Genomic DNA, 71410 nt, shown 5'->3' with positions numbered 1-71410 from the left:
AAGACTCAACTCACCTCTCGCAAAAGTAGATTTTGAAAATACCTCGACATGTGAACCCAAGGCTCAACTCACATCTCGCAATATGAGTTGATTTTTGAAAAATATAAATTGAAAAAAGCAAAATTGAGAAGCGAAATTAAAAATGAAATTTGAAAAGACCTCAGTGTGTGGCCCGAGACTCAACTCACCTCTCGCAATATGAGTTGATTTTTGAAAAGCAGAAATTGAAAACGCCTCAGCGTGTGACCCGAGGCTCAACTCATCTCTCGCAATATGAGTTGATTCTTTTGAAAAGCAAAAATTGAAAATAGCTCAGCATGTGAGCAAAGGCTCAACTCACCTCTCACAATATGAGTTGATTCTTTTGAAAAGCAGAAATTGAAAATAGCTCAGCACGTGAGCAAAGGCTCAACTCACCTCTCGCAATATGAGTTGATTTTTTGAAACTTAACTTGAAAAGAAAATTTTGAAAATACCTCGATATGTGACTGAAGGTTCAACTCACCTCTCGCAATATGAGTTGATTTTTGAAAAACAGAAATTAAAAGACTCAACTCAACTCTCGCAGAAATTAAAAAGCTCAACTCACCTCTCATAATATGAGTTGAATTTTTTGAAGAAAAAAAAATTGAAAATAGCTCAGCACGTGAGCCAAGGCTCAACTCACTTCTCGCAATATGAGTTGATTTTTGAAAACAGAATCTGAAAAACATATTTTGAAAATACCTCGACATGTGACCCGAGGCTCAACTCACATCTCACAATGTGAGTTGATTTTTTTGAAAAATATAAATTGAAAAAATACCTCAGTGTGTGATCTGAAGCTCAACTCACCTCCCGCAATATGAGTTGATTTTTTTGAAAGACAGAAATTGAAAATAGCTCAGCGCGTGAGCCAAGGCTCAACTCACCTCTCGCAATATGAGTTGATTTTTTTTTTGAAAGGCAGAAATTGAAAAATGGAAATTGAAAATACCTCAGCGTGTGACCTGAGGCTCAACTCGCCTCTCACAATACGAGTTAATTTTTTTGACAACAGAAATTGAAATTACCTCAGCGTGTCCTGGGGCTCAACTCACCTCTCGCAATATGAGTTGATTTTTTTTTTTGAAAGGCAGAAATTGAAAATGGAAATTGAAAATACCTCGGCGTGTGACTGAGGCTCAACTCGCCTCTCAATCTGAGTTAATTTTTTGACAATGAAATTGAAATTACCTCAACGTGTCACGGGGCTCAACTCACCTCTCGCAATATGAGTTGATTTTTTGAAAAATGAAATTGAAAATACCTCGGCATGTCTTGAGGCTCAACTCATTTCTCACAATATGAGTTGATTTTTTTTTTTGAAAAACAGAAATTGAAAATACCTCGGCATGTCTTGAGGCTCAACTAATTTCTCGCAATATGAGTTGAATTTTGAAAGCGAAATTGAAATTACCTCAGTGTGTCTTGAGGCTCAACTCATTTTGAGCAGAATTGAAATTACCTCAACGTGTCTTGAGGCTCAACTCATTTCTCGCAATATGAGTTGAATTTTGAAAACAGAAATTGAAATTACCTCAACGTGTCTTGAGGCTCAACTCATTTCTCGCAATATGAGTTGAATTTTTTTTTTTGAAAGATAGAAATTGAAAATACCTCAGCATGTGAACCGAGGCTCAACTCACCTCTCGCAATATGAGCTGATTTTGAAAAAGTAGAAATTAAAAGGTTCAACCCACCTCTCGCAATATGAGTTGATTCTTGAACAACATAAATTGAAAACAGAAATTGAAAATACCTCAGCGTGACCTGAGGCTCAACTCACCTCTCGCAATATGAGCTGATTTTGAAAAAGTAGAAATTAAAAGGTTCAACCCACTTCTCACAATATGAGTTGATTCTTGAACAACGTAAATTGAAAACAGAAATTGAAAATACCTTAGCGTGACACGAGGCTCAACTCACCTCTCGCAATATGAGTTGATTTTGAAAAGTAGAAATTAAAAGGTTCAACCCACCTCTCGCAATATGAGTTGATTCTTAAACAACGTAAATTGAAAGCAGAATTGAAAATACCTCAACAGGACTGAGGCTCAACTCACCTCTCGCAATATGAGTGATTTTGAAAAAGTAGAAATTAAAAGGTTCAACCCACCTCTCACAATATGAGTTGATTCTTGAACAACGTAAATTGAAAGCAGAATTGAAAATACCTCAACGTGACTGAGGCTCAACTCACCTCTCGCAATATGAGTTGAAATTAAAACACAAAATTGAAAATACCTCAACAGTGCCCGAGGCTCAACTCACCTCTAGCAATATGAGTTGATTTTGAAAAACAAAATTAAAAGGCTTAACTCACCTTTCGCAATATGAGTCAATTTAAAACATAAACTAAAAATACCTCAACAGCGTGCCGAGGCTCAACTCACTTCTCGCAATATGAGTTGATTTTGAAAACAAAATTAAAAATACCTCAATGTGTCTTGAGGCTCAACTCATCTCTCGCAATATGAGTGATTTCCTTGAAAAGCATGAATTAAAAACATCAAAATACCAAAACACATCCTTTGGTAGAACTCGGTGTCTTTTCCTTTGATTCGGTCGACTTTCATTCAAGATTTCTTGCTCTTCTGGAGTACCAGATATGCCATGTATGATGTTATCATGATATGCACATGTTTGTCTTAAATGCTTTTATGCCTACATGATTATGCAAAGTGCTCCTTAAGCATGGTTGTCGGATGTCCATTTAGCCACGATTGTTGAGGATCTGTGTTCATTGCTTTGATTCTCGACTTTCTCTTGTGCTTTATACATCTTCAAGCTTCACGAGTAATCGACGTTTCTCGATATCACTCTTACGCCTCGATTGAACTTTGTTCTTACTTTGAGACTCTTGTGCTTATCAAATTTTCATTCGGTAATGCTTAACATTTCTTTTGTTTAGAGTATGTCATTTCACCATTTATCATGTAAATAAACACATAATGAGATACATGAAAAGGTCGATAGGGACAAAATGATATTTCATATTCATCTATTTCAAATGTGGCAAACAAAGCAAGTTAACCAATGAGAGTAAAAATGTCAAAAGAAAGAAAGGATTGTATTCAACGGATACAAATGCTCTAGATATTTAACACATGAACTCTTCCTCGTTCCTCAATCAAAATCTTTTCAAGCGGCTTCTTGCGTAGAAGATTTCGAGCTTTAAATGCTTCAAATCCTGTAGCCTCACTGCTTGACCTATCGTTCGACCGCCAGGTTTGTTTCATTAGGACGCCCTCTCGAGTTTTCATCCTAATCTTTTTGTACTAATCAAGACGCCCTTTTCGGGTTTTCGCCTTGATCCTTTTTTTTTTTTTGAAGATGCCCTTTTCGGGTTTTCATCTTAAACATAATATTTCTTCACAGCATCTGAGTTCACTGGATTCGACAACTCTTTCCCATCCATCTCGGTAAGGATCAAAGCTCCTCCTGAGAATGCCTTCTCTCGACGTCACGGTCCTTCCCGCTTTGGTGCCCATTTCCTCGTAGATCTTTTTGTATTGGGAGAATTTTTCTCAAAGACGAGTTCTCCTTCATGGAATTCTCTTGGTCGTACCTTCTTGTCATGGGTCATTATCATTCTTTTTGGTACATCCGCCGTGACAAATTACCCCGAGACGCTTTTCTTCAATGAGGTTCACCGATCATATCGAGCTTGTACTCATTCTCGCTTCTTCTAACTTTGATTCCACTAAGACTCGTAGAGAAGGGATCTCAACCTCGATAGGTAGTACAGCTTCCATTCCATAAACCAGAGAGAAAGGAGTTGCTCCCGTAGATGTTCGTACAGATGTGCGATATGCAAACAAAGCAAATGGAAGCTTCTCGTGCCAATCTTTAAACGTCTCAGTCATTTTCCCAATGATCCTCTTAATATTTTTATTGGCTGCTTCAACAGCCCCGTTCATCTTTGGGCGATAAGGCGAGGAGTTATGATGCTTTATTTGGAATTGCTCGCATACTTCCTTCATCATCTTGTTATTCAGATTCATGGCGTTATCTGAAATGATTCTTTCAGGCAAACCATATCGACAAATGATTTCCTTCTTCAAAACCTACAAAGCTGCAGTCTTGGTCACATTGGCAAGCAAGCGGCTTCTATCCATTTTGTGAAGTAATCAATGACCACAAAATGAATCGATGTCCATTAGAAGCTTTGGGAAAATAGGCCCTATGACATCTATGCCCCACATAGAAAAAGGCCACGGAGAAGTCATGACGTGAAGGGCGAAGAAATGAATGAATTTTATCGCCGTAGATTTGACATTTGTGGCATTTTCCGCAAAACTAATGCGATCGCTTTCCATCGTCAACCAAGAGTAACCGAGTCTCATAATCTTTCCGCCATCTGAAACCATTGGCATGTGTCCCATAGATTCCTTCATGGATATCTTCAAGTATCTTTCTGGCTTCAACATCATTCACGCATCTCAAAAGTACTTGATCCTTTCCTCTTTTATACAGGATATCCCCATCAAGAACAAATCTCGCTGCCATTCTTCTGATTGTTCTTTTGTCGTTCTCATTCGTTTGTTCGGGATAGCTTTGATTCTTGATATATTCTAAGATATCATGGAACCATGGTCGTCCGCCTGCCTCTTTCTCAATGCTACAACAATGTCCAGGGACCTCGTATATGCTCATTTTGAGGGGCATTATTTCTGCTTCTTTACTTGCTTTGAACATTGAAGCTAAGGTGGCCAGGGCATCAGCCAATTGGTTTTCTTCTTGCGGGAAGTAATGAAAAGTTATTTCTTTGAATTCTTTGATTAATTCAGCTACTAAATCACTGTACTTAATCAATTTTGAGTCTCTCACTTCCCAATCTCCACGGATTTGGTAAATCACCAAGGCTGAGTCTCCGTATACCTCTAAAGTTTTGATGTTTCGTTCAATAGCTGCACGAAGTCCCATGATACATGCCTCATATTCCGCGATATTATTGGTACAGAAGAAGTTCAGTCTTGCAGTGAACGGATAATGATTCCCGTCTAGTGATACCAGGATTGCTCCAATTCCATGCCCTAAAGCATTTGACGCACCATTAAAGCACATCTTCTATGACTTCTCTTTTGATGACTCGGATTCTATTTCTGTGATGCACATTAAGTCTTCGTCTGGGAAATCGAATCTTAAAGGCTCATATTCCTCTGTCGTTCGAGTTGCTAAGAAATCAGCTATTGCGCTCCCTTTTATCGATTTCTGACTTACATAGGTAATGTCATATTCCGAAAGGAGGATATGCCATCGTGCCATTCTTCCTGATAGTGCCGGCGATTCCATCATGTATTTTATTGGGTCGAGCTTTGAAATTAGCCATGCCGTGTGATATAACATATATTGTCTGAGTCTCCGAGCTACCCAAACCAGAGCGCAAAAATATTTCTCAATGGACGAATATTTTGCCTCATATTCAGTGAACTTTTTGCTGAGGTAGTAGATCGCTTTTTCTTTCTTTCCTGACTAGTTGTGTTGCCCCAGTACGCAACCCATTACAATATCAATGGTCTTCCAAGAGTTGGCAGTATTAGCACTGGAGGACTGGACAAATATTGTTTTATCTTATCAACGGCCACCTGGCATTCCTCGTTCTATTCTCTCGGGTTATGTTTTCGAAGAAGCCGAAAGATTGGGTCTCATTGGTTGGTAAGTTGAGCGATAAATCGGGCGATGTAGTTTAATCTTCCTAAAAATCCTCTAACTTCCTTTTGCGTGCGCGGAGGTGGTAATTCTTGGATGGCTTTTATCTTATCTGGATCAACTTCGATACCTCTTTCACTGACAATGAAGCCTAGCAACTTTCTCGAGGTAGCCCCAAATGTACATTTGGCTGGATTAAGCTTTAGCTGAAACTTTCTCAGACTTTCGAACAACTTCTTGAGGTTCACTACATGCTCTTCTTCCCCTCGGGATTTAGCAATCATGTCGTCGACGTAGACCTCTATTTCTTTATGCATCATGTCATGGAATAATGTCACCATAGCCCTCTGATATGTTGCCCCAGCATTCTTTAACCCGAATGGCATCACCTTGTAACAGAACATTCCCCACATTGTTATGAAGGTAGTTTTCTCCATATCCTCAGGGGCCATCTTGATCTGATTATACCCCGAGAATCCATCCATGAAAGAAAATAATGAATGTTTTGCTGTGTTGTCCACCAACGTATCAATATGTGGCAAGGGAAAATTATCTTTTGGGCTTGCTCGGTTCAGGTCACGATAATCCACGAACATTCATACTTTGCCATCTTTCTTTGGTACTGAGACTATGTTAGCCACCCATTCTGGATATTTGGAGGCTTGTAGGAAGCCAGCATCAAATTGCTTCTTGACTTCCATTTTTATTTTCAACAGCATTTCGGGTCTCATTCGTCTTAATTTTTGCTGGATGGGCTTGCATTCTGGCTTTAATGGGAGCTTATGAACCACTAAATCTTCATCTAGCCCTGGCATGTCCTGGTATGACCATGCGAAAACATCTTTGTATTCGTGGAGTAAGGTGATCAAATTATGCCTGGTACTCTCTGAAATAGAAGTCTCAATCTTCACTTCTTGTTTCTTCTCTTGATTGCCCAAATTTATTGTTTCCTGATTCTTCCTGAGGCAAAATCTGTTTATCCTCTTGTTCCACCATTCTTAACAATTCAGGAGACGAGACGTAATCTTCAGCATTTTCTTCGGCTTCAAATTCTCTTAAGCGAACAACCTTCTCAAAATCAATTTCAAGATTCGTAACGGGCTTATTCATGTCGTCAATATCTGAGCACCTGAAAGTTGAATGGAAAAGGAAGCTATAGAGGGGCATCCAAGTATTGGAACCAATAAAGAAATGTCATGTCATGGCAATGAGGCAAATGTGAGTATAGGCTATGAAATGAGAAAATGATTATGAAATTAGCGATAATGCGAAAAAAATCGTGACAAAATGCATCTTCATTGATATTCATTTGAATGATAAAGAGCGAATGTACGCTCTTACAAAAGAATTCTATTATATCTAAGGACACAATAGAAGGTTAATGTTTGGCATTATTCTAAAGACTTATAAACTACAAGAAGCTTTTCAGCAGTCCAATTGTTCAACATGAAACCAGGGGGACAAGGGCGTATCCTCGAGACGTCTTTACTCACATCAGCCCCTTTGTCAATAACATTTATACTGACATTTTGAAGACCCTTTTCAATTAACCATAGCGTGTTTCGTGGACCATCTTGTCCCGGGTACATCATTCCCGCAGATGTAAATGTTTTTGACAAATGAGGGTACTCTATTGGTTCCCATTCTGGTTCTCGGCCCAAAGTTCTTGCAATCCTTCTTTCCTGATCTTTTTTCCACTGTCTTCTTCTTTGACGCATGTCAGGCTGGAGCCTCAAACCGTGTCGGACCACATGGTGCCTCGGCTTTAAAGCCTCGACTATTCCTTGCGATATCTCCTAAACCTCTTCTCGCTCGAGCTCCCCTTTTTACGGTCAATTTGACACCCATTCTAGTATTTCTCGACAATTTTGGCACCGAAATTCTGTTTCCCTCAACAACAAAAGTGGCATTGACGAATTCAAAGGATCAGAAGGAACATTCCAATGCGTCTTTGTTCACTTCCAAGTACGGTGCATCGGCAGAGACAGATGCGACAATGTCTTCTTCTCCCTCGATAGTGACCAAACAACTGTCCATGATAAATTTCACCTTTTGATGGAGGGATGATGGGACTGCTCCAGCAGAATGGATCCAGGGTCTTCCCAAAAGCGCTTATAAGAGGTGTAATGTCCATGACTTGGAACTCGACATCATAAATGTAAGGGCCCACTTTCAAAGGGATTTCGATCTTTCCCATGACTTCGTGCCTCGTCCCGTCGAATGCCCTTACCGTGGAATGACAGGGCCTTAAGTAGGACAAATCCATCGGTATTCTGGAAAGCGTGGCCAATGGCATAACATTTAACGCTGACCTATTATCGATGAGCACGTTCGGTATTATGTAGCCCTTGCAGCGAGTCGTGATATGCGGCGCTTTCATCGAGCCTCTACCATTTGGCGGTATCTCATCATCACTAAAAGAGATGAAATTGTCCGCATTCAGATTGTTTACCCACCCATCAAGCTTCTCAACGGATATGTTGTTAGCTACGTAAGCTTGATTTAACACTTTCAAAAAAGCGTTCGATGTGGCTCAATTTAAGAGTAGAGATAAACCGAGATTCTTCTTTGTCGCTTGCTTAATTGTTCCACCACACTATACTCACTTGTGCTTGATAAATTTCAAGAATTCTGAGCTTCTTCCTCGTTCACGTGCTTTTTAGTTTCTTGCACGGTGGAATTTCTTGCTCGACTTCGACTTCGTGCATCACTTTTTCCTTTTGCTTGAGTCACTACTTTTCTTTACCGGTTCAATTTCTTTAGAATAGCACCGTCCACTTCGGGTAAAATGACCTACCTCTCTCACATCTTCAGTTATGGCTTTGGAATTTTCAACCTCCAGTGTGAAAATATTAACATCGTATCTCCACGGTACTGTTTTATTGTTCTTATAAGGGAAAGGAGATGGTACTTCGATTATCATTTTGGGCTTCACCGGCTCTTTCTTCGCGTCATAATAAATTATTAACGGTCGGCCAGCGCTATATGGGAAACCTAATGATTGATTGTCAGAAGCGCATATTTCTCCTCTATCGGCCTCCTCGCTTTTATAAAAGACCCCAATCTCCTTGTTATCCATCATACTTTGCAGTAATCCTCTGCACTCATCGCAGGACTGAATGTCGTGCCCTTCAATGCCATGGAACTCACAAAAACTGTGACCTTTTGTATCTTTTCCTTCGAATACTCCGTCAAGACGATAGAGCAACTCTTTTTCAACTAGTACCTCCCAGATTTTCTGTAGAGGTGTTCTTATTTCAAAAACCCATCTTCTACTTTGCCGTTCGTTTTCCTCTCCTACTACGCTCACATTCCCTTCAGTGTGGTTTGGGAACGGATTCCCGGTTGTACCGCCAGTACCATCAAATCGCAAAATGCCCGCATCAATGAGTCCTTGAACTCTCCTCTTGAAAGCAAGACAGTTCTCAGTAGAATGCCCCTGGTTCCCGGCATGGTATGCACAACTAGCATTTGGATCGTACCATTTCGGGTATGGAGGTTTAAGGGGTGCAATGTAATGGGGGGATATTAACTGTTTCTCTAAAAATTTTGGGTACAATTCCCCATAAGACACAGGGATGGGAGTAAACTGCGGTCTCTCGGGATTAGGCCTTGCTGGTCTTAGTTCATTTCTGGGTTGGCTTTGAACGGGTATAGTGTTTTGTGGGAATGTGGTGACGGGCCTTTGGTTATTCATGGCGTATATAGGGTAGGAAGGAGGTGATGCTTGGTAGTAAGGGGTTTGAGGAGGATAATAGAAATTCGAGGGTGGATAATTTCGAGGTCGGGGTTGGTTAGGATACGAATTGGGAATGTAATGACTCCCAGTTCCCACCATGTGGGCTTCTGGCTCTTTCTTCCTTACGGGTGCTGCTTTTCTTGAGCCTTCTGATCCTTCCATTCTGCCGCTCTTGACGGCATTCTCTATGAGTTCACCAGATATTACAATATCCGCAAACTCCTTCGTGGCACTTCCCACTAGTTTGTCATAAAACGGCGCCTTTAAGGTGTTGATAAAGAGAACGGTTATCTCCGTTTTTGTTAGTGGGGGTTCCACTTGGGCCGAGACGTCTCTCCATCTCTGCGCATACTGTCTGAAGGTCTCTAATGGCTTTTTCTCCATCATTTGCAAGGTCATCCGGTCTGGCACCATGTCTAATACATTCTTGTACTGCTCGCAGAATGCAGACGCCAAGTCCTTCCAGGATCGAATCTTTTCTCTACTAAGTTGGTTGTACCACCGAAGAGCTGACCCTGTTAGACTATCTTGAAAGTAATGTATGAGTAGCTTATCCTCGTTCACATAACTGGTCATTTTTCGACAGAACATGATAAGATGTGCTTTTAGACACCTTGTCCCATTATACTTTTCAAAATCAGGCGCCTTGAATTTCAGAGGCAAGATTAGATCAGGTACCAAACTGAGTTCTTTGGCACCTAGTGCGTAGAAGACTTCAGTGCCTTCTATCCCTTTGAGTCTTTCCTCTAGACTTCTATATTTTGCATCATGATTATCCAATTTCAACTTGGCTACCTCTGCTGGGTCGTCCAGATCTGGAACTAGTGGATCAGCAGGGCTTGCCCCTGGGTTCGACACGAATAATCCTTGCCCCAGATTAGTGGGTGGAGCAGGTGGCATAGGTCGTTGTTCCAAGACTGTGGGTTCCCCTTGAGTATACCCTCTTTGTGTTGTATATGCGGGTGGTGGAGTGAATCCCGGGGAATAGAGTGGATCCTGATCGTGGTGAATTCTTGACTGAGGTTCCATAACATCGGGGTTCTGCACGGGTCCTTTTCCTTTGACCAAAGTTGTCATCATCTCCATCATTTTGGCCATCTGATCTCTTTGCTCGAGTGATTCCTCTCGAGATCTCACCATTAGGTCCCTCGTTTCTTGTTGTGATTTGGCCAGTTGCTCTTGTAATTCCTTTTGAGCCCTTTCCATCCTTTCAATTCTCTCATTGAATTTAGCCTCCATTACTCTAGCTTGTCGGCGCGTTTTATACTGGATGACGTGGTTCCATCTTGTGGTATTACAACTGCAATTATATATTTTATCTTGACACCGAGTATGGGATATGCAATGTATGAATGAATGCATGAATGTCAAATGAATGTCAGTCATGAATGAATATGCAAAAATTTGGTGTTAATTTCAAGATAGCCCCTATTTAGGCATTTCCTTAATCAAAGGAGTATTACACAACGTTTCGGTCACTCATATAATTGACTCCTCCATTAGAAACCCGTTTTTGGCAACCAATCTCTAATCAACACCTTCTTAACAAGATGCCTTCGATGCATGATGAAAAATAAAAATACAGACAAACGACATTGGTTAGCGCAACACATATAAACAGAGAAAAACTATGGAAAATCTAACAAATTAAGCTACTTGGTCCAGTGGACTCGATTCCCTTGCTTAGAAAGCACAAATGTAAAAGAAATAGAAGGTAAGATGTGCTTTTCCCGTGTACTTATTTCGGTGACTACTAAACGAGCGGAGGTTCGGCATGGCTCTAGTTAGGTGGCTCGTATAGTTTATTATATGCGGTTTTGGTTCTAGATAGGTACTCGAATTGTCCGTACTGTCATCTGCTAAGATTAGTACGAAGCCTTGGTCATAGCCCATCACAGACTCACGAGTTCAATTCGAGGGATTACATTTACTTATGCCTATGCGGAGGGACAAGTTAACTCACGAAAGCATAAGTCATATGTAACCCGAAAGTATTCACTAGCCTGTGCGGAGGGACGAGTTAACTCACGAAGGCGTAGCGTTTACTTTCACTTAAACAGGGACGGAGCCCGGGTGTAGAGCTCATGTTATGCAACAAAAATGCACGTGCACGGTGTGTAGGGAGAAACTTGCAAACCTTTACGTTTTATTTAAAAACTAAACCAAAACTAAAATCACAAAATTTAAAGTGAAAAACAACCGGATAAAACAAGTTAGAATATATACAACACGATGCAAATGCATGATTTTTTGAAAACAAAAATTTGAAGATCACGACTAAATGTTAATTTGAACAAGGAACTTTTAAAATTTTGACAACGCGAGTTTAATTCGACTCGACTCTCAAAAAAGCTCCCAAAGGAGTCGCCAAATGTAGCGACGTAAAATTTTAGCTTAGCTTGGTCGCTAATTGTGGCGATTTATTGAAAAAAGTTTGAAATTTGACGTTTGATTTTTGAAATAAACAGGAGTCGCCACCGATCCTTTTTCCTAGGTGTGATCGGACACCTATTAGATCTCTTATTAAAACAAATAAAAGGCTAAGTTTAGGTCTACGTTAAAATCCGAGAAAATTTAGGGTTCGGAGTCGATTCGCTGCGAGGAAGGTATTAGCACCCTCATGACGCCCAAAATTGGTATCTTATTAAACACATGTTGTCTTGATTTTTAAAAATACGAATTCAATTTGACATTTAAGTGTGATCCGATTGAAGGAAATGAGAAGTTGCAAGTTTTTTATTTTTTAGAAGGACGTCCGTTTTTAACACGAGCGATTAATTTCACCCAACATAGCGATGAAATCGATGACTTAATGTTAAAATTGGTACATTGCATTATTCTTAAAATTAAAATGTAAAAAGTTTTTAAAATGATAGTAAAAAATCCAAGAATATTATTGTCAAAAAATGCGAACAATGATGTGAATAATAAAATATATAAAATATAAAATATTAAAATATCAAAATACTAGAATAATAATAATTAATATTGACAAATAAAAATAAAATAGAAATAAAAAGATGTACATAATATATATATTAGAAATAATAATGATGTTTTAAAAAAATACTATTAATAATACTACATCAATATGTACATATATAAAAATAAATACGTGATAATATTAAAATATGTACATAATATAGTGTTAAAAATACATACATAATATAGTTAAGATATATACATAAGATAACATGTAGAAAAAAATATATATAAATAATATAATATTAAAGATATATAAATAAAATAGTATAAAATATATATATATACGTAATATAGAATTTAAAATATACCTAATGTATTAAAAGAATATATATAATATAATATTAAGAAATATAATAATAACAAAAAAGAGAGAGGAGAGGGTGGGTGATTTTTACGCCACAATGCCGCCATTGTCCTGTCATGGGACCCCACGGCGCCATCAAGACACTGCAATGGGACCTCAAAAAAACTTTTTCGATAAAAATAGATAAGCTTCCTCCTTTTATTTTTTACTTTAGTATAAAAGAAACAAAATAAGATTGAAAGGAAAAAATAAGAAAACAAAGAACTTAAAATGAGAATAGACAAAGAAACCTCTTTTGCTTTGATCTTTGATTAATCTCCAAAAAAAAACTAGCTTCTCCAAAAACTAGCCCTCACAATAACTCTTCTCCTTGATTACTTTAAAAAGAAACCTCTCCAAAAATCCTTTACAATAACTTTCTCTCCCAAAAACTCTCCAAAAAAAAATCCCCCGATATACAAAATATGAGAAGGCTTATATAGCCATTTACAAAATATTTTTTTATTGTTTATGTCTTCATTTATAGGTACAAGTGGTGGTGGAGAAGGTGTGGCTAGTGGAGTTGGTGGTGGAAAAAGAATGGCTAGTGAAATTGGTGGTGGAAAAGGTGTGGCTAGTGGAGTTGGTGGTGGAAAAGGAGTGAGTAGTTGAGAAAAGTTTAAGTTATGGGCTAGGTTTTTTTATTTTGATTTGGGCTTAGGGTTTGGGCCATTGGGGTTTTGATGTAAATTGGGTTTTGGATAGTTAAGATTTTGGGTTTTGGGTTTAATTTTAGTGGGTTAGGTAAGGCTAAATTGGATTTTGATGTAAATGAGCTAAAATTGGCCTACAACAATAAGTGAAGGCAGTAAAAATTATGTGGGTCCGTTGAGCTTATGTGTCAAATCACCAATAATGCCACTTTTCAATAAGAGAAGTGGTCTAAAATTGAAAATTTTCATGTTAAAAACTTAGCTATAATATATGTATATATATATATATATATATATATATATATAGATACCTATATATAAAAGAACCTTCACGTTTTGACACGTGCCCAATCATTCATGATTTTTTATATTATGTTAAGAATAGTTAAATTATAGTTATGCTCTCTATTTTTTAGGTTATAATTTTGCCTTTCTTTTTTTTTCATTTGACTAAAATGGTTAAATTTTAGTTTTGGTCTCTTTAATATATTTAAATTTGATATTTGATCTCTATATTTTAATTTTTAATTTAAATCAATTCTTACATTTTATAATGTTATTAATTAATCTAAATAATTAATACTTATATGTAAAAAGAAGGTTTCTTCCTTCTTACATGTGGCGCATCAAACCATGTTCTCTTTTTTATTATTATTATTATTATTATTATTATTATTTACTAAAATGGTTAATTTTTAATTTGGTCTCTCGATATATTTAAATTTGAGATTTATTCCATATACTTTAATTTTTAATATCATTTGGTCCATATATTTTTATAATATTATTAATTAATCCAAATAGCTAATATTATTAATTTTTTGATTAAAACATTACATGGTAATATATAATTTCAATATTGAATCTTAGAGAATAGAGATTGAAATGTAGTTTCCTATTTTTATAGGTTCGTGTCGTTCTTTTTTACATCATAAGATAATGGTCAAATTTCAATTTTGGTCTCTAAATTATGCTGAAATTTAAGATTTAATTTATATACTTTAATTTTTGACATAATTTAATACGTCTACTTTCATAATGTAATTAGCTAGTCCAAATAGTTTATATTGTTAACTATTTCATTTAAAATCTGAACACCATTTTTTTAAATAGTATAATTCCAATAGTAAAACAAATTTCTATCATGATGATTCGAACAAGAGCTTTCAAGAAAAAAATTCTAATAAGTATTTTCAACGTTATTTTTATATGACTATCAAGTGATTTTTTAATTTCAAAATGTTACATCGATAATATAATAGAAGAATTTCAACAATGGTAACAACTAGACCTAAATTTTTAAATTCAAAAAATAGAGGATTATAAAAGTACGGAGACTAAATTTCAAATTAATGTACGAAGTGTATAGAGAATTTAGAGCATATTTTAACCTTTAAATTTACTCTAAAATTTGATACAAATAAATAATTAACGCAACACGAAACATGAGGTAACAACTATACTAATTAAAGAATTATTTTCATGTACATTAATATATATATATATACATTAAAGAAATTGTAAGTGATTGTCGAACTTCATTTTACATATACTTATGTAATAATTATATATATTTATATTTCAAAAAAAATTCATGTTTTAAAATAAATCTCAATTTTATTACTTAAATTATTTATAATCATTTTAAAATAGATTTAAGCTAAAGGTACTCATAAGTCGGGTTAGGCCCATGTAACGTATCTAGATAAATTTTTGAAGTCTAGACTCGACCTAAAATATGGGTTTGTTTTTTGTTCAAGTTCGACTCAATTTAATAAAGGCAAACTCAGGCGAACCCGCTTCCGACCCTTCCATATTTGATTTCTCTAAAATTAGCTTTTATTTAAAACTATTTTTTAAAAATATAATACATTAAATGTACAAAAAAGTTAAAATAAAAGTTTTCTAACACATTTAAAATACATTAAAACATATTTACATTAAAAAACACTACCATAAATATAATAAATATTTTATTGTATTAAATATAATTTTTAAATTATATATTTTGGGTTATATTATTTAGTTGGGTAATTTTTTTAGGTTCTGCGTAATTAATTTAATTGTTATTAAATTAATAATTTAATATAAATCTAATATAAATATATAATTATTATTTAACTTATTTAATTAATATATATTTTCATAACATAATATATCACAAGATCAAAAAAATCTTATACAATACTCTAATATAAAAAAACGGAATTTAAATTTTACCTAAATCCACTTTTTATATTTTTATCGAGATCTTTTCATGTTGGGACTTGACCAGGTGTCCATGACCAGCTATAATCCGAACCGAAGCATTGCCACTTAGGTCTAATTTTTGCTTTAGTTATTATTAGAGTTTGGCTATATAAATTAAGCCTCTTTGGTCCTTAGGTTCCCCGTACTGCTACTGTGCCTTACTTTATCTCAGAAAACAAAGAAAAGAAAAGGGTTTTCCTCGATTTTCTATTTATCTTTTTCATTTCGAATTTAGGGAAAAAATGGCCACTTTCATCGAATTTCCAATCTAATTTCCCATTAATATTTTTTATTTTAAATTCTCGTTTCTAATTTTTTTTTTCAGTCATTTCAACCATGGCTTCCAATTCGAAGAAGCCCGCTACTGCTGGTAAGCATAATCTCAGATTCCTTTTCTTTACCGGTATTTGGAATTTGTTTCTGAGATCTACCTGAGCTCCTTATGCTTAATTTCTCAATCGTCGCTTGAATGAATTTACTGTTTTAAGCAGTTTGTGCTTATTCATTTTTTATTACTTAGTTTAGGTCTTGAATTGATCTGATTTTTGAGATCCTATGTTGGGTTATAGCAATTGTGTTAGGATTTGAGTAATTTCAATTTGGTTGGGGTTAATGTGGATGAATCCAGATACGGGCTTGGTTTTGAAGTTAGTGAATTGATAAATTGATTATTATTTATGTTTTTTTCTCCTGTATTTGTTAGATGAGAAATCGGCTTTGAAAACGGAGAGCAAAAGTTCAAAGCCTGAAACATCCACCACTGAGAAGAAAACTTCAACACCTGAGCCTTCAACTGGGGGTTCACAGCCAGCACAAGCAGGGGCCTTCCCTCCCAACGCTATGCCTGGTCCTGGGTTTGCCCCACCCAATCCATTTGATTTCTCAGCCATGAGTGGCCTTCTTAATGTAAGCTTCTTGCCTTTTTATTTTGATTATTGTTTGGAACATGTGAACTTACTGATTCGGTCATCTTTTGATTGTCATAGCTCATCTTTTGCTACCTGCAGTGTTCTCAAGGCGGGTTTTTACCTTAGCACTAGACTACAAAAGCGCCTTAGAAACTTGCAGGCGAGGCCTATTCAATTAGGCGCATGCCTGGTGTGTCTAGGCGTGCTTTATTTGTCAGGCGATAGGCATAAAAAAGCATGCTTTATTTTTTCACTTTTTCCATTAGATATACCTTTATTAGTAAGAAATGGATAGTATCAAAATCTGTATTTTCCTATATTTGAGTATTCAATGGCAGACATGGACCATAAGTAAATCATGCATATCGACCAATAGAAAAAAAATTGCATGTCTGTAGATAAACTGGATTGCATTTTAGAGTTTATTACATATCTTAAACTACATACATATATATGTATATATGTGCACACATACAAGAACTCAGAAAGTACATATTGTGGTTTATTTGGCTAGTTTTTTCATGCCTTGTGCCCTTGACAACACTGGTAGTAGAACATTTAAGACTTTTGGTTAGTCTCTTTAATTGACTGTTTCAGCGGTGAATGTAATTGCTGAGAATTGACAGTCAAATTTATATCTTATGGAAGTTAACCATCTTGGTTTGTTAGGATCCAAGCATCAAGGAACTAGCTGAGCAGATAGCCAAAGATCCTTCATTTAATCAAATGGCAGAGCAGCTCACTAAAACGTTTCAAGGGGCAGCAGCTGAAGAGACCACGCCGCAGTTTGATCCACAGCAGTATTATTCTACTATGCAACAGGTTATGCAGAATCCCCAGTTTATGACCATGGCTGAGCGCCTTGGTAATGCATTAATGCAGGTATATCTGGGCCCAGTAGCTACTTTCAGTGGATTCATGATTCCTGTGGTCCTATTTTCTTATATTACATTACATGCATCACTTCTGGTAGATGAAATTTTAGTTTTGTCTTTCTTCAGGATCCAGCTATGTCTACCATGCTTGACAGTTTGGCTAATCCTCAACAAAAGGACCAGATTGAGGAAAGGATGGCACGTATTAAAGAAGATCCATCTTTGAAGCCTATTTTGGAAGAAATAGAAAGTGGTGGTCCCGCAGCAATGATGAGGTCAGCGATAAAAGCTTGTTGGGGCATAACATTTTCTTCTTTAGATTATACATTCTATTATTTCTTCAGTAAATTAATCGAGAAAGGTTTTATCGTCCAGGTATTGGAATGATAAAGACGTCCTGCAGAAGTTGGGTGAAGCAATGGGTCTTGCAGTTACAGGAGATGCAGCCACTTCTGCTGGTAATTCCGCGGCAGATGAAGAGGATGAAGCAGGAAATGAGGATGAGTCAATTGTACATCATTGTGCTAGTGTTGGTGATGTTGAGGTATGGCAGAATGATTGTTTCGTACATGTGTTCTTCCCCTTTGACAGATAATCTTGACTGTTTTCACGGTTTTAGGGTCTGAAAACTGCACTATCCTCTGGTGCTGACAAGGATGAAGAAGATTCAGAGGGAAGGACAGCATTACATTTTGCATGTGGGTATGGCGAGGTAATAAACAATTTTAAATCTGAATCAGTCCTCTCTCTTCCTCTCTATGCAGTTGCATTATCTGACAAATGAATTAGTTTCATCTTACAAGGAAAAAGTTGGTGTGGAAAGTCATTTAGTTTTAATCTATAACTGTCTACAAATGTCCAACACCACCACAGTTGTTAATGCACTAAGGGCCTCTTAATAGCCTGGTTGAGTGTAAGTTTTAGGACGCACAAATATTGAACCTGATAACAGACTGCCATAGCAGTTTGGGATGTAGTAGGACTTGTATTAAAACATCCTTTTATTTGTAGTGTCTCATCTTGGGATCTTTGCAACGGGGAAAACGTTTATATTGCTAGTACATATCCAGACACAAAAAAATCAGGCTTTGTTATTATTATCTGATCTAAGTGTATCATGGAATCTGTTGGCTACTAAGCAATGCTTGTTTCTTGTTTTAACAGTAATGCCATGTAGTGGGCGTGTTTATGACATTTCCTTTAATAAATGATAGGTTTATTTCTTCTGAGAGACATTGGTTCTACCAAATCAGGACAATGAAGTGAATAACGTAAAAAGAAAAGAAAAGATATAATCTAGCAGTTCACATGAGTTTGTCTGAGATTAAATTATTGGTTTCTTTGGCAAGCTTTAGGTTAGGATTTTTGGTTTTATTTCAGGTGAAATGCACTCAAATCCTTCTTGAAGCTGGGGCAAAAGTGGATGCTCTGGACAAGAATAAGAACACTGCCCTCCATTATGCAGCTGGCTATGGAAGGAAAGACTGTGTGGCCCTTCTACTCGAGAATGGTGCTGCTGTGTAAGTAACAAAGTGACTTGGTTTAACATCGATACCAACCTGACCTCTTATGAGTGCATAACTACATTTTCTTTCATATTGACTGCAGCACTCTCCAAAACATGGACGGCAAGACTCCCATCGAAGTTGCCAAGCTCAACAACCAGCACGAGGTACTAAAATTATTGGAGAAGGATGCGTTCCTTTGAAGCGTGAAGTGGTGGGGATGCGAATGGTATGTGTATGTTTGGGTCTTAGCATGTTTGTTATAGGCATTTGATTTTATTACCCAGATATTGGACAAAGTTGGTTGTAATCATGGCTGAACGGCATGATATACTGTCTTTGCTTTGGCCTGGTTGCCTACGTTTTGCAAATTTTATTTAGTGGGTTTTTTTTTAAAAAAAAGAATCATTTCCTGAAATAGTTTCTACATGGAAATAATGGGAGTATGTGGACCAGAGAAATTTTATTTAAGAATTCTTTTCGAGTCCTGTAGGCATTCAGTTGAATTGATTTTACTTTTTGTTAAGAGTTAGAACTCACAATTCCAAAATCCAATTTGATTTTAACTTTTCAAATCCGAAACAATTTAAATTGATAATTTTACTCCCAATTAACACCTCTGATTTATGTTTTTCAATTTTGATATCCTTTGAAATTTGCATCAATATTTGTGCAATCCAAACACAATGGTGGGATATTTCCTAGAATATAAAACTGCATTTAGCAGTTTGAAATTCCATCTTATGATTACATTTTTCTTTATTTAATTTTATATGAATTAATAGATAATTCAAAACATGTAAACACTTTGAAGTGAAAATTAAAAAATTTCCTTGAAATATGTATAGGGATTGTTAATTTCTTTATTCATTTTAGGATAAAATTATACCATTTACCTGTAACATTGTGAAGTTTAAATTTGACACTAAATCATTTTAAATTATTATAAAATAAAAATATAATTACACTTTTCTTTTACGAATGCATAAAATGATACTTCAAATTTTTTAAATAAATCATACATAATTTTATCCTCAATAAAGTTTTCATTGTAAGTTATTGAATGTGTTTATAAAATTAAGTTTTTGAAAATATCAATTTTCATTTGACATTTTATCAAATAAGGTTTCAGTTAATTTATTTTTAATTTTTACTTAAAATAATAAATAAATTTTTCAGTGATATAATTAGTTAATTTATTAAAATGTTTAAACAAAATTTTAAATTGAAAATATATTATAATTTTAAATATTATTAAAATATATAAAATAATATAACAATACATCTCTATTTTTTTAGGTATAATAATAATCTTTATAGTATTGTCTTAATAGTCATTTTCACTTCACCACGACTCTTGCGTTTACTTTTATCATTAATTTTAATCCTATCGTTACAATAATTAATCTTACTATTACTTCTATTTTTAATCTTGCCTGAGCTAACCTTATCGTCCATTCAATGGAGCCTTAATGCTTTCAAGAGATTTAGGTTTATATTGAGTAATAAATTTTAAGTTTATGGATTATATTTAAATAAAATTCTTATATTTATTTATAAATTTCTAGTATTTTTATTTCACAAGATTTTTTTTTGATGAAAAGAAAATGAATAAAATCAACTACATAAGACAACCATTATCTTTGTCTTTCTGTAACAAATCAATAACTTCTTTGGGAGCTTCATCAAAAACTTGTAAACTTGATTTCCAGCTCAGGCCGAGTTTAGCGAGACGATCTGCCACCAAATTTCAATTTCTTGGAATATGTTTAATCTTCCACTTTCCTTCTGTCCTCATGATGCGCTGAGCCCTTCTGAGAACAGTAATCCCTAAATCCTCCAAATTCAAGTCAGACAAGATTGGGCAACTTCAAGATTATCAGTTAAAATCGAAATTTGCTTGAATCCCTTATTAAGCAAAATGAGTATTCCATCAAGGATGCCCCAAACTTAAACTTCAAACGGAGAGCAAACTCCTAAAAAGCGAGAGAAACCTACTATCCAATTTCCTTCATGATCTCTAGCTACGCCTCCTAAAGCAGCATATCCAGAGTCCTTGGCCATAGCTCCATCCGTGGAAAGAATAACCCAAGAATTATTCGAGATATTTTTCGAACTCGATCTGAGATTATTCCTTTTATTATTCCCCATGCGTGTTTCATATTGTCGAGCCCAGCAACTAGAGTTCTTCACCACCTCAGCTACTGACCAGGAAAGATTCTGGAAAATAAAAAGGTTTCTATTTCTCCAGATATGCCACGCAATTAATCCAAATAAACAAGGTCAAGAGAGTCCACTGTCCTGCAATCTTTCATGAAAACAAATGTTAAGTGAAACCCAATAAGGAAAGGGAGAAGAAAAGAACCTGTGTTTAAGTTGATCTGGAAGTACAAGCATCTACACTTTCTTCGCAAAGGAGCAGTCTCAGAGAGCTTGAACCAAATCTTCAGTCGCATGTCCACAAAAAACACATGAAATACAATGGCCAACACCTCTTCTAACATGCTCTTAATTAGTAAGTAGTTTTTGCTGATAAATCAACCAGAGAAAGACTCTGACTCTTTGAGGTCCCGGATATTTCCAAATAGCCTTCCACTGTTTGTCTGAAGGATTCCAAGTAGGCTCTTTTAAGCCCAATAAGCGCTACGAATCGAAAAAGCCCCTGAGGTTGATCGAGCCCAAATAACCCAGTCTGAACCAGAATCAAAATGTGGGGGAGGAATACTAATGATCCTAAAGATCACATCTTCAGGTAGCCAAACACGAAACATCTCCAAATTCCAGCTTCTATCCAAATTGACAAACTCCCTAACACGACAGTTAAGATCAAGGTTAGTATAAGATGGAATTTTAGAGATTAAAGAAACCATACCTGGAATCCAAGAGTCTTTCCAACATCAGACAGTAGTGCCATTACTAAAAGACCACATAAGATTTTCACGGAATAACGGTCAAATCTTAGAAAGAGATCTCCATAAATTGGAACATTGATTCCTATTAATCGACTCCGGAAATTGCTCTTTCCAACTATACTTGGATCGAATGACCCTAAACCAAAGTGCATCGTCCTTGGAAACAAGGTTAAACTCAATTTTCATGAGAAAAGACTTATTTTAATCATCGAAGTATCTGAAACTAAGGCCACATTGAGCTTTGGGCTGACAAATAGAGTCCCACCATACAAATGTCATTTTGGAGTGCCCATCAGTACGACTCCAGATAAACTGTCTGACCAGTTTCTCAATCTCTAAGCATAAGCCTTTCGGGATCATTAGCGACTACATAAAAAAATTAGGAATAGAAAGAAGAACTGACTGGGCCAAAGTGATTCTCCCAGCCAAAGATAACCTCCTAGCATCCCAACTCTACAATTTTTGCCTAACCTTATCAACAACAAAACTTAGCGTATATTTGGTAACCCTCTCATGAAGGAGAGGAACCCCTAAATACTTACCTAAATTCTGAACTTGCTGAAATCTGAAAATTTGAATAATTTGACTGCGAACATCTCCTGGAGTTATTTTGGAAAAGAAGATATTACTCTTCCTAACACTAATTCTGTGGCCCGAGATTTCACAAAACTAGTTAAGGATGGAATCTAACAACCTTGCTTGAACAAGATGCGCTTTACCAAATATAACCAAGTCATCAACAAAAAATAGATGTGAGATCAGAGGGCCATTCTGAGATAGCCGAATAGGATCACAATTACCGACCTCCATCTCCGTTCGAATAATATGCCCTGGCCAATCCATGCAGAGAACAAACTGATACGGCGATATAGGGCATCCTTGACAGATTCCTCTAACTAGTTTAAACTTGCGAATAGGCATTCCATTCCAGAGGATCTGCATTGATGAAAAGGATATGGCTGACATAATAACTTTTTACAAATTGATAGGGATCCCTGCGGCACTCAACGAGTGAGCAATGAACTCCCAACTAACTCTGTCATAAGCTTTCTCTAAGTCTAATTTAATAGCCATCCAATCTTTCCCTTTTCGCTTACATCGCATGGAATGAATGACTTCTTGTGCTAGGATGATGTCATCCGATATATTCTGGCCAGCTATGAATCCAGATTGTTCCTGTGAGATCAATTTTGGAAAAATCACTTTAAACCTGTTCGCGATCACTTTCATAACCAACTTGTACAGCACCGAGCATAAGCTAATAGGCCGAAATTGGCTGAAATCTTTGGGATTCTCTTTTTTGAGGATGAGAACAATCAGTGTATTATTCAACTCCTGCTCAATTTGTCTTCTAGCAAAAACCTCTTTGACCCATTAACACACATTACCACCAAGAGTGTCCCACTGACTTTGAAAGAATAAAGCATGGTACCCATCACTGCCAGGTGCTTTTAAGGGCACCATATCAAATAATGCCCTTTTGATTTCCTCATTAGTAACATTGGCTTCCAAAAAAGAGACCTCCGAAATGGAAAGTCTAAGAAACCCAAAATTAGGCATACCTCTTAAAGTAGGGGGAGTCTCACCATAGAGTCTTTCGAAAAATTCCATCGCCTTAGATTGCAAGACATCTTGATCAGAACACCAATCTCCACCATCTAGACGTAAAGAAGAAATATGGTTAAAATTCATTCTTCTTATTGTGCGGCTATGATAAAACTTCGTGTTTCTATCACCTAGATGGAGCCAATCATAACGAGCCTTTTGTCTTCAGAGTAAGTCTTCATGGTTAAGGACATCTTCTAACTCATCTTGAACCTCCAACTCTTTCTGAGCTAACTGAGTAAATGGAAAGTGATCGATGGCCTTTTGAATATTGTTTAGCAAACGCATAAGAATTCGTTTACAAACACCTAAAAAACCATACACATTCCTGTTCTAGATCTTAACAGAAGAAGTACAATTATTAAGGGTACCAACCATATTACCTGTAAAACTCCACTTTTCTTTTACAAAGGTGGGAAAAGTGTTATGGAGTATCCATCCTGCTAAAAACCTGAAAGGTCTTCCTTTAGAAATACCAAAGTTTGAGTTAGTGGAAAGTAAGAGAGGACGATGATCCGACTTAATACGAGTAAGGTGTTGAACTAAACACTGCGAGAAAGATAGCATCCAATCATCATTTGCAAGTGCTCGATCTAATCTTACGAAAGTACCTTCTCGTTTCCATGTGAAAGAGGGTCCACAAAACCCTAGGTCCTGCAAAGCACAAGAGTCAATGAAGTTAATAAAGAAATCACAATGTTTCCCTATGTTAAAAGGACTTCTCTTGTCTGAGGAAGATAAAATAGCGTTGAAATCTCCCATGATAAGCCAAGGAATAGTCTAGGATGGGGAAACAGAATGTAACCCTTTCCAAAGGAGCTTTCGTTTTGTCCTGTCAGGACTACCATAAACAAAAGAAATAAGAATAGACTTATTGGAACTAAACAAATTGGCCCTAAGAAAAATAAATTGAGGATGGCTCTGAATAATATGAATTCGAATAGAATCCTTCCATCCTACCTAGATGCCACCAGAAAATCCAACAGCTTCAACCCGATGAGAAGAGTTAAAGCCCAATTGTTCAATAATAAAATTAACTTTATTACCGCTTACTATTGGTTCCACCAAACAGATAATATCCGGGCTATGTTCCGAATTATATTCTCGAAAAGTATGGATGAATTTTCTACTAGCACACCCTTGACAGTTCCACGAAAAATTTTTAAGGGTAGGATCCATCAATAAAAAATATAAGAATTTGTAAATAAATAAAAACAGACAAATCCACTAAAAAATGCAAAGCCCACAAAAATAAAAATCAAAATGATAAAACCAACAAAATTTTGACAGCCTTACTATCCAGGGGTATTTAGCCCCTTCATCTGCTCAACATTTCTGGTTAGGATTCCAGAGTCAAAATTTTCCTTGGTGATAGCCGAAATATTCTCAGCCAATTACTCCATAGACTTCTTTAAAGAAAAACGAAGGGAGCCATGATTTTTAAAACAGACATTGCTGCCATAAAGACTCCTGTTTTGCTTACTATTTTTTCCTCTAATTCTTTTCCCCTTTTCGAATCATGATTTCTTATCGGAACCAATGAACTGCTTGTGGGTAAAGGCTCTTTGTTTTCAAAAAATACCACCGTTGAATGTCTACCTGAATCTAGGCTACCTACGTCGACCACCACCTCACCTCTGTTTGACTCATTTGAAGGCGAATTAGATCGGTGCATTTCAGGCTCCCTTGCGGCTAGTAAATACTCTCTGTCGGTTACCTGCTCAGAACCAGATTCCCCTGCTGCAAAGGTTTGACCGTTGCTACCAGACCCAACAACCCCTTGTTGATTCGCTTTTACCTAGACCTTTCGGTCCACACGAGTCCAGGCCTGCATATGTGAGGAGACCTCAAGGCCCAAACCATTGGTAAGGACATCTGAAGCCTGCATGAAATCCTTAGAATTATTGTGGGCAGATTTGGATCCCAAAGATGAATTTTTATTCCTTTTGATAATTGGGCCTAAAATATTTTTGGGACCCAACTCTTTAATTTTACCATTATTGCTTTCCTTATTGGAACCAGCTTGACCATTATTTTGAACCCTCGATTCTTTTCTTCTCTGGTCCTCAATTAAGATACCTTTTCTTTTATATTTTCGCTAATCAGCCATATCCCTGTTCTGTATTTCCTCGATTAAGTCCCTATTCTCTAGGCTACCAAATTGGAAGCCATCTTTATCTCTAATTTGATTTTCGGTTGATTTCAGCAGATTGTCCCTGAATTTGCACCTAGATTTTCTTTCAACAATCATCTAGGGTCTGAAGTTACCATCTATCTTCTCCGATCCTTCAACGTTTGTCTTTTGAATCTCTGGTTCTATCACAGTCGAGTCCCTATTCGCCTCAACCGTAGAATCAGAACTTTTGAATTTACAGATGTTGTCCACATGCCCATACCTTCCACATTGAAAGCATATTGTGGAGAAGGATTCGTATTCAACCTGTTGTTTCTGGCCATTAATCAATATTTGAGAAACCAATGGTTTTTCTAAGTTGACATACACAGCCATCCTAGCAAAACGACCCCTCTCCCTACTATCGGTATTCATTTTCAACTTGACCACTTTACCCACAAGTTCTCCGATTTCTGTAATAATTTTACGATTATAAAAATAACTAGGTAACGGAGGGAACTTAATCTATGCCATCACTACATTTGGGTAAGCCTGTGTAGAACCGAAGGCCATCGTCCAAGGCTAAAACAGTTAAATATTGGCCAAAGATAGTCCACGGTCCTTCAGAAGTGCCTTCTCGCAGTCCAGTTTATTTTGGAATTTGACTAAAAAATAGCCATTCTCAATGTCCATCATGTGGATAAGGGTCGTGGGTCTTTACATGCTGTAAATTTTGTTCTGCAAAATCGAAAAACCTATGTTGCGGCCTAAGAGTTTTAAGATCACAATATTGTCCATACCCTGAAAAAGAATTTGATGAATCCGATCTAAGGACGTAATAGACGGCATCCCATTCACTATAGATCTCTGAATGCCCCCTTCCAAAATATCAACAGCTTTCTTTTCTTCCGAGCCATTGAGACCATCCTTTAAGGAGCGACTGACAATCATGTCTTTCCAAGAAGTAGGCCGATTAGAAGACAGCTCGATCACCATGTCGCTGTTCATCTCTTCTTCTTTGTCTCTGAATCTAACTTTCTTGGGAAGCATCTCCTCTACGGTGGAATTTCCAGGAACGGTATTATCACAGAGAGAATTCATTGCTCCAAAACCTTTGTGTATTTCACAAGATATTTGTTGTTGATTAAAAATGCTTAATATATGTTACCAAAAAAATATTGCATAATTTATTCATTTGTTTTTATTTTATATCAATTAAGCACCAATGATAATTTTTATTGTAAAAGTTTAGAAAACTCTACACAAATATACCAAATCATCATCCTCTTATGTAAACTTTAAAATTAAGTTAAAATATGTTAAAAGTGTGTACTTTCGAAATTTATTCATTCTAGTTATACTTTTATAAATTTTAATTTTAATTTTAATTTTAAAATTAAGTTTAATTGTTAACATCATTAAAATTTTTCTTTTAAATTAAATAATGTTATATTTTGAAATAAAAAATATTCATTTAAATCGCCATGTACATAATAAACTTGAATTTAACAAAATTTTAAACTATACTCTTTTGTTATATTACACCTAAATATTTTAAAATCTGAAAAGGGAAGATAGTATAAAATTCTTAATTAGAAAATTAACCTTAAACTATACCCTTTTTCTGTATTACACCTAAATATTTGTTTGGTGAAACGTGATATGTTGCGGTCACCTCTATTTGAAGAAACAATTCCGTCTAACTAGAAGTTGTGACGTCACTAGGCAACATTAATTATGAATGTTACACTTACATGAAAAAGTTATTTATAATTATATAAAATTACTTTTAAAATATTTTCTAATTTTTTCATCCCATTGTGAACGTCCAGAAACATTTTTAGTCCTTATTTCTTTTTCTTCAATTGCTTCCACACCCAGAAAATGATTGAAAATATTTAGGTTTGGTACCTAAAACTCAAGTCTAATTGCTTCCATTTTCATCGGAGTAGCAAAAGACGGCAAGCAAAACATGTCGCTGGTGGGAGCTGTTGGCGGTGAAATTAACAACCCCCGTTCCTGAGGTCCAATGACTCATCAAGCTCGCTCGTTCAAGCACAACAACAATGGCAACTCACAAGCCGGTACCGACAACAAAACCGTCTGTCCAAGAAACAATAGCAATAACTTCAGAGGTCAATCAACAATCAGAAATTGGATTTATGAGTTTGCTTTCAATCGAGGGGTTGAGCCAAAGGAAAGGGTTGTTCTTGAGGAAGCCCAACATTGGATCCATGGCAATGACAACAATGAAAGCTACCAACGTTTAACAACAGAAAGATCCGATTTTTTTAATCTCAACTTAATCATTTGATGCCAAGTAAAAATAGATAAATGGAGGAAAAATGGAGCTTTAATCGTGAGGGAGAGGTTTGAACAATAAAAGTTAAAGAGTAATTTTTTTTACTTTTGATTTAATTATAAATAAATTGTTTTTTAGTTTTTCAAGTTGAATTTCAACAAAACCAGCTGCCTACGGTCGAGAATAATATTTATCTATACGATAGTGATTTAAGCTTTATACTACTTACATTAATTATCTTGATAACTTTAATTTTATTAGAATATTTCATCGGACTACTAAGATTCTAAATAGATGGACTTCTTTATAAGTTTTATAAATCGAGTCAATTCAAGTGAATCAAATGAATTTTTTTTAATTAGTTAACCTCCATATAACGTTTTGTGCACAATCGTCATAAACTTTAATTTGCGACCCATGACATAAATACTAATATAAGAGAATAGGTATAATTTAGGTGGCAATTTTTTCAATTAAGCTTTTTTGAAAGTATAAATAGAGAGACTAATTTTTTGCTTAAGCCTGAGTAAAAATACTACAACCCGTCATTGACCCGACCCGACTGCCCATATTAATTTTTTAATTTTTATTTTTTACATAAAAATTTTAAAAATATATAATACGTTAAATATACTAAAAATATTAAAATAAATATTTACTAACAAATGAAAAATAAATTAAAAAATTTTTATGCTTAAATAATATTAAATTAAGTGCAATTTAATAAGATAGTAGCAATGGTCCATTTTCTAAATGGCCTTATATTTTACCCAATTAATTTTTCAAACTTATATTTTTATCTAAACTCTCATTTTTTTTCGACCAAACCTTTAGGACGATCAGAATATCCTATACATGTACAACTCGAGATGATGATGATGATGATGACGGGGTATAAAATGTGGATACTAAAAAAAGCCATACCAATGTTTCATGCTGTGGTCCTAGACCTTGATATATTCATTTGGCTGTTTCATTTGATACTTACTAAAAACAAAATACAATTTTGCTCTTATTTGGCCCCAAAGGAACATAACAAAATTTCAGATAGTGAAAGTGAAAGTGAAATTTATCTTCATCAAGTTTCAACAATATGGGGTTGTTTGCATTGCAGCCTCACAAAATCTTGATTTACTGGTTTCTTGCTGAAGTGATGATAAAAAATCTTCTTCCCTCAAGAAAACGAGACAAATTTCGGATAAAATTGATGGGAATTTGACAAATTTTGATCCTTTTGTAATAAATAGCCAATATGTAAATATCTGAAGGCCAATGGAGCTTGGAAATTCGTCTATATGAAAACATTATCCTGCTATTATATGGAACAGAAACCAGAACCAGAAACTTAAGAACCGATGTTTCAGTGATGGGATTAGAGAGGTGTATCCACTGCCATTAAAGTTGCTACAGGTTTGAACTCGTTTAAAAGTAGGTAAAATTCTATGTACAGTTTCTTTTGGTAGCTGTTTAATTCTATGTACATAGGGGTGCTTTTCTAGCACTGAATTTTAGTATGGGAGACGTTTGACTGTTTAATTCTATGTACATAGGGATACTTTTCTAGCACTGAATTTTTGTATGGAAGATGTTTGATATAATGTTTATTTGGACATGGTGATCAATTTTTACTTGGTTAATATTTGCAGTCTTACCTACATTCATTTTAGAGAAGTTGGAAATGGAGAAAAGAATGGCCATGGAGCTGTCGGGGTCATCTGTATCGGGTGCTCGAAATGTTGGACAATCTAGCGAACAAGCTTTGGAAGGAGAGGCAGCCAATAATTATGAGATTGTAAGCTTTGACGATGAGTCCATCGAAAAGTTGAATGGGGCTAGCACTGCAGGGAAAGATTCGAATGGACAGTCCTCAACCGAAGCTAGCATAGTTGAAAGGACGGCAGAATGGGGTATTGCAGTAGAATCAGATGTTGGAGAAGGTAGTTTCAGAGTGATTGGTAAAGTAAAGCCAACTGGAGAAGGAAATCAGAGCAAAAACTCGTTAGGCAAATTTTCAGTGGACTCGACAAGGACATCAGGGGAGTCGGATTATGGATTGGGTCGAGGGGCCTTTCCTAGGGTGTCACAGGAGCTGAAGGATGCTTTAGAAACCCTGCAGCAAACTTTTGCTGTATCTGATGCTACCAAACCAGACTGCCCTATAGTGTATGCTAGCAGCGGATTTTTTGCCATGACTGGTTATTCATCAAAGGAGACCATTGGACGAAACTGGTAAGTTCAAGCTTTTAAATATGTAAAGGGGCAGTAGGGAGTCGTTCTAAAGGAACTGCAATCATTCTGCAGCTCAAAATGATTGCAATTTTCCATTGCTTGTCATACACGATAGTATGGAGCCTTAAACTTGTGTCTGAATTCAATCGGTAAAATACGCCATTCCCATTTGAATGGACAATTCTTTCCTTCATTGTGCTATTTGTACCTTGCAAACACCCTTTCCTAGAGCAGGACCAATGAGACATTATGGTTTTCAACTACAATAATTCTCTTGACATCCTATATATTGTATCGTAATCAATATATCCCCATATCTCTTGTTCTACTGTTTAATAAAGCTGTTTCTTTCCGATTACCACGAATTTGAGTGTTTGAGGATGTCATGCAGCCGATTTCTACAAGGACCAGAAACAGACAGGAAAGAGGTTGCCAAGATTAGTGATGCAGTTAAAAATGGAAGAAGCTATTGTGGCAGGCTACTCAACTACAAGAAGGATGGAACTCCTTTCTGGAATCTTCTCACTCTCAATCCCATTAAAGATGATCAAGGGAAAACCATCAAATTCATTGGGTTGGTTTCCCTTTGCTTGTCTTTCATAATTAATTCATGTCAATATTCAGAAAATGTATGCATAGCTATTCAATATTGCTGTGTTGTGCAGAATGCAGGTGGAGGTCAGCAAATACACAGAAGGTGTCAATGAAAAGGCGCTGCGGCCTAATGGACTGCCCCAATCTTTGATTCGTTATGATGGTAAATTATTTGTAGTATTTTAGAGCATGTGTTCAATTCTAGTATGTAATATATCCTACATTTTCAAACAGCTCGTCAGAAGGAAAAGGCTTTAGATTCCATCACAGAGGTGGTTCATACTTTGAAACATCCTCAATCTCACATTCGAACAATAAGTAACGATGCCATTAACAAGATTGAAGATCAGCATAAATTCAACCTTGATTTCCTTCTGCCTCAATCTGCCGAAACTGAAAACATTAGGACCCCTGGAAGATACACTCCCCGATCAGACATCAGCAGTACTACTACCCCAATGCACGAAACTAGCAAGAAAACTAGAAAATCAGAACGCTTTTCATTGATGGGGTGAGTCCTTTTGGTTAAGTTTTCATTAATTTGCTACTCAAAACCCATTTAACAATTAGCTCAATTTCGGCTACGAAATGAGAGCATTTTGCTCCTTATCTGAAACATGATTTCTTCCCCCCAGGTTTAAAGGCAGGCCTTTCAGCTTTGCAGCCAAGAATGAAAAACAACCACTTGTTGAACTGGAGGAGTTAATGACCAAAGACATTGAACGCGTCGACAGTTTGGAACATTGTGAAAGGGAAATGGACATACGCCAAGGGATGGATCTAGCAACCACATTGGAACGTATTGAAAAGAATTTTGTGATCACAGATCCTAGACTCCCTGATAATCCGATTGTAAGGAAGAGCTTTCAAGTATTGTTCTTCTCACACAGAACATAAACTTTTTACACTAATAGAAAGTTCAGATTACAGCTTTCTTTTCCTTAAAAAATGTACACTTCTATGCTTTATTTGATACTTCACAAAGTTTTGCCAAATCATCCAAGTGCTTGCCAGAGAATGTATCTGAAAATTCACTGTAATGTTCAAATGTATGCAGATATTTGCATCTGATAGCTTTCTTGAATTGACTGAATATACAAGGGAGGAAATCTTGGGAAGAAACTGTAGGTATGTAAATTATACTACTTCATATTTCAAAGTTATGGCTGCTATTCTGCAGTGTGGGTTATTTTCGCTATCAATATTCATCATTAATATTCATCACAATTGACCATCAACCCATCATGGTATCTGTTACATTATAACCCTGTTAAAAATGCATCTGCTGCTTCTATTTATGATTTCAATATCTAACTACTTCAATCAACTTTCTATGAGGTTTTCCAGATGATCATATAAAACCAGCATAACTTTTTTTTTTTTTTGGACAGGTTTCTTCAAGGACCAGAAACTGATCAAGAAACTGTGTCGAAGATACGAGAAGCAATTACAGAACAGAGGGAAATCACAGTTCAGTTGATCAACTACACAAGAAGTGGTTGGTATTATGAAATAAAAGACAAAAAGAACGAATATGCATGCTGACAGAAACATTATTTTCACTGAATTGTTACAAAATTATGAATTTCAGGCAAGAAATTCTGGAATTTATTTCACTTGCAACCTATGCGAGACCAAAAGGTACTTTAGAATTAACATTTTCATGAGATTATCCTGCAGCACATACTCCTTTTGACGACCCTTTTTCATAAATTCCTTGTTATTTTACAGGGTGAGCTTCAATATTTCATTGGTGTCCAACTTGATGGAAGTGATCATATTGTGCCTCTAAGAAGTCGCCTTTCTGATAACACAGAGCAACAAAGTGCTAAGTTGGTTTGTAATCTTTCCCTATCTCAGTTGTAGTGAATATCAGTTCATTTGATGTGTTGACAGTAACATCTCTTTTTATATCAGATCAAAGCCACTGCAGAAAATGTGGATGAAGCTGTTCGAGAACTTCCTGATGCCAATTTGGTAAGGTATTCTTTCTTTCTCTTAGGATTATTGATACATAGCAATGCCTTAAATCACTGATATGAGATAATAAAGTTGTTCAAGGTTTCTTGAGTGCATAATAATTTTTGTATGCATCTTATGATTTAATTTAAGCTAGGATTTATACAATCACCTTTAAAAAGAACATTATGTTAATATTGGAATTTCAGTATTTGCAACCTTTTCGCTTATCCGAAACTGCAGTCTTTTATGCCACAAAAAAGCACTTGCCGTTGAATTTGAGAACACAACTAGATCAGGTTATAATGATATGGTCGACCAAATTGGACTTGATTTTCCAACTCTCCATTGTCTATGATTGCCGTTCAAATTGTTATAACTTATAACCAAAGTATCATAGTTTATTTATAGAAACCAAGGGATCTTTGTTGATCTGAACTTTATATTTTTCAGAGACCAGAAGATTTGTGGGCAGTCCATTCTCAGCCTGTCTTCCCACGGCCTCACAGAAGAGATAGTTCTTCTTGGCTAGCAATTCAGAAGGTAACGTTTTCCAGCCTGAGATTTATGTAGCATATTTAGAATGGATGCACCCCAATGCCTCTACCTCTCCTCTTGACCTTTTGGGGGCTTCTTTTTAGATCACTTCTCGTGGTGAAAAAATTGGTTTGCATCATTTTAAGCCCATAAAACCCTTGGGCCGAGGTGATACCGGCAGGTATATTGCTATCCGAACACTTTCCATTTTTTTTTTATCTATTGTATTTGATACATATTTGGACATGATTATCATATACTTAAAACATATAAAAAAAATTGAAAACATCTGAATCCAATAGTCATCTCTAAATCCGAGTAATATAGTCCGGCAATAAAACGAACTCGTGCTTCCATGCCACTGTTTATTTTTTATTGTCTCACTTTTCACAAATGGTTTGCAGGTGCCAAGTTATTGCTTCTGTAATATTTTTGACCCCTTAAAATCATTATGATATTATGAATTATTGGCTCCTTTTTGATATCTAAATCATTTGGTGTTTCTTGCAGCGTTCATCTGGTGGAATTGAAAGGTACAGGAGAGTTATTTGCTATGAAGGCAATGGATAAGTCAGTAATGTTGAATCGTAACAAGGTCTGCTAATTGCTTAAGTAGTTTTAATCAAAATGCAGGAGTTTACTTTTATGTGATTTCATTTGACCTACGAATTGCTATATGCCTGCCTTAACTGACTCTTCTCTTCTATTTACATTATGGATTACCGGATTATGTATATGTATGATAAGCTATGTCAGTCAGACTGAGTGTCAGGGTAAAATGTATGTTCAATTTTTCTAAATGTTCCCATGTATTTGGAGGGTTTAAATCTCCATAATCATATTTGAAAGGTCGATTATAAGCATTTGAATTTGTGTTAGATATGCATTCCGATACTTCGAGTAGACATTTTGAGTCGGTGCCTTGACTTATTTCCCTTTACAGGTCCATCGAGCATGCGTTGAAAGGGAAATCATCTCGCTTCTTGATCATCCATTCCTTCCCTCACTATACTCTTCATTTCAGGTTTTCTCATTTTCACCCTTTGTTCCTCCAATAACTTAATACAATGCTTTTACTAAAAAAAACCCTTTATGAAATGCTTAAGTGAATACATAGGAGTCAGCTTATCTATGAATTGATTGATCAGTAGCTGCTATTATATTAAAGTAGCCATCTATAAGTTCAAAGTCATAATTATATGTTCCTATTAACCATTTTATAATTGCTAATAATGGTATTTAACATGCTAACTGCTACGTTGATGCTAGAATCAAATCTTTCTTTCTTGTTTGGAACCTTGAATTATTGCTCAAAACAAATTAAAGTGCGTACTAATGTCTTCTTATCTCCTCAGATTCCCACACATGTTTGTTTGATAACAGACTTTTGCCCTGGTGGAGAGTTGTTTAACCTGCTTGATAAGCAACCTCTGAAATTTTTCAAAGAGGAATCTGCAAGGTAATGATCGCAACATAAACATAAAAATTTCCCTAACCATCACAAATTAAAAAGTGAGTATTTGGATAGCTTGGCTATAATATTTGATCACTTCACACTATAATTAGTTTGGGTCAGGAAATTTGATTTCACCGCCAGGTTCTTTTCTGACGACGGATTGATTCCTAGCAGTTTTCCTAGTGAATGTTCCTTTTCAAGTTTTAAATCTGAATTACTAAATGTCTAAATCATTATGGATACCTGAACAGATATTTCTTGTGCCTGCTATTCTTACCACTATGTTATTTGTTTCCAGGTTCTATGCAGCTGAGGTTGTCATTGTTTTGGAATATCTTCATTGTCTAGGTATCTTAATAAACTGAAAACAGATATATTTCCCTTTATTAAAACTTTTTTTCCACCTTGCACTTTATGAACTCAAGTTGCAAGAATATGTTTTCATCTTTTTATGGTTTATAACAGGAATAATATATAGAGACCTGAAGCCAGAAAATATTTTACTTCAGAAGGATGGCCACATTGTACTAACCGACTTTGATTTATCTTTTATGACATCTAGTAAATCCCAAGTATGTCAAAATAAAATTTTTTGATGTTTTACTTGATATTTGATAAGACTGTTGATAAATAATGATAATTTTTTCTTAAGATAAAAGTTTAAAATGATTTACAGGTTTTAAAGTATCCCGTGCCTAAGAGAAGAAGATCCAGGAGTCAACCACTTCCAACATTTGTTGCAGAGCCATCTACACAGTCGAATTCATTTGTTGGAACTGAAGAATACATTGCTCCAGTATAATGACTCTATTCAATCCATGCCTAATGTTCATAAGTTCAATTGCATTCATAACAGATGCAACAAAGTAACATGTTTCCTTTACTGTAATCTGTTTGGATACCTATGTTTCAGGAAATTATTACTGGTGCGGGACACAGTAGTAGCATTGATTGGTGGGCTCTTGGTAAGTAGATGTTGATACTGTATAGTTTTTTTCTTTGGTTCTATAGCATTGTTTATATTCTGGTAAGATGAGATGAGATGACATACCTGGATTTATAATCGGAATTTAGGTATTTTGCTGTATGAGATGCTCTATGGCCGAACGCCTTTCCGAGGTAAAAACAGGCAGAAGACTTTCTCCAACATCTTGAACAAAGAACTCACCTTCCCAAGTAGCATTCCAGTACGTTTCTAATCCATCAATGACGAATAATTTACAACAGAAGATGACATAACTTCCACCATCTTTCCGAACATGACATGATAGAATTGCTAAGCATAATGTTAGCGGAACATATAATCCTTAGGGATTTTTAAACTACAATCAAGATGGTCTATTTCATGCAAATTTTAACTATTTAGATTCTCCATACGTTTTTATTGTTTTCTAGATCATCAGATGAAGTAAAAAACCAGCTTGTGTAATGTGATCATTTACCTCTGCTGCTGAAATGATATGCAGGTTAGTCTTGCAGCTAGGCAGTTGATTAATGCATTGTTGAACCGAGACCCCTCCAGCCGTTTAGGGTCAAGAGCTGGTGCTGCTGAAATTAAACAACACCCTTTCTTCCACGGCATTAATTGGTCTCTTATACGCTGCACGGTAATAAAACTTCTACATTAGAGAACTGAAACCAAATCCAAATGGTCAGAAGTTGTTTTTAACTCTTTGGAAGCTACTCTGTCGCTGCTTCTTCTGATACATTGTAGTGGTTGCTATTTTACCTGTAGAGCCCACCGCCATTGGAGGTACCTCTTCAATTAATCAAGAAAGATACTACAAATACCAAAGATGTGAAGTGGGAAGATGATGGAATGCTTGTTAACTCTAATGACATGGATGTTTTCTAAAGGTTCATTAAAGAGTCTCTAAGCTCTAAAAACTATCAACATGCATTGTCATGCGTATTATGTAGCAATCTTCACAGTAGATTAACCTTGCCTGCAATATTTTCAGAAAGAATGATCCATAGATTCTACTCTTCTTACTCGTGTTCATTGAATAAACAGGTATAAGCTCTTACAATGGGGCATTGCACTACATCAACAAACAAGATGCTTCCCAAGTGCCCAAGTGCTACTCAAGGTGAAGCTAGGTAGGTGGCAGTACACTTGCTGATTACTAAAGATCGATAAATAGTCCCTATTAACATATAGACTGTTCCGGCTTGGAGACAAAAGTGATAGGTTGATCGATGCCATATCTTGAAGTCAGTTTACTTGGAGCCTCATGGCAAAACACTTCATATTGAAGCTTTCAGCATGAGTTTGACTTGGAACCAGAGTTGTATACTGAATAAATAAAGTTTGACTTGACACCAGAGGATGTATACTGAATAAATGAAGTGCTGTGGAATTTTGCTTAATGAAAAAGAAATTGTTCATATGAGTTGCAATCAACCCCTTTTTTACTATCTTTTACCCAAATCCTATACTCTTCACCAAAAAATGATGCATTAGCTTCCTATCTGATCATATTCAAGACCCGTACAGTTAAACATGAGAATCAATTAAAGAAAACAACACTAAACCATCTGCTAATAGCTTATTAACCCTGAATCTTCAGAAAGTTCTTGTCATTTAAAAATATATATATGCTAATAGCTAAGCCATCTTCCATAGCTCCTGTTACCTCTAGCATTGCTGTCATTCTTGGCATTCTATCCACAAAACCTTAATATATGATAATGCAGAATAACGTAGATATTTGTTTAAAAAATGAATAATATGAGAAATTAGTTTACCTGAAATTATCAAAAAAGATATTGAGGAATGCCCATTTGAAGACAGGAGGCTTGACCGAAAAAATGATGACTTGTGGCCAATGGCCAAGTGGCCAGTGGTCTATTGGTAGAGTGTAGGACTCTTGGTTCCCGTGGCCAGAGATCAAACCTTGGCAACCTCGAATATCGTAAACAGAAACAATAACTTGTGAAAAACAACTTTCATCTAATTAGATCAACAGCACTTGCAAAAACTGTACCAGATGCCTATGCAGGTATAAGGTAGAAGTGCTATCATGAAGGAAGATAAGGACCAACAAATAGGATCTCTATCTGCAATGGCTTCCATAGCTTAAACAGTGAACATAATTCCAAAGTGAATGGCCTTACTTAGACATTCCTATCAATGGAACAACTGATATGAAATGAAAAATCTACATAGAGATTTTCGATTCAAAAGAATCTGGCAAATTGCATCTGGAGAATGGTTCCATCTTTGTCAATGTCATTACATGCTAAAATAGCCAAAAACAAATCATGATGATTTCCATGTTCCCCTTTCCTTTTGTTTTCTCTTCTTGCAGTTGAAGGCTAACTCATTTATCAAATCATTTTGCCGCATATATTCTAATCTAATTTTAGTAATGATACAACATAGCATCAGTTTTGTGTAAGAGCTACTCAAATAAGAAAAAGAAAATGGCACCATCGCTAATTGTATTGATCTATCATGCACGTAACAGTTCAAAAACATACCAACCAACACATTCGGGCAGCAAAATACAAACATGAGAAGCTGTATAAAGAAAAGAAGAGGTAACATCCATTCATAAATTCTAAGAATCTTCCATATAATAGATGTAATTAAATAACAGTAAGCCAAGAAAAAAGGGGCAGGACAAAGAGACTTACAAATTTTAGAAGCCTAACAAAAAAAAAAAAAAACTTAGAATGCTTTCTGAGAGGTTTTCTTCCCAAATATTGCTTCCCAAACTAAAGGTGAAAAAGGAGCCTTCTTATCCAGAAACTGTCTAACAGCTTTATCATTAACCAGAAATCCCTTTTGTTTTAAGGTTCCAATAGCATTCACTGCTTCTTCCACACTCTTCTCCTTGCACAATCCATCAACCAAGCCCACAAATGTGGTGACATTTGGAGAATGTCCAGCTTCAACCATTTCCAAACAAAACTCAACGGCATCATCCAAGTGCTTACATTTATACAATCCTTGAATCAAAACAGTATAACTAAAAGCATTGGGGATCACACCTTTTGATTGCATCTTCCTGAAAATTCTCTTTGCATCCTCAAGCTTGTGTGCTTTGCAGAAGCCATCAACAACAGCTGTGTATATTACAACTTCCGGGATTGTACCCTTTTCCCTCATTAATCCAAAAAGCTTCATTGCTTCTTGGATAAGCCCATCTTTACATAGACCATCAAGCATGGCTACAGCATTGGGTATAAGACCTGTCTCTTTCATTTTCTTGAAAATCTCATCAGCATCCTCTGGTGGGGAAAGCTTTTCTTCATGCTCTTTTCTATGCATTGCTTCTGACTCAGAGGGTACTCTTTCTCTCTTGTTTTCAAGCCCAAGCTTGAATTTTTCCAAGAAGTTAACATCAGATTGAGAACCTTCTCTCTTCTTTGTAGGATCAGGAGCAAATTTGGCATTAGGGGATTGAAACGAGGAACCATTACGATCAAAGCTGGCTCCTTCGGTTTCTCTAAAAGACGGATTGAAAGGCCTTCGACCGCTTAAGGGTCGTTTGGGAATATGTTGGGTAGCCCCATCATCATCCTCATTGCTCCTGATGGATTCATTTTCTGTGATGGGTCGTTTTATATCGCTGAAAAGGCGCATTTGCAAGACACATGACGAAGGTGCTGCCCTTGAAACGGGGTGATGGGGCTTCAAAGTTAAAACCTTCATCAGCTTCGTTAAAACCCCCCGAGCTTGTGATGATTCCATATTGCAGCACTGGTTTCTAGTACCAAAGGCTGTTCTTTTTCTTCTTCAATGCAAGGAAAACTGCTATGGGTTTCACAGGGAATGCTAGGGTTTTGAGCCCCCAAAAAGTACCAAAGGCTGTTTTTTTTCTACAATTCAAAGAAACAACTATGGGTTTGACAGGGAACGAGGGTTTAAGCTCAGGGAAGTTAGGTTTTTTTAGCCCAAAAGAAAACAAAGGGGAAAAGTTTAGAACTTTAGGGGTAAAACAGTACTTTAAAGACAAGCATGAAGGGTAATAGCGGTAATATGGGGAGTAAAAGTGAGCAACTCCTTGTTTTTCTTTCAGCGGTAAACTAAGACCCCATTAGCGAAGGGGCACTGGATATTAAGATAAGGTTTTATAAAATACCCAGAGTCAGAGCTCAAAGCTCCTTTTCCACTCCATTAGCTTATGAAGCTCTAATGCACCCACAACTTAGTCACTTGCAGAGAGCACTTGGGTTTTGCCTTTGTTTTTCACTATTTCAGTTTCAATAGGTAAAGGTAATGTTGCATCTTTCAATCAACCTCAGAAACCCACTGTAAAATTGTCTGTGTTTCTTTCTTTCTTTCTTTTTTCTGTATTTTGTTTAGAACACTCTCTTGGGAAACCTTTTCTTTGATGCTTGGTGTCATTCACTTGATGAAATTCTATTATCAACTGTTTGTTTCTTGCAGCCCCTTGAATCCATCTTCTTTTTTTACTGTTATTTAGTAATTTATCTTTGTAAGAATCTTCCTTCAAGAGGCACCATTTTTTTCATTGCTTGCTTCTTTTGATGATAATTCCAGGGAAGCTAACAACCTGTGGTTTCCAGCTTCTTAACTATGGCTCCATTGCAACATAATTTACTTTTTTAGTCTTCAAGTGAATGTGAATTTATATGATTGTTTCTAGAGTTAATGTCATTTATCTGCTTGTGCCTTTGTAGCAGACATGGATGTTACTAGCTGTCAAAATGGTGGTAGCATCATGTGGTTCTTCAGAGACAAAGGTTTTGATGATAAAAGCATCAATGAAATGTTCAAGAAATGTAAGCGCCTTCAAGGCGTTCACAAGGAAAGAGCCTCCGAAAACTGGTCTTACCTGAAAAGCATTGGTATTCAAGAGAGAAAGCTACCTTCTGTTGTTTCCAAATGCCCCAAAATCCTTGCCCTTGGTCTATATGAGAAGCTTGTCCCCATGGTAGAGTGCCTTGCTACTCTGGGAACCAAACGCCGCGAAGTTGCTTCCGCCATTGCTAGATTCCCTCAAATAGTCTCACACAGTGTGGAAGAGAAGCTTTGCCCGCTCTTGGCTTTCTTTCAAGCATTGGGAGTCTCTGAAAGGCAACTAGGCAAAATGATATTGCTAAATCCTAGGCTTATCAGTTATAGCATTGAATCTAAACTCACAGATATTGTTAACTTCCTTGCCACACTTGGCCTTACCAGAGAAGGGATGATCGGTAAAGTTCTGGCAAAATACCCGTTTATAATGGGTTATAATGTCAACAAAAGGCTACGTCCTACAACCGAGTTCTTAAAATCGGTTGGTTTATCCAAGACAGATCTTCAAATAGTGACCATGAACTTTCCCGAAGTCTTGTGCCGAGATGTTGACAAGATTCTAAGACCAAACTTTGCATATCTTAAAAGAAGTGGATTTGAGGATAGACAGATAGCAGCTTTGGTGACTGGCTATCCACCTATTCTAATCAAGAGCATCAAGAATTCCTTAGAACCTAGGATTAAGTTCTTGGTTGAGGTGATGGGGAGGCAAATTGATGAAGTAGCTAATTACCCTGACTTTTTCCGGCACGGTTTAAAGAAGCGAGTAGAGTTGCGGCACCGGCTTTTAAAAGAGAAGGATGTCAATTGTAGCTTAAGTGAAATGCTAGACTGCAATCAGAAGAAGTTCCTATTGAAGTTTGGTTTGTTTGAAGGACTTGCCTGAGGTACTATAGCCATTAGCCACTTTCAAATTCTCTTTTGATTATCATTTTTCATATTGTAGCTTGATTGTCACCTTTGGTACATGAAGTGAATTTTGTATATTTTTCTGAACTTTATGTATCAGAAATTAAGATCAGCAGCAATTGCAGCTTTTATTATAGCATCTGACTTAATGCCCTATGAACTATGAAGCCTAAGTTCCAATTCCTTAATAATTTTATCAACATGTTGAGACAGTTGAGTTGATTTTGGGTGAGACCAATTGAGCTATTTTCAGTTTAGCGTCATTTTAAGTTCGAGTCAGTTTAAGCTCAAGGTATCTATCCACGTCTACAGTGGATAATAGTTTTAAAATCTGTAATCAAATATTATCTAAATATGCAATACTCAAATCAATACAATGGATCGGATATCTATAAAGATCCAAATTGCCATCCCTGCCCCCAATGATGCAATGTTTTTACCTCCACTGTTACAGTTGGAAACCATAATTATTAAACATGTTAGTTGAGTTGATTTTGGGTGAGATCAATTTGGATTCATACTCATTTTAAGTTTGCAATACTTTTGAGTTCGAATAAATTTCAATTTTTAACCATTTGGATTTGATAATCATGTTTCAAGTCGTGTCACAGTTGAGTATTAATCATTTTAGGTTTGGCTGAATGACTGTTATAGTAAAATTAAATTTGGTCAAACTTGGATTAATCATATCGATTTTCGAGTTCGGTTCAAAATTTAGAAGTTTAATCATTTTGATGCATGAAGCAGTTACCAGAAATCTTAAAGACTATTATTGACACAGGGTCACCAACTCTCAACACGGTTCTACAGAAAGACAACTCAAATTGACAAACTGTGCACCTAAATGGCTAAACCACATCAATTATACTATACATGGCCACCAGACTGAGGCCTTTCCTAATTGTTCTATCAGCATTCAAAGGTGAAGAAAAGTCTAGGGTCGGATTTCAAAGGTGAAGAAAAGTCTAGGGTCGGATTGAAGACAAAGACTTGAAATACAAAATCAGATGAGATTAAAATCGAAAATATATAGGAGAAATGTCTAGCGGCATCACAGGCCATCCTTCATGCTGATCTTTATATTTTGCACTTTAATTGACAGCTGCAGCTTATGATCTTCAATGTCTTTTAAAACAGAAAGCAGATTTGACCTGTAAACTTCACATTTTCGACTTGCATAGTCCAGCTCATTCGTAAGTTCTCGGATCTTCTTGTCCATGTCATCCTGAAAAAAAGCAAAGCACCCAACGTTATATCAAATATGGAATGAGCATGATCTATAATGCAAGAACAGTGCCTCAATAAAACAAAAGCATGAGGGACAGCAAAACAAGTTATATCGAAGCCACAAAGCTAACAACATAGCTTACAAATTCATCAAGCAGATATTTCATTTCACTTCAAAGTAAAATGATATATTAGCAATATGATGAAGAGCAAAGACATAATTGTCAAAAACAATAACAGATGGATTAAACCTACAGGTACTTGCTACAGAAAATGAGAGAATCTCTGTTCTAGTTTCAAGTGCTGAACCCGCCGAGGTAACTGTATGCCTTTTATCTGTTCCCACTGAAACTAAATTTCGAGTGTGCCCTTTAAGTTGATGATGCAATCAAAACCTTTACAAGTGTACAACATAATTTCTAGATCTACCTATATGTTAAATGATATATCCATGGAGAAAGTTTGAACAGAAAAAAATCTCTCTTAGTGGTAAGTCCTAATACGATAATAACAATTTCAAATGCAAACAGTAAGCCAGGTACTGAAGGAAAGGACTCGTGTACATAGCTTTTCCATTCAATACATTATATGTAGAACAAGCAACGGGAATAATAGAATAATAGTTCTGACCTCAGATAATGGTTGACAGAGCATTTTGTGATTAGTGGTATTTGCCCGACTAGCATCACGTGCAGAGTCCCCCCTGATCCGCCCGTTAACCAGTGTAGCCCTGCCCTCGTTCTTTGTTGCAAGTGCAAGTCTTTTGGCAGCCTGTTGGAGAGCATCTATTGCCACATTGCAAGTGTCTAAAGACTTTGATCCTTCATCAACAAGTTTGAAGGTCTCATGGCGTAGGGTATTATACCGGACTGTATGAGATTCAAGATAATTAGTATATACATCGCTAGAACGTTCTTCTAATATAACACTACTCCTTGCATTTTTCGTCCATCGTTTCAAAATATAATGAGATGGGAGTGTAAGGACATTGGTTACTCTGAAAACTGCCAATACATGTCTACAGAGAAGACCAGAAAACTCAAACATCTGGCAGCTACAAGCGGCCTTCATTTCTAAAACATTGAACTTAACATAGTAGGATTTATGATCCTCTCCGAACTTTGCCACCTGATATGTTATAACATCATCATCATCGTCTGATTTTGATGCCATGAATGTCAGAGTCCCAACTAACTCCTCCTGAAATCTTGTAAACAGTTTTCTGGTATAAAGCTCTGACGCCTGTTTCTCCATTGGAGATGGGGTCTTCAGAGCAGGGGAAGTGTTCATTGTATCATAATCAGCTTTCACTTCTTTCTCATTTCGACTCTCCAGAGCTTTCTCATAGAGCTTAAAGAACTGATTTAGATTGGTTGAAGCATTCACAAAGCCATCAAAGTATGAGTTCATGCTATCACTTCGTTGAGTTATAGACATCTCAGCAAAAAAAGTGTCCCGCAGATATACAGGGATCCAGTGCCTGCGATCATTGTACATCATCTGAAGCCATTCATGATCCCTGAGTTCGTATCGATCTACAAGAGACAGCCAACAAGACTCAAACTCCTCAATTGACTCAGGCAAGTTAACACACTTATGGAAATCCGCCTCAAATGTCGGATGCTTAAGGAACACTTGGGACAACTTCTCTTGGCATTTCTTGAAGATGTGCCATTTGCAGAAACGGTGCCGAGTCTCAGGGAAAACCTGCATAATGGCTGATCGAATAACAGCATCATGATCAGTGGTGATAGACACCGGAGGGCGACCAGACATTGCCATAAGCCAAGTCTTGAACAGCCAAACAAACGATGCTTCCGATTCATTTATTAAGAAAGCACATCCAAACAAAACTGGCTGTCCATGGTGGTTTACCCCAGTGAAAGGTGCAAAAGGTAATCTATACCTGTTCGACCTATAGGTAGTATCAAAGGTAACAGTATCCCCAAAGTAAGTATAATTCATCCTAGACTTGGGGTCAGCCCAAAATACATTACTCGTCAAAGCTTGATCCTCGTCACCCTGAACGGCGAAAAAGAAATTCGAGTTCTCAGCTTGCATTTGCCTCAAATAGTCCAAGAGTAATTGAATATCTCCTTCCAAGCTCCTCTGCCGATTATTCCTCATATAGTTCCTACAATCCACTTCTGTAAACCCAACCTTACTAATTCCACCATATTCTTTTATTAAAGCAGACATAATCCTACGAGGTCCCATCCCAGCAGCTTGCAATGTATCAATCAAAGTCTTGGCAGGCCCAGATATTTGCCTATGAGACCTAAGACAATGAACTTGATCAGGTGGAACAAGCTCATGATTATGTTCTCGAACAAATCCAGACACAACCCATTTCCCAGAATCTTGCACTTTAACAGACAAAGAAGCCTTACACCCTACTCTAGTTATAGTACGAGGACGCTTAATCTCCCTATCCTTAGTTCTCTTCTCATTCAAATTCCTAAACCCTTCTTTAGCACAAACAAACTGTCTCTGAATAATCGCTCCGTCGCGCCTGGAACGGCGAGAAGAACTCACACGCGTACTAAAACCGACACGGCGAGCATACGAATTGTAGAAGGCCTTAGCGGCTTCTTCAGACTCGAACTCCATACCTTCATAAGGCTCGAGATCCAGTAGGTCACCTTCTGGAAGGTAAATTTCACCGCCGCCGGTTCCGAAGCCACCTCCATTGCTATTAGAAGCGAGAATTGAAGACGGAGCGGGACTATCAGCCATGTCCTCATCAACGTCTAACCCTATATTGGCATCATCGTCGCCGTCGCGACCGCTGCTACCTCCTCCGCCTAAGCCTAAATCGAATTCGAGAATCTCCGGGTCCATGTAATTGATTTTTTTAAGAAAAAATGGAAAAAAAATTAATTTCGTGGAAGTGGGATTGAAGTGGTGAAAAAAGAAGTAAGCTTTGCCATGGAAGATATTAAAAAAGCAAAGGAGGAGGTAGGTTTTCTGGAGAAATGAGGGGAAAGCCTAAATCGAGATTTAAAAAAAAAAATTGGGGATTTTATGAAGAAATGGATATTGAAGTTTCGAATTAAGAAAAAAAAAGGTAAAAACTATAAAGAAGGCAGTGAAAATAATGTGAAATAAAAAATGGAAAATGTCTGCAAATTGCCGCTAAAAGGTTAATAATAAGCAAAGGCCAAATGCTTGAAGGGCCAACTTTTTTCAGGTTTGTTCCTTTTAAACTTTTCAAATTGCTCTAACTAACTATTCACAAACATATGCTTCAAAAATATTTTGATACGTAACAACTACAATCCCTTTTATCTTAAAAAAAACTTAAAATCAACCCCTTTACTCATAAATTATTCTAAATTGAAAAGAAATTTCAAGAAAACTATCAAATTAAATAGATACGTTTACATTTTAATAGACACCATTATTCGTACATCTTTTAAATAAACACTTATGTCTCATAAATATCTTTTGGTACTTTATATATAAACACAATGATCAGAAATTAAATTTATTAAAGTGAATTTTTGTCTTTCCTGTTCACTATGTCTCTAGTTTCATTATTGTTTGAATAATTTGAGTCCAACTATTTTGTTCTAATTCGAGATAAATGCATTGTATTTAAGGAATAGTATTTTCTATTATCTTATACAATAGAAAGGAAATAAATTATTTTTAAGATAGTTTCTACGAAATATTTTACCTTTATAATTTTCTAGTTTTTACGATTTTGAAACTACCAAATTTTTTATACAATAATTAAAAATACTTTAATTATATTAATGTCGAAAAGTTGGAAGGATTCATTGGATTGAATTACCAAGGTTGGAGTATGAAAAGATTAAGAATGCCAAGTTGCGTAGGTGGTATTTAGGGTCAGTTTAGTATTGCTTAAGTATTTTGGGTACAAAAAAAAACTTTTGAGAGAAAAATATTGTTAAACAAGATGTTTTTGGGATTTTTTGTCCGAAAACAAAAATAAAAATTTTTTACTTTTGCTTAAAAGTACTTTTTAGCCCAAAAATATTTTTAAAAAGTAATTCTAAACTCACTCACCTTTAATCGAAGTAACATCTCAAATTACAAATTTTGCATGTGATAAAATGATGCATGCGATAAAAAAATTTTATAATGCTATTTTTCTTATAATTGCATGAGAATTGTATTGGTAATTATGGTATTTAAAAAAAGACATTTCTTTCATGAATGAAATGTTGTTTGGTTTTGGCTTTTTTACATATATAAAATAAAATAAAATAAAAAATACTAAAATGGTATACCACCCCGATTAATTATGGGAATGGTATAGATAAAGAGGTGGAGGGTGATGAAGAGACAACACCACCTCCTTTTCTGACATATGTCAGTCAATGTTTAACAAAAAAATATTAATATTATATAGGTGAAGGCTAGCTAGTAGGCGACACCAAAACGGGTTAAATAGGGATCTCTAAGGCGAATACATACGAATACAAGCATATACATATACAGCCTTTTTTTGGTGGTGCCTATGACATAAGCGACACCAGTGGTGTCCATGTCATAGGCGACACTGGTAGTTCCCTTCCCATAGGTGACACCAATTGGCCTATTTAAATGTTTTGTGCAGATAAAATTTTAAGATTCAAAAGGAGTAAAATTTGACGATTCAAGAGTAGAAAAAGATTTTTTTTTTTTTTGTAAAAGAAGAGTGAATAAACAGAGAAGAGTTCACAAAAGGTTAGTAGATATGAAATTATTTTTTTTACAGTAATCTTTTTATTGTTCGAAATTGTATTAAGATTTTTTATTTCTTTTTTTAACAGATTTAGTATTAAAGATGGAGAATCAATTTTTTATATGCGTTTATTTCGATGGAGTAATTTTGACAATAACAGTTAGATGCATATTTGAATGTCACTAACAAATAGCAATGAGATTTAACAGAAATGTCTCGGTTGATGATATGAAGGCAAGGATTATTGCAAAAATTGTTAGACGTTGTGGGAGAAGGATCTCAAAACTTTCTACAAGTTTCCAGTTTCGACAGATCCCATCAAATTCACCGAGATGGAACTTGTAAATGATGAAGACGTAGAGACAATGATCGCTCTTTATTATGAGAATCGAAGCAACCAAAATGCACCAATTCAGTTATTTGTTAAGTTAGCTTATGTGGAGTCAGTTGAATATCCCATTCCATTAGGTGAAGAACATGGAGTTCAAGATCCATGTATGGCGTTTCAGAAATCGTACATTGATAGTCAATCAACTGTACCCGGGATCAACATCGATCTTAATGTTAGACCCGAGAATAATTCAGATGGTGATGATGGATATGATAGTAGTGATCCTTCTAATCACAAGGTTGATAGTGATAGTGATTTCGATGTGGATGAGGTTCCAGATGATATCAACTAGGAAGGCGCGAATAACAATAGAAAAGTTAATGTGTCTTCAGTTGGGAGCCCAATTTGACTTATTGTGATACACAATAATCTTGAGGTACACATGTCGCTCATAGACCCCCAATACGACGCATGTAGCCAAGTTCTTGAAATACCCCGATAAACTACCTGCTCACCGGTTGGCCGTGGCTTCCAAACCTGAAGAGTTATTTGTGGGCCAAAAGTTTGAATCAAAGAAAGAGTGCGTATTTGCCATTAAGCGGTATAGCATGAATGTGTCGATAGACTACAAAATCGTCACGTTTAAACTGACATTGTATATTGAGGAGTGTTGGAGGTCGACGGAAGGTTGCAATTGGCAGGTACGAGCCACATTTATCCAAGCAGATATGGGAGATACAAAAATTTGTTAGGCCTCACATATGCACTTCAACACATATGATAGAAGATCACTGAAAACTTGATTCTAAAACCATCTATACATGTATCATGCCAATGGTGAAAGACATGTCGACCATTAAAGTTTCGGTACCAATTATCAATATACAAGTACGATTATCGTACCGAAAAGTATGGATAGCTAAACAGATGAAAATATAGCAGTTGTACAGAGATTGGGATGCGTTATACGAAGTATATACTGGGGACTGCCATTTATTTAGAGACACGACCTTATTATAAACCGGATTACCAACTACAACCGGGGAAGAAGAATTTTTTACCGGATGTTCTGGATGTTTGATTCATGCGTGCAGGAATTTCCCCACCACAAGTTGTTTGTGTGGTATATGGGACTTGACTATACGGGAAATATACACAGATCCTACTTATTGCGGTTGCTTAAGATGGAAACAAAAATGTGCTCCCGATAGCGTTTGTCATTGTAGACAATGAGAACATGGAATCCTGAGAATTATTCCTCATGAACCTACAGAGGTATGTTGTTAGTGATGATAATATTTTCATCATATCCGATAGAGGGAAAGGAATAATTTTCGCTATTAGATGTTTCAGTATACCATGAATATCTATTTACTGTATCTGACACATCGCAGTTAACTTCCACCGAGAGTATAAGAATGCAAACTAGTGGAGACAAGTTGTGAAAATGGGAAAATTTTAGTTTCAATATATGTTTTAATGTTTTAATGTTTTAATTTGATACTGTAACTTATCTTTTCTTAATACATACATAGCGTACACCCTAAAGACACACCTTTTCTGACAAAGGATGACTAGACTTAAGGGTGACATGGAAGATGAAACGAACACTTCTTTTCAACAATGGTTGTGTATCATGGAGTCGTGGCAATTGGCTCAGAGTTTTAATGACAGATTTTGATATGGTCATATGACCACCAACTTGGCAGATGCGGTTAACTCCGTGTTGAGGAAAACATAACATCTTTCGATTTTATCTGTATTCTCAGCTATGTTCTACAAATTGGCTACCTTGATGCTAAGAATGGGGCTGCAACAAGTCAACTAGATAGAGGCTAGACATGTGTTTGTCGAAGATGTTAGGAATGCAATGGTTGTGAACTGTCGAAGGGTGAGGTCGATGAATGTAGAAATATATTAACGACTATTTAAAACATTTCGAGTTATAGAGACCATCATTCGTTGACCCGGTATCCTACCTAGGTCCTACGAAGTTAATCTTCGAAATAGATAGTGCGATTGTAGGAGATTCCAGACACTTTATTATCCTTATACGCATGTCATGACAGCCTATACTCGCGTCGTGATCAATGTTGAATAGTTTATCGCTAAGGTGTACACTCTCAAGCGTACATTGCGTGTTTGGAAAAATGAGTTCCCCGTCTTGTCTAACCTGTCTATATGAGAGGTGCCTCCTACGACTTTTGAGCTTGTCCCGGACAAAGGGTTACGTATGAATCTAAAAGGTCATCCGCAAGTGACCGAAATACATAATGAAATGGACATGAGTGAGAAAGCCTACGAGAAACTTTGTGGTATGTGCAGAGTAGCTGGACATAATTGGAGTAAATGCCCGTATCAAACCTATCATATTAGATAATCGTTGTAATCAGGTAAGAAATGAGCTAATGTACTCCATTATGGAATTTGGATAAATATTACATATTTTGTTCCAAGTTTGTTCAAATATGTCTCAATTAAATTACAATACTTGGTAAATGCTCGAACTTAGCCTTCAGCCATGAAAACCTCAAACCCATAAATTTTCCCTCACTGGGCAAGCGTCCCAGTAAGTTATAGCAAATGATGGTTGGCTTAGAGATCAAACTTATGCCTGTGACCGTAGTTGTAACACCTTTAACCCGTTTTTGTCACCGAAATAGGATTACGAAGTATAATTGTACAATTCAGAACCTTTTATAACAATAGTATCTAATTATTATATTAATTAACAATATTCATAAATAATTTAGAATGAAATAAGACACATTCATGGGACTTAAATCAAGCCTACGAGGCCTTAAAAATAGTTTAGGAACAATCAGGGACTAATTCAGAACAAAATAGGAGGTTTGGGGACAAAATGAAAAAAAATATTCAAAACAGGGGTCACACGATCGTGTGTCCAAGCTGTGTGACAGAGCTCAGAACGTGTGGCTTCAGACATAGCCATGTGGCCATCCCACACGCCTATGTGACCATCCCACACGCTCGTGTGTGATCTCACACGCCTGTACGCATGGGTCATGTAATTCTCTGACTTGGGTCACACGGCCGTGTCGCAGCCTGTGTGCCTACCCGTGTGAACTCTGCACCTAACGCGCTAAGGGCACACGCCCGTGTGGGCTACCCATATGTGACACACGACCGTGTGACAACCCGCGTCCCAGGTCGTGTGTACCCAAAGTGACCAAAATCATGCTTATTTTTCATCCAATTACATAGGTACCTAAACCAATTCGTGACACATGATCACAAGACTATAATCACACCTAAAAACAGCCAAAACATGCCAATTTCAACCACCTAAGACCAAAACAATGTGTTATATATGAAGATACAAAATAATGTTCATACTCAAACATTATCATTTCATATCACCTACAAGTCATAACATACACACCAACTAATCTATCTTAATCTCATTATGTCATACTTAAACATGATACTTACCATTCCTTGGACAAAACACCCAAGCTCAACTTTGAGTTTAACAATCATACCATATAAGGATTACTATTCCACAACATCAAACATACCCCAAAACACCACATATAGCTAGGAAACATTACAAACATAATCATTTACCCTATTACATGCCATATAATAAAAAAATGTTTACAAAATATACCAAAAGAGTCCTCGAGATAGTGTGATTATGCGAGTTGATCCGATCTCCCCTCCACAAATGTAACCTGCAAGAAAAGGAATAAGACATGAGTAAGCTTACGGAAACTTACGGAAACTTACGGAAACTTACTAAATTCGTTAACTAAACAATAATTTTACCAAATTACATAAACAAAACAATGTATATGATTTAAGAACTAAGTTCCTGTCAATCACAGCTCACAACAGGTGAATATTGCACAATACAATAATTCTATACTTGGATGGTTTACATCATCAAAATGCCATATGATAAATGATAGTAACCAAGTCATAGTTTCTAACAATATCTCATTTCAAGTAGCCAAAAGGGTAACACTCATTTGAGTTAACATTTATAACTTTAACTGGCTCATGATGTTACCTACACAAGTTGCAGAGAATCCGCAACACATGCAAGATATCAAGTCATCACTACAGTCTGTATTACTAGTACATAATACCTGCTAATTTGTAACGGCCCAAATTTCAGTGGTGTTGGAATATTGATTTGAGGTCACTAAATCTGAGATGTGAGTTTATAAATTAATAAGTAAAAGTTAGGTGTGATTTTAGAAATATTTTTGAATTAGTGAATTTTGTGAATTAAAAGAAATTATTAGGTAAATTAAGATAAAAACGAGGTATCGATACCTCAAAATTATAAATTGAGTCATAAATATTTTTATAAATATTTATGGAGTGTTAATAAGTTAGTATTAAAGTTTCACTAGGAAATCTTAACATTTCGGTAGTCAATTGAATGAAAAGGATTAAATTGAATAAGATGCAAAATTATGGAAAGTGATTAAATGGCTTAAATAATAAATAAGAGGGATTTAAAGAGCAATTTTACCCAAAATAAAATGGGCTGAACGGTTAGGTAAGGAAATGGCTGAGAAATAGTGTGAACTAATGGCAAAATGGTAATTTAGTTGAAATTGAATAGTTAAAAGTTGGACTAAATTAGAATATCTAGAGTTTTCTTTCATTTTCTTCATTCTCTCCAGCCAAAAACACCATTGAAGGGTTTATTTAAGCTAGTTTCTCATATTTTACTATATGTAAGCTCAATTCTTGATGATTTCTTGTAAATTTTATGATTTTGAGACTTTTACAACTAGGTCCTATTATCTAATTCATTAGTTTTTGATTTTATGAATGATTTAGGAAATTTCCATGAATAAGTGCTGGAATTTTATGATGATTTAGCATAGAATTGAAGCTTTAATTTTATTGTGTGATGATTTTATGGAGATAATTAAATAGAAATTGATATTTAGGATTAAATTGTGGAAGAATTTACAATTAGGGTTTTGTGTTGAAATTTTGAATGTCAAAGGCTGTAAAATAGTTCATAATGTTTATACAGAGCATTAAATAAGATAAATTAGTTCAATTTATGGGTAAATTGAGCAGGGATCAAATTGTAAAAACTGTAAAATTTTGGGTAAAAGTGTAATTTTAAGAATTAAAGGGTATAAACTGTGAAGTAGAGTAAAATTGAAATGAATGCTAATAAATGAATGATTTTACAATTATATATCAAGAACCCGAAGTGAATCGTGGAAAAGAGAAAATAGCCGAATAGTCCCTGAATTTGCACGACTTTTACGAATTGGCCCAGGTAATTTCATATGGCTAAATTCAATGTTTTTTTATGAAAATTTCATGAATGCTATGGTATATTATTGCATATAAATGTTATTAAATTGTGATAATTTTGAAATAATGTTTGAGCAAAAGTACAAATTAGGTGGAATGACGGATTTGAGTACTTTCGTTCAGTGGCTAAGACGAATTGACGGAAAAGACCATGGTTGAACCATGGCAACATGTGATATGTGTTTTCCGTATAAGACCATAATTGGGATATGGCATCGGTGTGATGTGGTTATGTGCTTCTGTGTAAGACCATATCTGGGATATGGCATCAGTGTGATATGTGATCCGTGTAAGACCATGGCTGGGCTATGGCTTCAGTGTGTGGTATGTGATTATGTGCAAGACCATATTTTTACTATGGCATTGTGAAAACGAAGTACTCAATTCCGTAATCGTTCCCTAATTTGATTAAGAAAGGTAAGTGATAAATGGGCCCAAGAGATTAAAATTTGTTAATAAGTGACATTGAATTCAATCACGTGAACTTATCACTGATTTTGAGATTGACAGGAGGAATTAGTGAAATTTTATATTATATGATTGTTACAAAATGTACGGTAAGATTTATTTTCTATGCCTATGAGTTTACTAAGCTTCTAAAAGCTTACTTGTGTATGTTTATTGTTTCTTGTAGATTGACGTATATACATTCAGAGGATCAGATCTACATCGAGGAGCACACTATCCAGATTTACTCCGGTAGATTTTGTTAAACACATTTTTTATTTATATGGCATGTATAGGGGTTGAAATGATAATGCAAAAGTATGAATGATTAAGTATGCAAAGTAATTTGAATGTGATGGTTGTGTTAGATAATGAAATATACATGTTTTAGCTTGAAATGGCTGATTGGTTGGACTTTGTTGATATATAAATGTGTTTTTGTGTAGGAGAACAATATAAGGGTGAGAAAAATGGCCTTATATGCCCTATTTTAGTCCACACGGGTGTGTGCTCACACACGGCCAGCCATATGGACATGTGTTAAGGTTGTGTGTCCCCTGTATCTTAAAAATAAGAAACAAAATGTCCAGTTTTAAACATACGGCCTAGCACATGAGCGTATGGCTTGGCCGTGTGACACACAAGGGCTCCAAACATGGCCGTGTGATACGGCCGTGTGAAGTCTACACCTAAAAGGTAAAATTTTAATTACCACACGGCCTAGCAACACAGGCATATGCTTAGGCCGTGTAACCTAAGTTTCTTCATGGATGCAAGTCGAAAAGTTACACGCCCCAGAAGCACGGCCATGTGGGCTACACGGTCATGCCACACCTGCGTGTGATCTTTATATGTGAGAAAAAATTTAAAAACAAATTTAAAAATTTCTCTGATGCTCCGATTCAGTCCCGACCCAATTCTAAAGCACGTTATTGGCTTCAAGGGTCTATTTAAAGGACGCTTATAATAAATCATGGTAACTGAACATTAAATATGTAAAATTTCTGTAAGTGTTCTGTATTTTTCCGTAATGTCTCATAACCCTGTTCCGGCAATAGATACGGGTTAGGAGTGTTACATTTTATGGTATCAGAGCTTCAGTTTAGCCAATTCTCAAAATGTGTGTGATGTGTAAAGTGCCTAGAAATACATACCATATAAATCTATGATAGTGTGATGTTCATGATCCGATCTAATCCTTGTTTTTATTATAGATTATCTTCGACTTGTAAAGATGTCAGATAGACCTGAACGTACTGAACAGGAAGAAGTTAACAATAGAGTACAGACCTCTGAACAAGGAACAAGCAGTAATGTTCCAATTTCTTTTATGCAAGAAGAAAAACTCAAAAACATGATTTATGGATTTATAAATCAGTGGTATAATGAGACAATGCGAGAAATAAATCAGGCTCAGCAACCTCTTCCCCTACTACAACATCAGTAGTACCCTCGGTTGCTCCTCCACCCCCTCCAATGACTGAATCCAGTAAACATTCTCAGCTTGAAAAGCTTAGAAAACTTAGGGCTACGAAATTTCGGAAAAGAACAGATGATGATCTTGTCAAGGCAGAGTATTGGTTATAGAGTATAATGAGAGTTTTTAAACAAATAGCGTGTTCATCCAAAGATTATTTGAGATTTGTTGTGTCGTTATTGAAAGAAGAAGTTCGCAATTGGTGGAAGACGATTGAAGCCATTGTACCAACAGAGAAAATTACTTGGGAATTCTTACAAATTGAATTTAAGAAGAAATATGTCAATAGAAAGTATTTGGATAAGAAGAAAATAGAATTCCTTGATCTACGACAGAGAAATAAGACAATAGCTGAATATGAAAGAGAATTTGTTTATTTCAGTAAATGTGCTCGAGATATTGTACCCACAGAGGAAGAAATGTATATCAGATTTGAAGAAGGGCTAAATGATGAGATCAGAATGATGATAGGGGGCACTGAGATACGAGAATTCTTTGTTCTATCAGGTCGTGCTTAGAAACTTAAAGAGGTATATAGTAGAAAGATGTGACGGGATAGAAAGAGTAAAGAATCCTTCAAAAGAAGTGCATCTAAGTTATTTTCAGCTTTACCAGTGAAGAAATCTAAAGAGGAATTTAGTCGAGCTACTTCAGCGCTAGAAAGCTCGGGTAAGAGTAGACCAAGACAATCTGATTTTAGGGTATCTGATAGACCTGTTGTTAGTGTGGGTAGTGTGCAAAACACCTCAAGGCCTAAATGCGAACATTGTGGAAGAAATCACTCCAGTGAATGTAGGGGTAAGATAGGGGCTTATTATAAATGTGGGGCTACTGATCATTTTATTCGAGATTATCCCTAACTACAAATAGAAGGAGAAATAGAAAACTACTCCTCAAAAAGGTAGACATTCAGGCTAGAGCAGTGCTTCAGGGGCTACTCATTTGGGTATAAAAGATATTGCTAGTCGGTCAGAGGCTAGGGCACTTGCCCGTACCTATACCATTCGAGCAAGAGAAGAAACAACAGTTCCGGACGTAATTGCTAGTACTTTCTATCTTTATGATGTTATTGTGTATGCATTGATAGACCCTGGGTCTACGCATTCATATATTTGCACTGTGTTAGCATCTGAAAAGAATTTATCTGTTGAGCCTACTGATTATGATATACAAGTCACTAATCCGTTAGGCTAAAGTATGGTAGTTAATTTAATATGTCGTAACTGTCCACTGAAAGTAAAAGGATGTGATTTCCCTGTTGATTTGTTATTGTTACCCTTTCGAGATTTGATATTATCTTGGGTATGGACTGGCTAATGAAACATGACGCGGTAGCAAATTATCGAGAAAAACAGATTAGTTTGAAATGTCAGACATGAGATATAATTTTGGTTGGGTTTGAGAATTTGGGTAATACTGTTTGAATGATTTCATCTTTTTCTGCTCAAAAATTATTGCATAAAGAAAATAAGGCATACTTAGCCTATATTCTTGATACTCGGGGAATTGAATCAAAGTTAGAGCAATTGTTTGTTATGAATGAATTTACTGATGTGTTTCTTAAGGAATTACCAGGTTTACCACCTAATAGAGAAGTCAAATTTGTGATAGATATGTTTCCGGGAACAACTCCCATTTTAGTGACATCGTATAGAATGACCCCAGCAGAATTAAAAGAGTTGAAGATACAGTTATAAGAGTTGTTAGACAAAGCGTTTATTAGACCGAGTATATCACCATGGGGTGCACCTGTTTTATTTGTGAAAAAGAAGGATGGTTCACTGAGACTGTACATAGATTACAGGTAGTTGAATAAGGTAACGATTAAAAATAAATCCCCTTTGCCTCGTATTGATGACTTATTCGATCAGTTGAAGGGTGCTGCGGTATTCTCAAAGATAGATCTCAGATCCGGGTGTTATTAGTTAAAAGTAAAAGAGTGTGATGTGCTGAAAATAGCCTTCAGAACTCGGTATGGCCATTATGAGTTCTTAGTCATGCCATTTGGTTTAACCGATGTTCTTGCTACTTTTATGGATTTAATGAATTGGATTTTTCAACCTTATTTGGATAGATTTGTGGTTATGTTCATTGACGATATACTGATCTATTCAAAGATAGAATCCGAGTATGCTCAGTACTTGGGAGTTGTGTTACAGATTTTGAGGGGAAAACAATTATATGCAAAATTCAGCAAATGTGAATTTTGGCTTCACGAGATTAGATTTTTGGGTCACATTGTATTGGCCGATGGAATACGAGTAGATCCTATCAAAGTATCAGTAGTGATAAATTGGAAAATTCTAAATAATGTAATTGAAGTGCGAAGTTTTCTAGGATTAGCCGGTTATTACCACAGATTTGTGAAAGACTTTTCAATAATTGCTTCACCGATGACCTGATTACTACAGAAGAATGTTGAATTTGTATGGTCTGATGAGTGTCAGCGAAGTTTTAATTAGTTCAAGAAAGTGTTAACAGAGGCTACAGTGTTAACTCAGCCTGAATCAGGTGTGTCATATGTGGTATATAGTGATGTATCTCTGAATGGTTTAGGCTGTTTACTTATGCAGTCAGGAAAAGTGGTAGCATATGCTTCTCAACAATTGAAATCACATGGGAGGAACTATCCCACAAATGATCTTGAGTTAGCTGCCATTGTTTTTGCTTTGAAAATATGGAGACATTACATATACGGTGAGAAATGTTATATTTATATAGATCGTAAGAGCTTGAAATATTTAATGTCGCAGAAGAAGCTGAACTTGAGACAGAGAAGGTGGCTGGAGCTACTAAAAGATTACGATCTTGTCATTGATTACCATCAGGGGAAGGCAAATGTAGTGGCAAATGTACTCAGTCGAAAATCATCATTGTTCGCTCTTCGAGCATTAAATACTTATTTGTCTGTTAATAAAGATGGTTCTGTGTTAGCAGAATTAAAGGCAAAACTAGTATTCTTTCAACAGATTCAGGAGTTCCAAAATGAAGACCCAAAATTGGTGTTGAAACGACAGATGGTTGAAAACAACTTGAACTCAGAATACTCTATTGATGATAGTGATATGTTATACTATCGTAATAGAATTTGTGTTCCGAATAATCTAGATTTGAAAAATGATATTTTATCAGAGGCTCATAGTAGTATGTACTCAATTCATTCGGGTAGTACGAAAATGTATTTTGATTTGAAGAAAATGTATTGGTGGCATGGTATGAAACGAGAAATTTGTGAATTTATGGCGAAATGTTTGATTTGTCAGTAGGTAAAAGTAGAACATCAAGTGCCCACGATTTTGTTAAAACCCGTAATGATTCTGGAATGGAAGTGGGAACATGTGATGATGGATTTTGTATCTGGCTTACCTGTGACTCCGAAAAAGAAAGATTCGATTCGGGTGATAATGGACAAATTGACTAAGTCAGCACATTTTATTCCAGTCAGAACAAATTTTTCACTTGAAAAGTTAGTGGAATTATATGTGTCAGAAATTGTGAAATTACATAGAGTGTCGATGTCCATTATTTCTTATTGACGTTTGAGGTTTACTTCGAGATTTTAGAGTAAACTACAGGAAGCTTTAGCCACTTAAAAATTTAGCACAGCTTTTCATCCTCAGACCGACAAGTAATCAGAGTGAGTGATTCAAATTTTAGAAGATATGTTGAGATGTTGTATACTCAAGTTCGGTGGTAGCTGGGAAAGGTATTTACCTTTAACTGAATTTGCTTATAATAATAGCTATCAAACTAGTGTCAAAATGGCACCGTTTGAAGCTCTGTATGGAAGGAAATGTAAAACCCCATTATATTGGTTAGAATTAAGTGAATCGAAGTTAGTGGGAGTAGATTTGATTCAAGAAACTGAAGAGAAAGTTCAGATTATTCTAAATAGTTTGAAAGCTGCTTCCGATCATCAGAAGTTGTACGCAGATCTGAAAAGAAGAGATATAGAGCTCAATGTGGGCGATAGTGTGTTCTTCAAAGTTTCTCCGTGGAAGAAAGTTCTACGGTTTGGTAAAAAGAGAAAACTAGTCCACAATATATCGGGCCGTATGAAATCATTGAAAGAATCAGTTTGGTAGCTTATAGATTGGCTTTGCCTCCGGAACTTGAGAAGATCTATAATGTGTTTCATGTATCTATGTTGAGACGGTATAGATTAGATCCTTCACATGTGATTCCTCATACCGAGATAGAGCTACTATCAAATATGACTTATTCGAAGGAACTAGTGAAAATTTTAGCTCAGGAAATTAAAGAGCTACGAAATAAACGAGTACCGTTAGTTAAAGTGTTGTGGCACCGACATAGATTAGAGGAGGCATCCTGAGAAACAGAAGAGTCTATAAGATCAAGTACCCAAATTTATTCACAGGTATGAAATTTCGAGGACAAAATTTCCTAAGGGGGAGAGTTGTAACGGCCCAAAATTCGGTGGTGTTGGAATATTGATTTGAGATCACTAAATCCGACATGTGAGTTTAGAAATTAATAAGTAAAAGTTAGGTGTGATTTTAGAAATATTTTTGAATTAGTGAATTTTGTAAATTAAGATAAAAATGAGGTATGGAGAGCTCGAAATTATAAATCGAGTCATAAATATTTTTATAAATATTTATGGAGTGTTAATAAGTTAGTATTAAAGTTTCTCTAGGAAATCTTAACATTTCGATAGTCAATTGAATGAAAAGGATTAAATTGAATAAGATGCAAAATTGTGGAAAGTGATTAAATGGCTTAAATAATAAATAAGAGGGATTTAAAGAGCAATATTTTACCCAAAATAAATTGGGCTGGACGGTTAGGTCAAGAAATGGCTGAGAAACAGAGTGAACTAATGGCAAAATGGTAATTTAGTTAAAATTGAATAGTTCAAAGTTGGACAAAATTAGAATATCTAGAGTTTTCTTTCATTTTCTTCATTCTCTCCAGCCAAAAACACCTTTAAAGGGTTTCTTTAAGCTGGTTTCTCATATTTTACTACATATAAGCTCAATTCTTGATTATTTCTTGTAAATTTTATGATTTTGAGGCTTATACAACTGGTCCTATTATCTAGTTCATTAGTTTTTTATTTTATGAATGATTTAGGAAATTGCCATGAATAAGTGCTGGAAGTTTATGATGATTTAGCATGGAATTGAAGCTTTAATTTTATTGTGTGATGATTTTATGGAGATAATTAAATAGAAATTGATATTTAGGATTAAATTGTGGAAGAATTTACAATTAGGGTTTTGTGTTGAAATTTTGAATGTCAAAGGCTGTGAAATAGTTCATAGTGTTTAGACAAAGTGTTAAATAAGAGAAATTAGTTCAATTGATGGGTAAATTGAGTAGGGATCAAATTGTAAAAATTGTAAAATTTAGGGTAAAAATGTAATTTTAGGAATTAAAGGGTATAAACTGTGAAGATGAGTAAACCTGAAATGAATGCTAATAAATGATTTATTTTACAATTATAGATCAAGAACCCAAAGTGAATCGTGGAAAATAGTCTCAAAAGAGATATTAATGTAATTTAGGGATTTCTACGGAATCAAGGCAAGTGAATAAATCGTTTGATTCAGAGTCAGAATAATAAGTGAAGTCTAGATGGATTCTTTCTTGGGTATTGTCCTCTTTATAAGTTTTCTTCAAGTATTTTTCCCAATTCACTCTCTGTCCCGTTCAGTAGTTAATTAGTTAGTTAATTTTAGATTAAAACAAATTTTAGATTAAAACAAATCCTTTATATTTTAGGCTAAATAATATAAAGATAGTTAATACTAGTACTTTTAGTCTTTGTGGATACAATATTCTGGACTCACCATAGCTATACTACCATTCGATAGGTGTGCTTGCCTTAGTCGTGATCATAGTCTAGTTTAGTGATTCATAAAACGATCATCAAGTTTTTAGCACCGTTGTCGGGGACTAAAATATTAGGAACACTTGATTTTTATTAATTTAGCCATTTTTTATTACATTTTATTTTTTTTTAATTACTAATTTTTCTTTTATTTGCTTCTAGCAGGTTTATTTAATTTATGACTAGAAGAAATCCGCCGGGACCATTGAATTTTGACAGTGAAATTGAAAGTATAGTTCGCAGAAACCAAAGAGAGGTGAGACAGAACCGACAAAGTACAGAGGAAGATCAAGATGACGCTACTAAGGAGATGGCTAACAATCAGAATAATCAGCTACTTCCTGTGGATCTTCGAAATCCTACTCCTCGTACTATGTATGATTATGCTAAACCCACTCTCACTGGGGCTGAATCGAGTATTGTTAGACCTGCCATTGCTACAAATAATTTTGAACTGCAACCTAACACTATTCAAATGATTCAACAATTTGTTCAGTTTGATGGTTTGTAGGATGAATACCCGAATACTCATTTGGCCAATTTCTTAGAGTTCTGTGATACTTTTAATATAAATGACGTTTCTGAAGATGTCATTCGCCTACGATTATTCCCTTTATCGTTGAGAAATAAGGCTAAGCAGTGGTTGAACTCCTTACCACGAGGTTCCATCACTACTTGGGATTAAATGACCGAGAAGTTTTTATTGAAATACTTTCCACCGGCCAAAACGGCCAAATTGAGGAATGATATCTCTTCCTTTGTGCAGATGGATTTAGAAACCCTTTACGATGCATGAGAGAGGTATAAGGATATATTGAGAAGGTGCCCTCACCATGGGTTACCTCTATGGCTACAAGTTCAAACCTTCCACAATGGTTTGAACCCTTCAACTAGGCAAATGATCTAAACAGCTGCCGGTGGTACTATAAATAATAAAACACCTGAGAGGCTTATGAGTTCATAGAGAAAATGTCACTGAATAACTATTAGTGGCAAGTTATAAGGACAAAGACGACAAAAGCAGCTGGTGTTTTTAACGTTGATGCGGTTACCATGTTGTCAAATCAGGTAGAAGTTTTAAATAGAAAGATTGATGGTTTATGTGGTTCTACGCAGGTACAACCAGTGATGCAGTGTGACACGAGTGGAGCTGGAATGAGCAATTTAGAAAACTTACCCTACGGTCCTATCATGGAAAATAAACAAATGAATTATATGGGTAATAATCTTATACCTCAAAATAATCCTTACAGTAATACCTACAATGCAGGTTGGAGGAACCACCCAAATTTCTCATAGAGAGGTCAAGAAAATCAAAGACCACCACCACCCCCTTCGGGTTTTCAGTAGCAACCTTATCTGTAAGAAAAGAAATTGAACATTGAAGAGATGTTTGAAAATTTTATTTTGGTGTCAGATACTTGTTTTCAAAACACTGAGACGACTTTGAAAAATCAGCAAGCATCGATTCAAGGGCTTGAAAATCAAATTGAGCAGTTTGCTAAATTAGTTTCGGAAAGGCAATAAAGTAGTTTACCTAGTAACACTGAACCCAACCCAAGAGAACATGTAAAAGCGGTTACATTGAGGAATGGGAAAGTGTTAACTGAACCTAAAAAGAAGTTGCCACAAGAATCTGATAAGGAAAAGGACGAGGAGGTAAAACCCGAAGTAAGTGTAACACTGGTGCTGAAAGAATATAAACCACCGATCCCATATCCAACAAAGTTGAAGAAAAACTGCATGGATGCACAATTTGGTAAATTTCTTGAACTTTTTAAACAGCTACATATTAACTTACCTTTTGTTGAAGCTATTTCGTAGATGCCTACATATACTAAATTTCTAAAGGAGCTTCTAACAAATAAAAGAAAGTTTGAAGAGCTATCTACCATGGAACTCAACGAGGAATGTTTAGCTATTCTTCAAAATAAGCTACCAACCAAATTGAAAGACCCAAGAAGTTTCACTATTCCGTGTTTAATTGGTAGTTTGAATATTGAGAAAGCATTAGCTGATTTAGGTGCCAGTATTTATTTGATACCTTTTAAAATGTTCAAACAGTTTGGTCTTGGGGAACCAAAACCCACTAGGATGAGTATTCAATTAGCTGATAGATTTGTTAAGTATCCTAGGGGTATTATTGAAGATGTCTTTCTGAAAGTAGATAAATTCATATTCCCTGTTGATTTTGTTGTACTTGACATGGATGAGGATATTGAGGTACCTTTAATTTTAGGTCGCCCATTCTTAGCTACTGCTAGAGCTATCATTGATGTAGGTGACGGTAAACTTGTGCTTAGGGTAGGTGATGAAAAGATTATTTTTAAAATTTATAATGCCATGTGATTCTCTAGAGAACAAGATGATTCATGTTACTTTATTGACTCTATTGATCATTCTATTCAAGATTCTCTTAAAAAATCATTCATAAAGACATGTTGGAACTGTGTCTTGTCCATGGAGAGGAGGCTGATGACGATACCATTGAGATAGGGAAGATAAAAATTGATTTAAACTCTAATGAGTCTTCCCCAAGACAAAAGAAGTATAAGGGTATTGAAATAAACAATAAACTAAAACAAAAACCCTCTATTGAAGAACCTCCCAAATTGGAACTGAAGCAATTACCAGATCACTTAGAGTATGCATTCCTCGGAGACAATTCAACACTACCAGTGATTATTGCTTCCAACTTGCAACCCAATGAGAATAATGAGTTATTACAAGAACTGAAGGAGCATAAAAGAGCCATAGCTTGGAAGATTTCTAACATTAAAAGAATCAGCCTTTCGTTCTGCAGCCACAAAATTTTAATAGAAGATAAATATAAATCGTGAATGTGGAAACACAAAAATTTATATATTTTTTCATACCTAATTTTTCTTAAATTCATGCAATTCTGGTTAAATTCTTGTCGAAAAATAATTAAATATTATAAAATAATTAAATCATGCTAAAAATATGAACATGGTGAATTTATTTAATTTTATACTTAATTTCGATTAATTTTGACTATTTTCAACAGATTCGCGTAAAAGGCGAAAATTGGCTCGGCTGACACTGCTGAAAGCACAAAACCGAGAAGTAATTTGAAGTATCAAGGCACTTTAATTTTCAGCCTAAGACTGTCCAAAAATGTGTATTAATTCATAATTTAATTAATTTTAATTTATTCCCCATTTAATTTGGGTTAAATAAATTATTTTTAATTAACTATGGAGAAAGGGTCCAGTCGAACCGCACTGGTCGAGCCAGATTGAGTGAACCAAACCAGCCACTAAATGGGCAGCCCAGAACTGTCCATATACTGACCCAAATCAGCATTTTAGCTGATTAAATATGCTTGCAAAAATACCCTCAAAAGACTTCTAAATTGCATTCAAACCCCACATTAAATTATGGCTTTGTAGATTTGCCCCAAGCTTAAAATAGCAAAGTTGAAACTCTCAACTTTGCCATGTGTGGCCAGCCAAGGGAGGGCTCTTTGGCTGCTAGAATTTGCTATTTTTAGCAGCCACAATCAGCTATAAAAGCCACCCCTTGCTGATCATTCAAAGCATCCCTCACTTCACATCATTCTCTCATTCCCTCTCTCACTTTTCTCTTATTTTTTCCATTCCATTCCCTTTTGTTCAAGTGCCGATTTCTTATCTTGGGAAAGAGTCTTCCATCAGCCATTTTGGAGCAGCAATTAGGTGTTCATAAGCCGCCTTGATAGCTAAGGCCAACGAAGAACAAAGAATAGAGCAACTAGTCAAGCCATGGAGAAACACCGGATTTACCTCTTGTTCCCTAACTCTTTAATTTTTGTTGTTATTTTGACGAACATGTTTATGAATATTTATGCTATTGAAATGGTTATTTTAATCAATTCAGCTTAAATTACGTTTGTGTTGGGTTGATTATATTCTGTTTGCTTAAATTGTTAAAATGATGTTTATGCTGTTATAAGCCTCGGTAAGATGCTTGATTAAGTAAAACCATGCTTAAGTTATTCTTGCATTACAACTGTGAGGTAACTAATGAATTAATTATTTAAACGGATTGAAATTGTAATTAATTGACATAGTACTTACTCAGTGCATGTTTATTCTTCTAAGATAGCTGAAAGGTAAATTAGCAATGTATCTGGCGATATTATTGCCTTGCATAACTTGCAAGATTATTGTGATTAAATTGTTTTAAGGTAGAGATGCATTGTTACTTCACAAAGTCTTCTATATGCTTATTAGATTTAATTAATCGTTTGAATTGACATAGGAATATACAAGAGATTGGTTCAATTTAATGAGTATGTATGTGCAATAACATGTTTGCTTGCTAGAATCTGTTTAGTCGATTGAATTGACATAGGGATATGTCAAGAGATGAATGGATTTTTGTATGTAAATTTGTTCATAAGTTAGCAAATTATCGAGTTGCTGTGAATTTATTCGTAACAATGCATACATGAGTTTAATAATTCTAAGTTAAAGGAATATGATTAATCCAACACAAGTATGTTACATTAATTAAATATTATTCAAAATCGTGCACTAGAACTCTTTTGTTTTATTTAAATCATTTACTTAAGTTTTTAAATAGTTTTTGCCCATCTTCTAAAACCAAATTATTTTTACTTCACCAAAGTGTTTTACAATTAATTTCATAAATAATTCTTTTTACAGTCCCTGTAGGTATGATAACTCGACATTTACTTGTCACTTTATTACTTGTTGCAGTTGTGTACACTTGCACATTATTTCCATAGTTCCAGTATGCAAGCTCAAAGATGATTGAATCCCAACATGAAAGAAGTTGTTAAATATAGGTAATTAAACTTCTAGATACTGGTATTATTTATCCTATTTCTGACAGTACTTGGGTAAGTATTGTGTAGGTTGTTCCAAAGAAGGGAGGCATGACTGTTGTTGCCAATGAGAAGAATTAATTAATTCCAACAAGAACAGTCACGGGTTGGAGAGTTTGCATTAACTACAGGAAATTGAACGATATTACGAGAAAAGATCATTTTCCCCTACCATTCATTGATCAAATGTTGGAAAGATTATCTGGGCATATGTTTTATTGTTTCCTAGACGGACTCTCTAGCTACTTTCAAATTCCGATAGCTCTTGAGGATCAAAAGAAGACAATATTTACATGTCCATATAGTACGTTCGTTTATCGTAGAATGCCTTTCGAATTATGTAATGCTCCTGCCACATTCCAGCGCTGCATGTTAGCCATCTTTGATAAACTTGTAGAAGATATTATAGAGGTATTTATGGACGACTTCTTGGTATTTGGTAATTCTTTCCATCTTAGTCTTAAAATTTTAAAACGAGTTCTAATGAGATGTGAGGAAATGAACCTTGTGCTTAATTGGGAAAAGTGACACTTCATGGTTCGAGAAGGGATTGTATTAGGTAACAAAATTTCTAGTAAAGGGATTGAGGTTGATAAAGAAAAAATTGAGACCATAGAAAAATTACCTCCTAGTTCAGTTAAGGCTATTAGAAGCTTTTTAGAACATGCTGGGTTTTACAGAAGATTTATTAAAGATTTTTCTAAAATAGCTAAGCCTTTAACAAAACTACTAGAAGAAGACATACCTTTCAATTTTGATCAAAAATGTTTGGAAGCATTTAATACTCTCAAAGATAAATTAATAAATGCTCCAATTATAATTGCACCTGATTGGAATTCACCTTTTGAACTAATGTGTGATGCAAGTGATTTTGTAGTAGGCGCAGTTTTTGGACAGTGAAGAGATAAGCATTTTTAACGATTTATTATGCCAGCAAGACCTTAACAGCCGCACAAGAAAACTACACTACCACGAAAAAAAAATTACGAGCTGTGGTTTTTGCATTCGATAAATTTAGATCATATCTATTATTATCTAAAGTTGTTGTTTACACTGACCATTCAGCTCTTCACTATTCCATAACTAAGTCTGATGCAAAACAATGACTCATAAGATGGATTCTACTTTTACAGGAATTTGATTTGGAAATTCATGATAAGAAAGGAGCTGAAAACCTTGTGGCAGACCACCTTTCTAGGCTTGAAAATCCACATATCAAAGAGCTCGATGAGAATGGGATAAATGACTCGTTTCCTAAGGAAAACTCTTGGTTATATCTGACTCTAAGTTACCTTGGTTTGCAGATATCGCGAATTACTTAACTACTAACATCTTACCAAAAGGATTGACACATTATCAAAAGAAGCGATTCTTTGCCGATATGAAAAATTATTTTTAGGAGGATCCTTTTCTTTTTCGTATATATGCAGATCAAGTAATTCAAAGATGTGTTGCAAAACTAGAGGCAAGCAAAATCTTAGAATACTGCCATTCAAGACCAATGAGAAGACATTACAGTGGAACTAGGACAGCACAAAAAATGCTCGAATCAGGTTTTTATTGGCTGACACTGTTCAAAGACACTAACAGGTATGTCACCTCTTGTGATAGATGCCAGAGAACAGGTAATATCTCTAAACACGATGAAATACCTCAAACATATATGCTATCATGTGAAATATTTGATATATGAGGCATTGATTTTATGGGTCCGTTCCCTAGCTCCTTTGGGAATAAATACATCTTAGTGGCGGTGGATTACATATCAAAATGGGTGAAAGCTCAAGGTTTAACTACTAATGATGCCATAGTGGTAGTGAGATTTCTTAAAAAGCTCTTCTCTAGATTCGGAACACCTAGAGCGATCATTAGTGATAGGGGTACTCATTTTTGTAACGCTCAATTCGAAAAAGTCCTTAAAAAATATGGAGTGCACCACAGAACCGCTACCCCTTATCATCCTCAAACTAGTGGACAAGTTGAAGTGGCAAACCGAGAGCTCAAACGTATCCTAGAGAAAATCGTAGAATCGAATAGGAAAGATTGGACGGTAAAAGTAGACGACGCTTTATGAGCTTATAGAACCGCTTTTAAAACTTTCATAGGAAAATCTCCTTACAAACTTGTTTATGGGAAAAGTTGTCATTTACCATTTGAGTTAGAGCACAAAGCATTTTGGGCTATAAATTTTCAAAATTATTATCTCAAACTTACAAGTGATAAGAGATTGATGCAGTTGAACGAGTTAGACGAATGGCAAACAAATGCTTATGAGAACTCACGATTATATAAAAAGTAACAAATCGATGCCATGATACTCGTTTGAAGCAGCCCAAGCAATTTGCAGCAGGAGATCTTGTTTTGCTATACAATTCAAAGCTTAAATTGTTCCTTGGAAAGCTAAAATCAAGAAGGTCAGGTCCATTTGTAGTCTAAACCGTCTTTTCCTACGGCACAGTAGAGGTAACTCACCCAATGTACGGCACATTCAAGGTAAATAGTCATCGACTTAAACTTTATAATGGTGAGGACTTTAGAGATGTTAGAGAGGAGCTTCAGCTCCGTGAACCTTCGCAATAGAAAACACAAGGTAAGTTTATTTTAAGACTTTAAATAAGCGCATCTCAGGTGGCAACCCGAGTATTAACACTACTAATTTCCTAATTTTTATTTCATATTATTAATACTTTAAAATAAACAACATTAAAATGCAGGTTTTTAACCTACACGCCTGGACACACGGGCGTGTCCTTGCCCGTGTAAATTTTAAGACTTAGTTTTTAATTTTTTAAAAATTTGACAATGAGCTACACGGCCTAGAGACACGACCATGTGGACCACACGGCCTGAAGGTCTACACGGCCTGGACACACTGACGTGTCTTTAGTCTTGTTGACCCTGGAGCTAAATTTTCGTAAATATCGACAGATACACGGTCTAACAGAGTCTATACGGACCATATGGCCTTGACACACGAGCGTGTACTAGGCCGTGTAAAAACTGAAGCTTAATTTTTTAAATTTAAAACAAGTCAGTGAGCTACACAGGCGAGGCAGATGGTCATGTGTTCGGACACACGGGCGTGTAAGAGACCACACAGGCGTGAGAGAAACGAACAACATTGCATATGGCCGTGTGATACGACCATATGAAACACACGGCTTGGACACACGGGCTTGTCCCTGGCCATGTAAAGATTGGGCTGTAATTTAAATTGCACACGAGCTGAACAGAGGCCACACGGGCGTGTGACATGGTCGTGTGGCCCAACACAGACCATTATACGACCATGTCACCCAAAAAACCTCCAAACCCTAATTTGCCCTACTTTTTTTTGTCTTTTTCCTCCTCAAAAAGTCATAGCCACCGATTCTCCTTAACCCTATTCTACCCCACTACTCTGACCACCATCAAAACCCCCAACCATCGCGCTGATCCCCTCACCCCTCCCTTCTTCTTTCTTTTCCTCCCCTTTCCCTTCTCCCCCTACAACACAGCCTTCTCCCTCAGCCAAACTCCCTCTTCTTCTCCCTCATTTGACCCCAAACCCCATCCGACTCCTCACCCTCATGCACCACCGCACACTCAAGCCCACCCGATCTACTACCGTCCGTGTCCACTCCAATCACCCCCATCGGTGTTCGTTTTCTTCTCTTTTCTTTTATTCATTTATTATTACTCTTATTGTTTCTTTATTAACTCTTTCTTATTGTTTTATTTTGCTTTGTTAGCTTTATTACTGGATTATTTTTTATTATCATTACTTTCTTAATTTGTTCATCCTTGGTTGGTTCGATTTTTTTTTACAGCTAATCCTATGCTTATTGCTAAATTTTCCTTCTGTTCATTTAATTGCTGATTCTGGACTAATTCTTGCTTTAGTTACTGGACTGATTTAGTTGATTCTTGATGTTGTTTGCTTTTACTTTCTTTCAACAGTATTATGCCTATAGTTTGTCTTAGTTGATTTAGTTGATTCTTGATGCTAGTTACTTTTTGTTGATCATTATTATTTATTCATTTTTTAAGGTAGTATTTAGTTAGTAGTATCATTAGTAGTCAAAATTGTTGAGCTCCACTAGAAGTTTTATTTTTTTTAGCATATCTACATTATGATTGGTTCGTCCATTTGATTTATTTTATTGTTTTATGGAAGATTTATCAGAACAAACACACGAGGCAAATTTAAGGTAGTTGTCCCCGCTTCGAAAAAGTGGAAGGGCCCCGGAGTGACCTCCTCCTTGAACGTCGCCAACGATGTTCGCCATCCTTTCCTCTGATTTGCGGCAGGCCCACAAGAGGATCTGTACTAGTTTTATCGAGTGCGACCACTCAGTTTGGGCCGTTGTATTGATTGGGCCGCGTTGGAGCAGATCCGTTTGGCTGATGATGTGCGCAATTATTACTACAGCCCCGTGGGATAGATTTTTCACCATCATTGAACCCACCTAGACGGAGCTCACCTTAGAGTTTGGTGCCATATTTTTGGTCCAGCAGGTCATGTCGGTCCATGACTAGCCAGGCACCATCACTTTTCGCTTTGTGGTTTAGTGCGACATATGAGCGTCCAGAGTTCGGTGCTGCTTTGGGACTCTACACAAAGGAATTCAAGAGCGCTGAGGACTTTCTTCAGCTTCATTGGCATATTCATCATTCACCCTCGCACTGTTAAACTGATCTCACAGGTGGCCTGGCAAACTATGATGCGAGTCGCTCGAAGACGACGTCTCTCCCACCAGCCCTACAGTACCTTCATGCTCTTCTGGCTTATACGTTGACAGGTCAGAGAGAGAGCACAGGATTAGTTAGTACTTATGACGCATATTTCCTATGGAGCATGGCCCACAGCCATATTATTGAATTGGCATACTTCATCACGCTATCGTTCCGCCATCAAATTAAACGCCATAAGAAGGGCCCTATCTGTCTAGGCCCTTACGTGATTTGACTCGCTCAACACTTCGGTCTTTTTGACACATCGGAGCAGTCCTCGACACTTACACTTGTTGGCCAGATGTCCCCTCAAGGCATCTCAAACATGATCCACATTAGGATGATCGAGCGGCGACGTGGAGTGGACCCTCCTTAGTACAAACTATTTCAATCTGACGTTTAACATGACTGAAAGGACTTCACTGATGATGTTCCTCCCTACCATGAAGATTCACCTCCACCACCACATTCGAGTCATCGCCCTACTTATTCTACTATTACCCTTGCGGACCTCTCGGAGCGATTTACTCGATTCGAGCAGCAGTGTTTCCATAGGTTCGACAACATCGACGCCGCTCTGCAGTAGATATGTCAGCACCTCCATATTTCCTTTTCCGCACTGACAGCTCACGATGCTGACTTCTCTAATGATAAGGACCATTGAGTCCATTTATCTTTATGTTTATTATTATTATTATTTTCGTTTTTATTTTTATTTTTATCTTTATCTTTATTTTTATTTTTATGTTTATTTTGTCTTTATATTTTGAACTCTATTTTAATTGTTATGGTTATTTCTAATCGAGTAACCCTTTTTTTTATATTTTTCAGTATTGTGTTTATCTTTTTATCAGTTGCTCAGAATTTTGCACTACCTGTACATTTATCTACAATTCTGCTTTTCACTATTTTAGGAATTTCATCCAACAACCAGAGCAGTTTCAATTCTCTCTCTCTCTCTTATGATATTCTGTTTATTTTATGATATTATTTGTTTATACATTGAGGATAATGTACATCTTAAGTGCGGGGAGGTTATTAATATGATTAGTTGAAAATCCTTAAATTATGCCTTGTGTTTTTAAGTAATCTTCTCATATCATTATTAGAATGAAATTTTCCTCGATTTATGATTCTTATTGATATGTTTTAGATTAAATTCATAGGTATTTGTTCATTGATAGTT

The 71410-nt window shown here is 35.9% G+C and overlaps 6 protein-coding genes and 1 non-coding gene across 18 annotated transcripts; 4 read left to right on the top strand and 3 right to left on the bottom strand.

Moving 5' to 3' along the window:
• Positions 1-15630: 15630 nt before the first annotated feature.
• LOC108464299 (ankyrin repeat domain-containing protein 2A-like) lies at positions 15631-19405 on the top strand. Of its 2 annotated transcripts, none has more exons than XM_053024199.1 (9): positions 15631-15713; positions 15969-16013; positions 16347-16549; positions 17221-17433; positions 17553-17701; positions 17802-17970; positions 18046-18138; positions 18807-18946; positions 19035-19405. In XM_053024199.1, exons 2-9 carry the CDS (start codon positions 15980-15982, stop codon positions 19132-19134), a joined length of 1101 nt encoding a protein of 366 aa, XP_052880159.1. In that variant the 5' UTR covers positions 15631-15713; positions 15969-15979; the 3' UTR covers positions 19135-19405. The 2 variants fall into 2 exon arrangements, with proteins under 2 accessions (XP_052880159.1, XP_017620010.1); XM_017764521.2 differs by lacking the exon at positions 15631-15713 and adding an exon at positions 15727-15835.
• Positions 19406-28809: 9404 nt separating this feature from the next.
• Positions 28810-37042, top strand: LOC108463831 (phototropin-2-like). Of its 9 annotated transcripts, none has more exons than XR_008277583.1 (25): positions 28829-29291; positions 29510-30092; positions 30484-30666; positions 30758-30849; positions 30921-31197; positions 31322-31538; positions 31744-31814; positions 32078-32184; positions 32278-32327; positions 32418-32522; positions 32604-32663; positions 33099-33188; positions 33287-33363; positions 33693-33777; positions 34126-34206; positions 34538-34641; positions 34937-34986; positions 35104-35210; positions 35315-35434; positions 35552-35603; positions 35713-35825; positions 36105-36245; positions 36374-36495; positions 36653-36738; positions 36817-37042. XR_008277583.1 is itself a non-coding variant. In XM_017763768.2 (24 exons), the coding sequence occupies exons 2-23, from the start codon at positions 29542-29544 to the stop codon at positions 36491-36493; spliced, it is 2871 nt and encodes a 956-aa protein (XP_017619257.1). In that variant the 5' UTR covers positions 28810-29295; positions 29510-29541; the 3' UTR covers positions 36494-36495; positions 36653-37042. The 9 variants fall into 9 exon arrangements, 6 of the variants coding, with proteins under 6 accessions (XP_017619257.1, XP_052880658.1, XP_017619258.1 ...); XR_001868172.2 differs by having other exon boundaries at positions 28842-29273; positions 31322-31556; XR_008277582.1 differs by having other exon boundaries at positions 28844-29273.
• LOC108463833 (pentatricopeptide repeat-containing protein At4g38150) lies at positions 34254-39552 on the bottom strand. Of its 2 annotated transcripts, XM_017763771.2 has the most exons (4): positions 38635-39552; positions 36081-38532; positions 35690-35833; positions 34254-34634 (listed from the first exon to the last, which is right to left on the bottom strand). In XM_017763771.2, exons 1-2 carry the CDS (start codon positions 39335-39337, stop codon positions 38312-38314), a joined length of 924 nt encoding a protein of 307 aa, XP_017619260.1. In that variant the 5' UTR covers positions 39338-39552; the 3' UTR covers positions 34254-34634; positions 35690-35833; positions 36081-38311. The 2 variants fall into 2 exon arrangements, with proteins under 2 accessions (XP_017619260.1, XP_052880659.1); XM_053024699.1 differs by having other exon boundaries at positions 36081-39549.
• Positions 39553-39660: 108 nt separating this feature from the next.
• LOC108463834 (transcription termination factor MTERF6, chloroplastic/mitochondrial) lies at positions 39661-41404 on the top strand. 2 transcript variants are annotated; one of them, XM_017763774.2, is made up of 2 exons: positions 39661-39856; positions 40294-41404. In XM_017763774.2, the coding sequence occupies exon 2, from the start codon at positions 40296-40298 to the stop codon at positions 41292-41294; it is 999 nt and encodes a 332-aa protein (XP_017619263.1). In that variant the 5' UTR covers positions 39661-39856; positions 40294-40295; the 3' UTR covers positions 41295-41404. The 2 variants fall into 2 exon arrangements, with proteins under 2 accessions (XP_017619263.1, XP_017619262.1); XM_017763773.2 differs by having other exon boundaries at positions 39661-39862.
• Positions 41405-42064: 660 nt separating this feature from the next.
• On the bottom strand, positions 42065-45882 carry LOC108464443 (protein FAR1-RELATED SEQUENCE 5). The gene is made up of 2 exons (XM_017764746.2): positions 43175-45882; positions 42065-42542 (listed from the first exon to the last, which is right to left on the bottom strand). Exons 1-2 carry the CDS (start codon positions 45383-45385, stop codon positions 42369-42371), a joined length of 2385 nt encoding a protein of 794 aa, XP_017620235.1. The 5' UTR covers positions 45386-45882; the 3' UTR covers positions 42065-42368.
• A 9039-nt stretch (positions 45883-54921) lies between these two features.
• Positions 54922-55323, top strand: LOC108462631 (uncharacterized). The gene has a single exon (XM_017762557.1). It carries the CDS (start codon positions 54922-54924, stop codon positions 55321-55323), a length of 402 nt encoding a protein of 133 aa, XP_017618046.1.
• Positions 55324-61392: 6069 nt separating this feature from the next.
• Positions 61393-61499, bottom strand: LOC128287207 (small nucleolar RNA R71). Its single transcript, XR_008277903.1, has one exon. It is a non-coding gene; the product is annotated as a small nucleolar RNA R71 (small nucleolar RNA).
• Between the last annotated feature and the right edge of the window lie 9911 nt (positions 61500-71410).

This window comes from Gossypium arboreum, chromosome 13 (assembly GCF_025698485.1).
Source record: "Gossypium arboreum isolate Shixiya-1 chromosome 13, ASM2569848v2, whole genome shotgun sequence".
Taxonomy (NCBI): Eukaryota; Viridiplantae; Streptophyta; class Magnoliopsida; order Malvales; family Malvaceae; genus Gossypium; species Gossypium arboreum.
The sequence above is the reverse complement of the archived record's forward strand: the minus strand, read 5'-3'. Positions and strand labels throughout refer to the sequence as shown.

Coding starts and splice junctions, on each gene's coding strand:
- LOC108463834 (XM_017763774.2), top strand. CDS start 40,296: ATGGATGTTACTAGCTGTCAAAATGGTGGTAGCATCATGTGGTTCTTC.
- LOC108464443 (XM_017764746.2), bottom strand. CDS start 45,385: ATGGACCCGGAGATTCTCGAATTCGATTTAGGCTTAGGCGGAGGAGGT. Junction 42,543..43,174: donor TCTGTCAACCATTATCTGAG/GTCAGAACTATT, acceptor GCTTTTTTTCAG/GATGACATGGACAAGAAGAT.
- LOC108462631 (XM_017762557.1), top strand. CDS start 54,922: ATGAGAGTTTTTAAACAAATAGCGTGTTCATCCAAAGATTATTTGAGA.
- LOC108463831 (XM_017763768.2), top strand. CDS start 29,542: ATGGAGAAAAGAATGGCCATGGAGCTGTCGGGGTCATCTGTATCGGGT. Junction 31,557..31,743: donor TTGTAAGGAAGAGCTTTCAA/GTATTGTTCTTC, acceptor AAATGTATGCAG/ATATTTGCATCTGATAGCTT. Junction 36,246..36,373: donor GGTCTCTTATACGCTGCACG/GTAATAAAACTT, acceptor TTTTACCTGTAG/AGCCCACCGCCATTGGAGGT.
- LOC108464299 (XM_053024199.1), top strand. CDS start 15,980: ATGGCTTCCAATTCGAAGAAGCCCGCTACTGCTG. Junction 18,139..18,806: donor TTGCATGTGGGTATGGCGAG/GTAATAAACAAT, acceptor GTTTTATTTCAG/GTGAAATGCACTCAAATCCT. Junction 18,947..19,034: donor CTCGAGAATGGTGCTGCTGT/GTAAGTAACAAA, acceptor TATTGACTGCAG/CACTCTCCAAAACATGGACG.
- LOC108463833 (XM_053024699.1), bottom strand. CDS start 39,337: ATGGAATCATCACAAGCTCGGGGGGTTTTAACGAAGCTGATGAAGGTT.